General features: G+C 38.4%; 3 protein-coding genes and 1 pseudogene across 3 annotated transcripts; 2 read left to right on the top strand and 2 right to left on the bottom strand.

The window, feature by feature from the left end:
- Window positions 1-4551: 4551 nt before the first annotated feature.
- LOC118967686 (olfactory receptor 14A16-like) lies at window positions 4552-5499 on the bottom strand. Its single transcript, XM_036994739.1, has one exon. The coding sequence runs from the start codon at window positions 5497-5499 to the stop codon at window positions 4552-4554; it is 948 nt and encodes a 315-aa protein (XP_036850634.1).
- A 7500-nt stretch (window positions 5500-12999) lies between these two features.
- Window positions 13000-13982, top strand: LOC108399535 (olfactory receptor 14A16-like; annotated as a pseudogene).
- Window positions 13983-21106: 7124 nt separating this feature from the next.
- On the top strand, window positions 21107-22072 carry LOC108399534 (olfactory receptor 14A16-like). The gene has a single exon (XM_017664353.2). It carries the CDS (start codon window positions 21107-21109, stop codon window positions 22070-22072), a length of 966 nt encoding a protein of 321 aa, XP_017519842.2.
- A 17442-nt stretch (window positions 22073-39514) lies between these two features.
- On the bottom strand, window positions 39515-40456 carry LOC108399533 (olfactory receptor 14A16-like). The gene has a single exon (XM_017664352.3). The coding sequence runs from the start codon at window positions 40454-40456 to the stop codon at window positions 39515-39517; it is 942 nt and encodes a 313-aa protein (XP_017519841.3).
- Between the last annotated feature and the right edge of the window lie 31633 nt (window positions 40457-72089).

Consider the following 72089-nt stretch of genomic DNA (forward strand, 5'->3'; position numbering starts at 1 on the left):
GTCCTTCCAGAGATTGTTTTATTTCTGTATTATCCCTCCCAACTTTATCCGTTAGCTCTTGCATTTTTCTCCGTAGCTCCATCAGCATAATTATTACCTTTATTTTGAATTCTTTTTTAGGATTATTGGTTAAATCTATCTCCCAGGTTCCCTCTTAGGGAAGGATGTCTTGTTTATTGTTGTCTGTAACAAATTCTTCTGCCTTTTCATTGCAACAGAGGTAGTCTTAGGCTGTTGGTGCATGTGTCAGCTGGGAGAACAAAGTCCCTTCCTGATTGGCCCTCACCTTTCCTTCCTTTGAGAATGGTGAGCTCTTGTGGCTTGTGCTGGACAGATGCGTGTGGACGGGACCTCTGAGTCTGGTCTGCGGCTGCTGTGGGCATTGCCAGTCTAAGGCTGCTGCTCTGCTATGGTGGGGCCATGCTGGAGGGGGAATGGGCTGGAGGCTGTTTATCGCAGTGAGGTGCCTCAGAGCTCTGCTGCCGCCTGGTGGTTAGGGTGCCCGGAGTTCCCCAGGATTCCCAGCTGCTGGGTTGAGTGTGCTGGGATGCTTCCATCCAGCTGTGAGACTCCTGTCCCTTTAAGACTTTCAAAAAGCCCTTGCTTTTCTTTTGTGGGGCTGCAGGGACCCACTCGCAGGTTTTACTGTCCTGTTTCCCTAGTATCCAGCACACCATACACTGTGTGTCTCCACTCCCAGTGTGGATTACTAGGGCTGGGAGTTTAGCAGTCCTGGGCTCCCACTCCCTCCCTGCTCCAACTCTTCTCCTCCCACCAGGGAGCTGGGGTGAAAGGCACTCTTGGTTTCTGCTGGGCCGTGGTTTTTATCTTACCCCCTTTGTGAGGTGCTGGGTTCTCGCAGGTGTAGATGTAGCCTGGCTGTTGAACTGTATCTTCCAGTCTCTCTTTTAGGAATAGTTGTATTTGTTGTATTTTCAAAAATGTGTATGGTTTTGGGAATGAGATTTCCACTGACCTACTCACACCACCATCTTGGCTCCTCCTCCTCCCTGTCTAACATTTTTATAGGTCCCAAGATAGAAAGAAGGGAAACACTCATCTAAAATAAAAATCATGAAAATGTTGTCTAATATTAATGAAATGGGAACACGTGCACCAAATGAAATGAACAAATTAAAGCTCTGTGTTAACCACATACATGGTTTTCCTATGTAAAACATAGGAAATGAATAACATAGAAATGAAGTAAGCCAGATACAAAATCATACAGTAATAGCCTTCCATTTATCTAAATTTCAAAACAGGGAAAACTTATCTAATCTAAAGTCAGAAAGTACAGGTGCACACTTGATGCCAGTGTTTTTTTCATGAAGTCAAAGAATGAACTTAGCAAACTGGGTAAAATTGCAGTATTTCCAGAATCTCTTGCTTGGCTTTAGTGCATCTGTATATCAATAGGGGTTTCCAAAGGGTGGAGAGAAGTAGTCCATCTCAATATCAATAGTAATAACAAGGGAGAGTGAGGGCATATCTGGACCAGAAAGGTTAGGTGGGATCCCTCTTTACAGCCCGGATGTGAGAGACACAGTCGAGCAGAAGTGGACAGCTGCTTGTAAGCAATAAATGGGTTTCTTAAACTTTATTACTCCCTTTGACTTATTTCAGTTTCAAAGGTATTTTGCCCCAGGATTTCCCCTCCCCAGAGTTACACAGTCAATGTAGGAAAGCAAGGGAGGCTTTTATTTAAAGATTAAGTGAGAGGACAGAGTTCCCGGCTCACACCTTCAGGGAACAAGAGAGTCTGGAGTGGTGAGTTGTCTAGGAGGGGATTTATATGCAGTTGAGGATGACTGTGACATAAGGCTAGGGTGCAGACCTGCCAAATGGTCTTGAAATGTTTATCTTTGATGAGACACTAAGTCTCTTTTCCCCATATCAGTTCTTTAGGTAACAGAAGAAATGTATTGCTGTGATTCCGTCCCAGGATAGCAGCTTCTTGGGCTGGAGTGTATCAACCAAAGCAGCCTGCCCTGCCCCCAAGGTGCGCTGAAGTGTTGTCTGTTTGCTAAAGAGTATGTTATTAATGTTACTTCTTAACTTCCTGGTTTTTAACATGTAATCTTATCTTTAATATGGAATCCTTCCTGTTTTTCTATGTTGTTTATAGCTGGACTAGCTTGCCAAATCAGTTGCTCAGGTTGCAAATTACTTAATTAGCAGCATATGGGTAAAGTTAAAAAAATAAGCTAGGCCTTTTAGCAGGCTACTGTAAATCTTACAATGGCACTAACTAACTGACATAATGAAAAGCATGGACTGTGCTGAGCTGTTTTCTTATCTGCAGAATATTCAAACATTCCAGGCCATGTTACTCCTGGCTTTTTGAACTTTAACTGATTAGCTCATTAATTTTGAATCTTTTCTGGCTTTCTAGTTTTAACTAACCTCACTGAAGAATGCCTATACTCCTAGTTTCATATACTTACCCTAGAGAATTAATGTGACTCTGTCTTTGCTTAGTGTTTAACATGGGGTTTCGGTGGGGGTTCCCTTGCACACAAGTCACGTTGTTCTGACTGTGATGTTCCTGCTCTGCTTTCTTCTCCTGAGGCCCTCACCTTCCTCTGCCTAAACCCTTGGTCCCTGTCTCACCCTCACAACCACCCATTCCCTGATTCCTGAGGTCTATTCATTGTTATTTTCTATTCTGTCTCACAGTTTCTCATAATTTCACACCATGACTTAACTTATTGCATCCCTTGCTGGTACCAACCTTTGAAGAATAATGTTTCCTCTGAATAAACATACATTAGCAGAAGGAACACATATGGATAGACACAAACCAGTTGAAAAAGAGTTTTCAGAGTTGTGCTGGCAATTTCACACAAAATTGTTTTTTAATAATTACATATAAATATTTTTTAAGTTTTGCAAAACCAACAGAAGAGAATAAATCTTATGATTAGGTAGTGTGAAAATGGCACCCAATTGTGTCTTTTATTAACACACAAGATCATCCTTGTCAAGATTACATGGATTCTGTGTTAGTTACTAGCTGAGTGACAGGATATATTCTTTAGCATTATTGCATGAACTTTTAGAGTGTAGTCAGTTTCATAACATCTTTCTATATTGACAGATAGTGACTACACCAGTGGGGGTGAGGGTTTAATAATATATATAACTGTTAAATCACTATGATATATACTTGGAACTGATATAATATTGTATATCAACTATACTTCAATAAAATATTATTGGTAGTTACATTGATGTTTGTGCCCAAATACAGTAAATAACTGCAAAATATTGTGAAGCTCTCAGACTGATAAATAGGTGTGCCATCATCATCAGGATCATTGTTCCAAGACTAGGACAGAGTGGTATCATTCCATTTCCCTTTAACAAAAAGAGGGACAGGAAAAACACACTTTGGGAATAAAGAATGATAAGTGACTGAGGAAATAAGTAGTCAATGATAGAGAAATTACACCATAATCATGTGGAATCTGGAAGCATATTTTTTTCTTAAAAGCGGTGGAAATATAAGAGGAATTGAAACATACAGATGATAGAAAAATTTGAGACTATAATGATAGCATGAAAGAAGAATGAAGGGACAGATGAAAGAATAAAAACAAACATATTTAAAAAGTAAATTGCTTTCCAGGCAAATTTATTGATATTCAGAAGCCAACTAGAAGTAAATTTACATTTACAAGATATAAAGTTAATATTAATTAACTAAATTTAAACTTATAAATAATTAAGTTTCAAAATAAACAAAAATACTAAAATTTAGAAAACTTTTAAAGCACGTCAATTTACTGGTGTATTAATTTAAATTTATACATAATTTTATGTGAAACAAATTTACAAAGCAAAGTGTGGGAAAGAGTAAATGATGACTTCTCTTAATTATTCTTTCCATGTTTATGTAAGGATAACATATTCCTTATTCTCATCTTTGTCCTGGAAAATGACACCTGTCCCATTGCCAAACTAATCCCACTACTCTTAAATGACAGTATGTGATACCCAATGACATCTGCCTTTAATATAATGTGCTCCTAATTTATCTTAAAGAGTGCTAAGATTGTTGTATTTCCCAATTATGTCAAATACTGGAGGAGTAATCATTTAATTAATCAGTTCAACTGAGCTCATAAAAAAGCCTTGCCAATACAAACAAATGAAAAGAAACAATAAATTTGGAATTACTCGTGTGTATTAGTAATTACAAAACTAAGAAAGTAAAATGATGACTAGGAATTTTAACAAAATATTTAAAATTTGAAACATAAAATTGTCCCAACTGAAAATGAGACCAGTGATAGTTTAAGATGTATTAGAAATAAAATACAATACTACTCTGGACCAGGGGCCAACTGATGTGAACATAATGTGCACTGAATAGGAAATTGCTAAGACACTCCACTGCCATGGAAAGCCATGGGATCATATATGTGTAGCATTATATGTAGGACAACCAATGATGTAAGAGATACCTAATAATGTTAAAAGAACTTGCATGAATCAAATAATCTGATACATATTAGCAGGTAGGAGATTCATGGATATTTTAGATATTCATAATTTTGGTGTCATTTTTTCACCCAAAATTTTGCTAAGGGCCACCTTCATGTCCTTGTTTCTGAAACTATAAATGACAGGATTCAGGCTGGGAGGTAACAGAGAGTATAATACAGACAAAAAGAGGTTCAGTGATGTTGAGGCTTTTGAGGTTGAACCTAAATATGCAATAAATCCAGAAGAGAGGAACAAGGTCACCACAGTGAGATGGGGCATGCAGGTGGAGAAGGTTTTAAACCTGCCTTGTGCAGAAGGAATCCTAAGGACAGTGGAGAAAATATAAACATAGGAGACAACCATCAAAATGAAACACACAAAAGCAAAACAACAACTAAAAATAATGAACACATGTTCCAGAATTTGCTCTCCAGAGCAAGAAAGTGCAAGCAGTGAGGGAACATCACAGAAGAACTGGTGCACAATGTTAGGCCCACAGAAGCGGACAGAGAAGGTTCCTGCGGCGTGAAGGGATCCGTAGCTACACCCACTGACCCAGGACGCCGTCACCATCCGCACACAGGCATCTCTGCTCATGATGGCCTCGTAGTGCAGAGGGCGGCAGATGGCAGCATGGCGATCATAGGACATCACCAGGAGGAGGGCAAACTCCGTGCCAGCAAAACACATAACGAGGAAAACCTGTGCAGCACATCCCATGAAGGAGATGGAGTGGCTGCCGGCCAGAGAGTTCAGGAGGGATTTGGGCACAGTGACAGACATATAGCAGATGTCAATCAAGGACAGATTCTTCAGGAAGAAGTACATGGGGGATCGGAGACGCTGGTCCATGGTGGTGAGGGTGAAAATGAGGAGGTTCCCCATCAGGGCTGCCAGGTAAATGAGGAAGAAGAGTGCGGCACACAGGCTCTGGAGCCCCTGGGCATCAGGGAATCCCACGAGTAAGAATTCTGTTACGTTGTTCCTGGTGCCCGATATCTCAGCCATGATGATTCTTATCTACAAAGAAAGAAGTCTGATAAAAAGTCCATTTGGATATTGTCATATTCCTCTTTCCTTAACCCTTAACAATCTTGATTAAGTTCAAGGAGTAGATCATCAGAATAAAACCACAGAAATACATCACATAGCCTCCCCCATTAAGATATTTACAGAGAGGCAAATGAAATATGATTTATGTTGAGGGCCAACTTGAAGATGCATAAAGTGCAGCCAAATGGCTCCTGCTGGCTCTTCCAGAACAGGAAGGTTTATCAACTCTTTTGCTTTAGGGGTCTAACAGGTACATAGACTTCAGGAAAAATCTGCCTGGTCTGCAGTAAATAAATTTCACAGATGCAGCTGAAAATGGCAACAAAAAATTACATGCTGACTGCTTCTGGAGATTATTGATAAATTACTTGCTCTTGCTTTGTTTTTAGATTTCACATATAAGTGAAATCACATAGTATTTGTCTTTCTCCCCTGGCTTATTTCACTTAGCCTAATACCATCTAAGTACAACCATGCTGTTGCAAATTTTAAAACTTCTACTTTTTTAAGGCTGAAGTAACAGACAATTAATAAAATAAAAAGTTATTACAGTTTTAAGTGTGTCAAAGGAGATTAAAGATGATACAGAACAGGCAGAAGCAGAACAGAGGAGAAGCAAGACATTGCAATGCTGAATCTTTTAATTGATGTTTGACATACTGCTTATAAAAACAACAGTAGACTCATAGACACTGAGAAGTGACTGGTGGTTACTTTACGGAGGAGTTAGGATGGGTGGGTGAAATAGGAGAAGGAGATAAAGAGCAACACAATCTCAATCATAATATACATTAATCACAGGGATGAAAATACAGCACAGAAAATGTAGTCAGTAGTTCTGTTACGTCTTTCTATGTTAACAGATGGTAACTACATTAGCTGGACTGAAGATTTAATAATGTATATAACTGTTGAATCACTATCTGCATACTAGAAACAAATATAATATCATATATCAACTATACATAAATAAAAAATACACATATAAATAGTCCATGTCTTCCCAGCGTGACTATCCATGGTAGAGCAATTCCTTGTGTGAAACTCTTCTGAATTCATATTAAATACTACCACAAAAGTGATCTTGCCTCAGTAATAAAATTAGCTACCCACTAATTACATAATAATGAATCCAGGCTATTTCCTCATTGTGTGTGTATATACATATATCTGTATGTTTAAAATATAAATATATACAAAATGTTATAAATAAATATATATACAATGTAAATATATATATGTATGTAATATATATATATATATAATTTTTGTTCCCCTGACTCTAGTTTTCATTTAACAAAACATGATTCCTCTGGGTACACAGTGGCATCTAGAATCAGCAGAACATTCTCTGATACTCTTGTTTGAAACAGAATAGATGCGAAATATTCTCACCAATAACTACGGGAGACACAGATGACAAATTCAAAATTCCTTCTTCCTGATGACAGCAGACGAGGACTGCTTGAGTAAATCTATCCCTCAGCATCATCTGAACTTTTTCCTTCCTATTCGTTGAGTGTGGCAATTAAGTATAAACTGAGAAGATCCCGGTGGATGCCCTGATATGGGGCCCATTTTTAGGTTCCATCCCTCAATTCTGAGTTCTCATAAGAGTGAAAGCAAAGGACTGACTTCATTATCTTTTTTGAAAGCCAGTTTCATTCAAGAATAGCTGCTTTTTCCAAGACCAAGGTGCTTAATTATCTCCACAATTCCTGTGTGATTGCTGAGTTCTATGCTTTCCATTCAGCCACTTGCATTGGTTCAAAGTTAACTTTTGATTTCAAATGAGGTCACGGTTATATAATTGGGGTGGGAATTAACTAGAAGAAATGGTCAAGAGAGAAAACGTTCCCTCAGGGATCAGAGAACAACCTTACATCCCCAGCCTTAGGACCACTCAGAAAGGTAACTTCTTGTCCTAGCACTTTTCTGTCATGAGCCTAACACAGCACCGCCCTGACTACTTCCACGTGGCACCTTTCTGTTCACTGATGTGTTAAAGCATCAAGGTTTCAGTGGAAAATACATTTGAACTGAAAATTAAACTCAGGAGCACATCTTAAGTCAAGAATACTGTTTTATTTTCCTTTCCTTCTATTTTCTTTTGTATTTTAACACTATCATATGTTATGTGTATAAAATATCAAGCAATATAAAAAAACTGTAAATTAAAATGAAACTGGGCTCATCACACGTCCCCCCAGAGAGCGTGTAGGCACAGGTGAGCCAGGAACTCCTCTAACACACAGCCTGGGAATCTGCACACGTGTGAAAGTGCATCCCCTGACACTCACCATGCATGATCCACAGGCTAACTTTTTACATACAAATATATTTCATTTGATTTCCTTTTTATCTAACAGCATATTTTTAAGTGTTATGGATATTCAATATTTTGTTTTGAAGTCCATCTCCACCAGCATGTGACATTAAGGTCAGCATAATTTTACAAGCTTCGTCTCCCCAAGTGTGCACAGATGCTTAAGAAAGTCTCTTGAAATATTACTGTATCAAGTGTAAGAAAATTTAAATTTTCATTGATTCTTCAAAGGTGCTTCCAAAAATGTTTGCAGGTGTGTATTATTACCACATGCCGAAGGGCTTTTCCTTAACCTGTGGATCTGTTGTGCGTAACATTTTAATCATCATTTTCAATTTGTTAAAATACACCTAAGAAAATTTTCCATTTTTAAATTATGTAGCTAAGTGCCATTAATTTACATTGTTGGGCAACTGAAACTACCACCCACCTCTGAAGCTATTTTATCTTCCTCAATTGAATCTGAATACATGTTTAAAAAAAAAACATATATTTATGCCTATATACCCAGCATCGGACACCTACCATTATGCTTTCTCTATGAATTTGAATACTGTTGGTACCTCCTGTAAGTGGATCATACATTACATTCCTGTCATCAATAGCTTGTTTCTCTTATCATAAAGTCTCCAATTTCCTCCATATTGGAGAATGCATCAAGATCCCTTTCCTTTTTGATTCTTAATAATATCTGATATTTATATACTATAATTATTATTCATTCATAAATTGACAGACATTTGAGTAGATCCACCTTTTGGTTATTGTGAATAATGCTGATATTAGCATCGGAGTACAAAAAAATGTCTATTCATATTCCTTTTTCCAATATTTCTGGGCATACAGCCACAAGTGGAATTCACTGCCTCATGCGATGACTCAGTATTCCCTTCCCTGAGTGACTGAATGTCGTGTTCCTCGGGGTCCGCACGGCCACACCCGCAGCCCCCAGAGCCTGCGCGGAGGACACAGCGCCCCGCAGCCAGGCACCACTGGCTTCCTGCCTCCCTGCCTCCCGCCATCCTTCCTTGCCTGCCTTGCTCCTTCCTTGCTTCCCCTCCTCCCCGTTACCTCCTCTTTCCCCGCACGCCTCCCCTTCCTTCCCCCGCTCTAACCCCCTGAGGGCGGATCTCCCCAGGCTCCACATGGCCCCTCCCCGCCGACCATCTGTCCTGTCCGCACAGGCCGCCAGGATGCTTTCTCTGGGGAAATTTCTATTCAATCTCGTGGCCATTTCTTAATCAAGCTGTTTTTTACTGTTGTTTTCATTGATGTTTGTTTTTCAGTTGTAAATGTATTTTATGTGTTCTGAATATCAATTCTTATCAGAAATAAAGACTTAAATATTTTCTCCTTTTCCATGGGTTACCTTTTCACTTTGTTGATAGCATCTTCCAGTGTACACATATTTTAATTTTGGTAAAATAAGATTTGTCTGATTTTTTTCTTGTTGCCTGTTATTTTGGTTTTATAACCAAAAAATTATTGCCAAATCCATTGACACAGAGCTATACCCTATGTTTTCCTCTAAGATATTTATAGACTTAGGTAGAATATTTAGGTCTTTCTTTGATCCATTTTACTTGATTGTGTATCAACTGCGCTTGAATAAAAAAATAAGTTAAGGCATTGAGAGTGTAGGAATCACTTCAGCCTCTCCCTTTCCCGGTGAGGGGCTTCTGGCCATCAGTAGCTTCACCATTATTCCAGGGGTTTGTCCTCCCAAGAGTGGAATACTTCAATGCTTCTGCTTTACAGGCTGTTATTTAAAAACGTGTCCAGTGACAAAAATTCAGGCCTTGGAAAACTCAGTAGAAGGAAGTTTTAAGAAGAGAAGCAAAATACGGGAGTGAACGGCATTAAGGCACTAAGTTTTCCAAATGTTCTGGATTTCTCCAGTATTTATATCAACAGTGCATCAGATGAAGCGACCAGATGTGCATTTATGAAAAGGTTAGGAAAAATTTACTTTCCTCTGAGGGATTTTTTATGCTGAAAAAAGTTATTTTCATTTTATCTGGGCAGCAGCATGCAGTGGAGGAGGAAGACGTGCAAGTTAAGGCAGCAAGGCTCTCAATGTGCCTCTGTCCTCTGTGTAGAGCTGCCTGCTGGCCACTTCCGGGTCCTGTCCTCAGTCCTCCGGTGTTTGGCGGCCTGCGGAGGACATTCATGCAACTGAAATAAGACCTCAGACTCAGAAATTTAGGAGGAAAGGTCATGTTCCTTATTTAGAATCTCGATGAGGAAGAAAAGTGGGCTGTATCCATCAGGAATAAGCTCAAGCCTATCACACCTGAACTATTTTGCCATTAATTTTTAGATATTGCTATTATGCACAGCCACTGTAATTATTTCAATTATTTCTTTAAATGTTTCCTGATAACATGCTTGGGTGTGCTTTTTGGCAAATATGTCATATATAAAGAATGGACACTTCATCTCCTCTTTTCCAATTTAATTACCTTTAATCTCCTTTCCCTGCAAATTTCACTCATTTTAACCTCCAGTATCATGTAAAATCCTGAGAGCTAGGATAGTGCTCAACTTTGTGTGTCTTTAATTTTAATGGAAAACTAACTATCCAACAATTCCTTATTTTGCTGCTTACATGAATCACAGATCAAATTAAATCATAAAAGTTTCAGGTACATAAATATTTGTAACATTGTAAATATAGTAATGTACATGGACATGTTTATGTATTTAACAATAGATGATATGAGTGTATTAATTATAATATGAGCATAGATCATGAATATAGTACATATATGATATGTATAATATTTTTCAGTAAGAGACTATCAAAGAGTAGAATAAACACATAAATGAAACATGTATTTATGTTATAATTGCACTTAGACAAAAATGCTGTACTATATCTTATACTCAGGGTACATAATATAAAATAAAAATAGAATTTCATTTCATTTCTAGTCTGGAACTTCAGAAATACTAAAAGAATTTTAACATTCTCTACAATTGGATACATGTGTTAAGTGAAATCCCTTGTCATGTATAGGAGTTGGCATTTAAAAAACATTTCTGGAAGTGATTTGGTGGCATATATGAAAAATTGAAATAGGCATATACTTGATATGTCCATTATACTTTAAGGATCATGTATACTTGTGCACAGAGAAATCATTTAAATGATGTTACATGTGTTAGTGAAGACAGTCTTGAAAACAATACATTGGACATCCATAATATTTAATAATACCATTCAGATTAATAAGAGGAATTCATATGAAAGTTTGTGTGTAGAAAAAAATGAATCTCTGGACCAAGTACAGTGAATGTCAGAAGATGAATTTTTATAAATATGTGTGTGGGGTCACAGAATGTATGTCAGAAGAAACCCTCCCTATAGTACCCGCCATGGTCCTTGGGAGGCCATATGGGGGTGAGTCAAGTTTTAATCTCATTTAGATTTTTTACATTGTTTGACATCTTGTGTGGATAATATCTACTTACATACTATTGTAAAAGTATAAAAAATAGCAGAACTAAAGGAGTATAAAAAACAGTATTCATGGCTTAATTTGTTTCTCTGAATTTAATTCTCAAAACATGAATTCAAATGTATTTTCCACTGAAATCTTGATATTATATCACATCAAAGAATAGAAAGGCACAATCTGAAAGTATTCAGAGTTTCAGTGAGATTCTCATGACAGAAAAGCACTGGGGACAGCAAATCACCCTTCTCAGTGGTCCTAGGTCCATGGGCTCGCAGTTGCCCTGTGGTCCCTCAGAAACATTCTGTCTCTTGGCCATTTTATCCAGTTAATTCCCACCCCAATTATATAACCATGACCTCAGGTGAAAGCAAAAGATTATTAACCTTGAACCAGTGCCTGGGACTGAAAGTAAAGCTTGCAACTCAGAATTCATATGGGATCTGTGCAGGTAATTAAGCACCTTTGGTCACAGATCAAGCAGATGTTCTTGAATAAAAGTGTCTTTTGATGGCAGATGCCAAAAGCCATCCTTTGCCTACACATTTTAGGAACACATGGAAGATGGAACAGAAAAATATGCCCCATCCCCAGGTGGTTCTTTGGTATGCATTCTACTCACTTCACATCTGATTTCCCAGTCCAGGTAATGGGAAGAAGAATATTAATTCTTGTTTTTTTTTAGGGATACATTTACCCAAGTGCTTCTCTTCCGTTGTCCTTGAGAGGAAGTTTCAGTGTCATCATCCCCATCCATGGAAGAAACTTGTATTAATTGTTGAGAGAATTGTCCGACCCATTTGTTTCAAGGACCAGGATGATTAGAGGATGTTCTGATCTTACTAGAAGTGTTTGCACACCCAAAATGTACCACACACGTTTGTTTAAATGAGAGTTAGTGTCAGTGAGAGTCTCTTTCTATAGCCACGAATGGGGTTTCCATCATGGGGGCAGTTGGTAGAGACGGAGAATGTGGGCCACCGTACCAGGAATAGATGTCTGGTCAGTAGGTCAGGAAGTGACAGGCTTGGTGTCCTATGCTTCTGTTATGAAGATTTCCATCTAACATTGACTATAAATGTTAATATATCACAGTGTGATACTAATGCATGCTTCTGCCATATTCTGCCTCAGATCCACTCAGTGTCATCTTTTATATCATTGCTTATACTTACCCATTATTACTTCATTTTGTACCATTTTATTAGTTTAGTTTGGTCTTACTCAAGATGTAGAGAAGCTTTTGTCAAATGACTTCTTCAGATTATCAGGACGAAAGAGATGAAAGAGAAATGTTTCTCCATTTTTAGCTGCACCTGTGAAGTCTGTTAGTTGACTCAGAGATGTGTCCCAGATGTTCTAAACTTGTCTGCTTGATCCATATGACATGAAAGATAATAAAACTCCTATGCTCTGTGGAATGAAAATACAGCATTTAATTTCAGTTTCTGACTTTGCTAAACTCTCCTTAATGTCAGTCATATTTCCAACTGTTCTCTCTGTTAATATTATAACAAGGAAATCCGTATGGTACTTTACCAGGGTTTCTCTGATAAGGTATATACTCTGGAGGATCAAGTTATGTTGACTTGGGTACATAAATGTGTATATTACCATATTTGAATGGATTAATTACCAATGTTACCTTTACTTTCACAGATAAGTATCAGCATGGCTGAGACATTGGGCACCAGGAACAACGTAACAGAATTCTTGCTCGCGGGATTCCCTGATGCCCAGGGGCTCCAGAGCCTGTGTGCCGCACTCTTCTTCCTCATTTACCTGGCAGCCCTGACGGGGAACCTCCTCATTATCACCCTCACCACCATGGACCAGCGTCTCCGATCCCCCGTGTACATCTTCCTGAAGAATCTGTCCTTGATGGACATCTGCTGTCTGTCACTGTGCCCAAATCCCTCCTGAACTCTCTGGCCAGCTGCCACTCTATCTCCTTCATGGGATGTGCTGCACAGGTTTTCCTTGTTATGTTTTTGCTGGCACGGAGTCTGCCCTCATCCTGGTGGTGTCCTCTAACCACCTTGCTGCCATCTGCTGCCCTCTGCACTACGAGGCTGTCATGAGCAGAGGCGTCTGTGTGCAGATGGTGACAGCATTCTGGGTCAGTGGGGTGGCTACGGATTCCTTCACGCCGCAAGAACCTTCTCTGTCCGCTTCTGTGGGCCTAACATTGTGCACCAGTTCCTCAGTGATGTTCCCTCACTGCTCACACTTGCCTGTTCTGGAGAGACTCTGGAACATGCATTTATTAGCTTAATTTTTGTCTTTTCAAATTTTCTTTTCATGATTGCCCCTTATGTTCACATTTTCTCAGCTGTCTTGAGGATTCCATCTGCAAAATGCAGGTTCTAAACTTTCTCTACCTGCACAACCCACCTCATTGTGGTGACCTTCTTCCTTTTCCTGGTATTGTCGCTTATTTAGGTACCGACTATAAATCTGCATCATCACAGACTCTCTTTAGGTCTGTATTATACTCAGTGTTACCTCCTAACCTGATTCCTCTCATCTGTAGTCTCAGGAATAAGGATATGAAGGTCGCCCTAGGAAAAATTCTGGGGGTAAAATGTTGCCTAAAACAAATACACCCTACAGTTCCTATAATACATGACACACAGACTAAATCAAACAAGTAGAATAATTTCTTGGGAGTTAGATCTATTAACATTATTAGACTCTCCACTTCTCCTGTCAAGGTCCACCAGATTATATGACCAGTAATCCAATTCATATCCAGTGATTTCTATATTTTTATCGTGAAGTTGAGATCAGTGTTGGAAACACACAATGTATTCAATGTATTCCAGCATTAATTTCATATCAAAATGCTTAGGTTATTCTGAAGGTTTCAGTTCTTTTATCAATATCATCCCACACTATTCTTTACATGATCATATATTATTTCTCCAAAATTCACACAATGTATTCCATTTCCTAGTACTGTATTTTACTACTTTACTATAAAATTAAGAGTAAAGGAGTCTTTCTCTTGTTCTCCTGCTTTGACTCCTTTATAATTTTAGAATAAAATAATTTTATCTGCTTAGGCTCCTGTTCTAAGAAGATGCATTAAAATAGAAAAACTGTTAAGTAGTTGTAATCAATAGTCAGTCATAAATAAGAATGTTATGGACAGTGGAAAGGAATGCTATACCTCTCACCACACATCACTGGTTAAAATGGAATTTTAGCCAAAAGAAGTTAATGTGTGCCACATATAAAAAATTTTTAATCTTAATAAAATTTTTATTTTTATTTTATCATCTCCCTTCTATCTATTCTCTTGCATAGTTTTTTATTCTTCACTTATAATTTACTTGCTTGGATACCTTTACATATTGGTATTTTCTTCCCTTGCCTCTCCTTCCATTTTTATCTCACTTTCTCACTTAATTGTCTTTATACATCTCATCCTTGCCCTCCACTATCACAATCTCTTTCTTTCAATTTTTAAGCCTTTTCTTCCAACCACTTATACTTTAGAATGAGCTAAACTTTACCATGTGTGCCTCAGCCAACTGAACTGAGATTACAAACGGCCTGCATTCCCTCCTGAAGACCACCCACACAGCCCGGCCTCCATCCTCTGCTATACAATCCTGCAAATTCCTCTTTATTGGGTATGTCACATGCTGTCTATTTTAACAAATGAAGTATATTGATAAGAATTTTTCTGTAAAACAATCTTAGGCATTTTTAAATAAAACAGAAGGCATTCAATGTTCATATTGAATAACATAAATATTATTTCTTTAATACTGTTAAAACATTCTTGAAAAACAGACTGTACCTTTTTCAAGGATAAGAGTATTATCATTTCTTTCTATTTTATACCACTGTTGTCCAATAGGAACAGAATGCAAAACACATTGATAATTTTTAATTTTCATCCAGTTTCTTAAGAAATGCAAAGAAAATCAGGGAAACTTAGTTATCTTAATTTATTTATATAAAAATGTAAAAAAATTTCTTTCAGTATATAATCCACACTAAATTTTATATGAAATATTTTATATTTATCATAGTAAACCTTTTAAGTTCAGTATACACTTCACATTTATAACACATGTGAATTTGGACCAATTATATTCCAAGGGCTCAGTGACTTCAACAACGTCCTATACCCTAGATTAAGTCTGAGCTGGAATTCACTGAATATTTGTTTTGTTGTACTGTATTTGATTATATAGAACTATTTTTAATTACTTTAATAGTATGTTACCTATAATTATATATAAGTAAGCTTGATGTGTACATGTGTAACTGCTTAACCATGTTAAAAAAAAACAAAAAATTGAGTTAGAATAACCACCTAAACTAAAAGACTTTTCCTGGTTTTAGTAATTTTTTTTGGTGTATCACTGGATGTGTATAGATTTTTTTTCACAAAATTACCCTAAATTTAAGGGCGTTTGGAACAGATAGATGTTACATCATGCTTTACAAGATGGTGTTGCACCAGGAATCTATCCCGTAAGTGGCTGCCTTCATGTGCAATAGTCCTGTCAAAAAATATCAGTTACACAGATCATAAAGCTCTGCTCAAAACTAACAATAAAAAGCTTGGTTTAAAATGATCAAATGTGTGAGTGTATGTATTTTTGTGTGTACATGTATTCTCCCATAAAATTAGGTTTTCCTAGGAAAATAAACTGAAAAGTTATGTATTTATATATAATGTCTATAAAATATTTTAAATTCCTTAATGTGAAATATTGAAAGTTCCATATTTTACGATTAACTATTGAACTCTCACTCACCTACCCCTCTTTAGATTTCACGTTCATTCTTCTCCTTATTTCAGACTTCTATCACATAATTTTGTTAGCTCAGGAAAATATAAGACATGCAGTGAGATACTGGGTTGAATCAATCAGAATATGTGTGACTTACTTTCCTGCCGCCTCCAAGTGAGGATGAGACCCGCGCGTGGGCTCCGCAGAGCGGGGAGGGGCAGGTCTGTGCTGTGCTCGTCGGGGAAGCGGTCAGGCAGCCTGGGCAGGAGCAGAGGGCAGAGAGCGCCCTCCGGCCCCAGTAAGCCCTGAAGGCCCTGAGACTCGGGTTCCATGGGAATGTGCCGAGACAGTGGACACACCCGCCCAGGGTGGCCAGGAACCGCCTAAGGGACACCGGCGAGCGCTTGGGAGATGAGAGGAAAAGGTACTCCGTTTCTACAGGAAAACCGGTGTTCCTTCCTCCGGCAGTTTTCCCATGACCTCTTGTCCATTAGGCCTACTTCTAGACGAACGTGGGAATTTTGCCTTTGAAATACCATGTCCCGTAACTGTTTTACAAAAACTTGCCTCACTTACGTCTTACATTGCACGTTGTGTATCATTCTCTCACCTTTTTCCTAGATGACCAGTTCACTCTTCATCATCCATTAGCTGCATGTTTAATATCTGTGACTATAGAATTTTTTTACCGAACTCCATTTAATACAATTTTGAATGCCTACGTTCATACAGATGTTCTGCTTAAAGTCCAGCTCCTCTTCCTCATATGTCTTCTGTCACCCACACAGCATGCAGACCTGCCTGGATGCCGTCCGGAGCCCGGGCCACTGGGTGTGACAGTGAGGACCTGACGTGTGTACTCAGGCACTGTGTGTGTGGGTGGGTGTGGATGCTGATTAATTCGATAGATGCCCCCAAATTATCACAACCATTGAAAAATTACCTGATAAATTAGGTTAAAAGTACAGTGAGAGTCCTCATTTTATAATATAGAATAACATTTAAGGGAAAAGTAACACTGAAGACAGATTATAATTTTCACATATGAATAGTAAACATATTTATTTAAAACTGAAACAAAATGGTAGAAAAGTGACTTACCAGGAAAATATTTGAAATGTAGACTGATATTAGCACAATTGATATGTATGCAGGAGCCCATCATATAATGCATGTAATTCATTGTCAATTGTAGCCCAGGGGACATGTTTGCAGGCAGTGGAATTAGAAACATGGTCAGAGAAATTGTACAGCAAAGGTCTTGGGGTTTTAGGGCATTATAAATAAAATTCATTTCACTTGTTTACAAAACAAATGTAGAAATCACCTCAGAAATCAAATCCATGGAGAGCAACTGGCACTATAATTACAGACAAAATAATATGGTGCTGTCATGGGATCATTTGGTCATCACTTTCTCTGAACTAACCCACATATTATTATAAATGTTGGGAAACAAACATTGAGGTTGTGTTTGTGTCTAGAAAGCAGAATAACAGACCTAAGATTGGTGTAAAGAGAAGAAATGGAATAACCCCCCCCATACTGTTTGCACATGTCTGTGGTCCAATCTCAGGGACCTCTGGACAGGCTTGCCACAGGGGCTCTGTATCCAGTCCCTTATATAGTCCAGTCTCTCCATCCAGGGGTCAGAGATATGAGGGTACAGTCCACATGTGGTTCAGATGTTCACTGGCATGCTTTTTAGGGTGAGGTCTGTTCACAGAGGCAGTTGGCATGAAAGCAGTCAAGCCTGACATAAGTAAGAGGTATAAGGCATGGTGACATTCCAAAGATTAGTATGAAGATTGCATTCCTTCCTCTTGTAAGAGAAGGCATAGGATTAACCAGGTCTTGCCTGACCTCCCCCTAACCAACTAGCATTCCACAGTTACCTTCCCATGGACTTCAGGAATCATGGTACCTGGCACACAACCATAGCTGTCCATCCCCTGAAAAGAACCAACCTTCTTTATACTCACTATCTTGCTATCACATTCATGAAGTCAATATCCATTATTGCCATTTTTATTCTGGGTATCTTTCTGAGACAACTGGTTAAACAGTAGCAGCTGAAAAATTGGATATATTGTCAGTTAGATTGGTCTCAAGATTTTAGTGCACCGAAAGTGGAATATTCATTCAGTATTGTATTAAATCCTTAATACTGCCCAGCCTCATTGTACAGAAGACCTATTCTGATTATCTGCAATGAAATTACATGCCTTAAAAAAACATAATTGAACTCAGGAGAGTTACAATAATACAGCCCCATTATAAATTTCTGAGGTAGGATATAATACACAAACATAAACTACCCTTTTGCTGAAAGTCAAAAGAAGTCACTGAACTTGTTTTCCAAGTAGGTGTCAATTAGAGGTTCTCCACATGTGTTAGAAGTCAGCGGGTCTCCTTAACAACCTCTCTCTGACCCTGTTTTCTATCAAATCGCACCTATTCTTACAGGGATTCCCAAATTATTTTACTTCATATATTCCATTAGCTACTAAAATATACAGTCATATTAGGTAGAAAGATAGACATGAGCAGCTAGGGACAGGGAAGAAAAGCTGCAAGGAAAATACGCCCAGGCAGGGGGTCCCACGTGAAAGCAGAGGCTTTGCGGGGAGAGAACTTGACTGTTGGGAGGAGGCCAAACCAGTCCCACCCAGGTCACAACGCAGGCGCAATTGAATAAAACAGAGATGCCCAAACCACACCTCCTAATAATCTCATTAAAATAAAATTGCAGTGTCTGCGCCCCCTTTGGGCTTTTCTGTGTGCATTTTGGGAAAAAACATGTGCACTTAAAGGAATAGCTATATAATTAGAACTGTCAATCAAATGACCTCACCCTGTCAATCAAAAGCTCCTCCCAGCTAAGACCTGATAAAGAGACCATCCTCTAAAAGTTTGGGGTCTTGTCTGCTTTGACTTAGGCCCACTCCCATCTTGGAGTGTATTCAAATAAAAACTTTAGTCTGCTTGGATTTTGTGTCTCTGCCTTTCGATTATTGGTTTTGGCAGAACAAGAACCCAGGGGAGCAAACTCAGCCCGTGACTGTCATACAAACTGTGGCAGCCCTGACCACTACATACGATGTATATAACACCAGGTGTAACTACGGGAAAAGAATATGTATGTGCTTTGAATGTTAAAGTAGTAAATGATAGTGAAAATATTAACAGAAAGTGAAAGAAGAAAATCTAGATTTCAGCCTCGTTAGGATAGTGTTTCTAGATTTCATGGTCTTTGAACAAAACTTAATTAAAAGAATTTATTCATCAAAAAATCAATTCTGATAAATGTTTTTCATGTCTATGCAAAAGTAACAAGCTCTCCATTATACCCTCATCATCTATATATGACTCATGACTTAATCCTCCTTGTCCCTTGTCTAGGAGATCTAAAAGGAAAACTTAATTTTCAAGACCTAAATTCAAATGTTATATTTTCCACTAAAATCTTGATATCTTAATGCATCAGTGAATAGAAAGTATTCAGAGTTGTGAGACGCTCATGACAGAAAAGTGGCAGGGGCAAGAAATTACCCCTCTGAGTAGTCCTAGGTCTTGGGGGTTGAGGGTGCCATCTGGTCCCTCAGGGAACATTCTCTCTCAAGCATTTATTCTAGTTAATCCCCACCCCAATTATATAACTGTGACCTCACCTGGATGCAAAGGATCATAAACATTGAGCCAACTCAGGGGGCAGAACAGGAGCTTACAACTGAGCAACCACAAAGGAATTGTAGAGATAATTAAACCCCTTGGTCATGGACAAAACAGCTATTCTTAAATGAAAGTACTTCTGAGAGAAGATAGACTGTTCTTGGATTTCACACTTAAAAGAACTCAGACTTGAGGGATGGTACAGAAAAATGCGCCCTGTTCCAAGGTAATTACTGGGATTTTCACAGTCCATACTTAATTGCCATATTTAACAAATCAGAAAAAAACACATAATTTTGAGTGGTGAATTGACGCAAGTGCCTTTCTTCTGCGGTGTTTGGGAAGAAGGAATTCTGCAGCTGTCTTATCCACCACCTGCAGAAACTGGTGAGGACATTTGCCACCCATTTTGTTTCAAGAACCAAGAGGAAGAGAGGATGCTCTGTTGATCCTAGTTACCTCTGCATACTCAGCACACTGAGGTTTTGTTTAAATGAAAGTTAGATTCATGGAGAAAAATATGTATTTACAATACAGTTTATATTCATACTTTGAGATATATATATATATACACACATATGTATATGAAATACACACATATACATATGTGCATGTGTGTGTGTAAAATGAGAGAAGAGACTTGTTTCCTTATTGATTAATGAAAGACTAATTTTATGGCCATATTCAAGAACACTTTTGTGGTGGTATTTAGTGCAGATGGAGTTGAGAAAGTATCACAGCAACAGTTACTCTACCATGAATTATTGGGACAGGACAATGTGGACATTATGTATTTTTATCATTAATATGTCTATTTAATATCAAGGAGATTTGACATCCCAGTGCTGCCTTCTGCCTGCTCTGTACCATCTTTAATCTCATGTGACAAACATAAGCATCTTTTATATTTTTATTTACTGTCAAGACCAAGAGCAGTGTTTGGCCAATGATCTCTGGAAGCTGTCAGCAGTACTTTTTGTTATTTTCAGCTGCACATGTGACACCTGGTAACCACATACCAGAATGGTTTGTTCCAGAGGCTCTTGGGACTCCTGTGTGCTAAACCCCTGGGTGAGAAAAATGATAAACTTTCTTCCTGTTCTGGAATAGCCAGCAGGAGGCATTTGACTGCACTTTCTGCATCTTCTATTTTTCCCTTAACAACAAGCATATTTCACTGGCCTCTCTGTAAACATCATAATCAGGGGAAGCTATGCGATATGTTTCTGTGGTTGTATTCTGATGATGAACCTCTTGATCAGAATTAGACATGTTCAGGATTAAGGAAAGATGATGGCAATACCTAAATGAACTTATCAGTGTTGCTTTTCATTCTACAGGTAAGAGTCAGCATGGCTGAGACATCGGGCACCAGGAACAACGTAACAGAATTCTTGCTCGCAGGATTCCCTGATGCCCAGGGGCTCCAGAGCCTGTGTGCCGCACTCTTCTTCCTCGTTTACCTGGCAGCCCTGATGGGGAACCTCCTCATTATCACCCTCACCACCATGGACCAGCGTCTCCGATCCCCCATGTACTTCTTCCTGAAGAATCTGTCCTTGATTGACATCTGCTATCTGTCTGTCACTGTGCCCAAATCCCTCCTGAACTCTCTGGCTGGCAGCCACTCCATCTCCTTCATGGGATGTGCCGCACAGGTTTTTCTCGTTATGTGTTTTGCTGGCACAGAGTTTGCCCTCCTCCTGGTGATGTCCTATGATCGCCATGCTGCCATCTGCCGCCCTCTGCACTACGAGACCATCATGAGCAGAGACGCCTGTGTGCGGATGGTGACGGCGTCCTGGGTCAGTGGGTGCGGCTACGGATCCCTTCACGCCGCAGGAACCTTCTCTGTCCACTTCTGTGGGCCTAACATTGTGCACCAGTTCTTCTGTGATGTTCCCTCACTGCTTGTGCTTGCTTGTTTTGGAGAGAATGCCCTAGAATATGCAATTATAATTGGTAGCTGTGGTTTTGGTGTCATATGTTTTATTTCAATGATTGTGTCTTATGCTCACATTTTTTCTACTGTTTTAAGAATCCCATCTGCAAAGGGCAGAGTGAAAGCTTTTTCAACGTGCTTGCCCCACCTCATTGTGGTGACATTGTTCCTCTTTTCTGGGATTATTACATATTTAGCTAAGAACTTTAAATCTTCATCTTCCCTTAAAGTGATGGTATCTATGCTTTACACCGTGTTCCCCCCGACCATGAATCCTGTCATCTATAGCCTGAGAAACCAGCACATGCAGATGGCATTGGCCAGCATGACAGCTAGAAAACTGTCCAGAATATATTGTTTTGATTTATATATGTGAAATTACATTGAAATGGGTGATTTTTTGATAATTATTTCAAAAGAGGTACCTCTCTCCCCCTCTTTCTGTTCTATACAATTCAGTCATGTTTTGCCTTACAGAGTACTAGCTCAACATTTTACTATTTCCTTGTGTGTTGAAATTTTCAGTTAAGTGGTTTTCCTTCCAGTTTTGATTTCAGATCACAATATTCTACTACGGCGAAAATTCTGAATGGTTTATATTCACTACATCAGTGTTTACAAATGCACCATGGTCTCAAATTCTCAAGGCAGTCACACAAAATAGCACATTTTGCAATTATTACAAGATGTATGCTTTGTTTTTAAAGCATCTGTAGCTAAAATGAGGTTGCATAAATCTCATAACTTGACTTTAGGAAGTGTTTGGTCTTGCTAATTAAATACTTACTGGTGGGGTTTAGAGTCGAGTCTTCAAGGTCAGGATGCTGTGGTCACTGGTCATTTGGAATTAGGAATATCTAGTGATGAGGATGACAGCATTCCTGTGAAAGTCTTAGTTCAGAGCAGAATCTAAGTGGAATGCTTTTTTTTACCAATGAACTCAAAATCACATAATACTGAAATGATGCTAAACATGTCTCTTAAATTTATTTTTACTTTTGTCCTTTCCTCCTTCAATCCTTGTTTGTTTCCTTTCATTGATTGTCTTCCTTTTACTTTGTATTTTTCTTAATTTCTATTTTTGTCCTGCTTTTGTCTTTTCTTCCTCACTAGCAGAATTAATTCATTTGTTTTCTTGTATCCATTCACCTATAACTTCCTCCAAGGCTAATTTGACATTCTCTCTCTTCCCACTCAAATTACCCCACTACCTACTTAAGAAACACATTACTTCTACCTTTTTGTGATAAAATTGGTGTAGAAATGAGCACTGCTGAGTCTGTGGGTACACGTGTGCCCAGGCAGTCTGAACTTGCTCCTGTGGGTGGAATTGGCTTTAACCTATTGTTACTCACATACTACAAGGCCTTCTCTTATTTTTATTTTTATTTTTCTGTCCTCATCTAGTCATTTCAATGTGCTAAACTACAAAAGCATTTTATTTCTAAGAATTTTTAAAGCAGACTAAGCAAAAACACTGAATTTTCATACTTTGTATATAATTGACACTTTTGATCATTACTTCTTTATTTATAATAATTTAATTTACAAATTTAGATTCCTCTGGTCTTAATTTTAAATAATTTCTGCTTTATGATCAGTTTACCCTTCTAGTTGTTCTGGATGTTATTTGTTGTGATTTTAGACTTATTTGCTCTCTCTCAACCACATGAAATAGTAAAATAATAGCTTTCTCTCTCTTTTCAAAACTTGTCTAGGAAATGATCACTTATGACAAATTACAGAGCTACCAACCTGGGTTACTCCCCTTTCAACTATATAGGCCCCAGATATTTTTTGAGAGTGTGATTGTATTTCTTGCAGTCCCGGTGATAGTTGCTCTTAGAGATGTGCAATGACACCACTGCGGCTGTGCTTTGCATTCCCCTGGTGATTACTGGTGCTGAGCACTTTTTCATCTACCTGTTGGACATTTGTTCATCTGCTTTTAGACAATATATATTCAATTCCACTGTCCATTTTTTTAATTGGATGGATTTTGTTATTGAGTTGGAGTTGTATTTACATATTTACATATGTAATTATATGTAATTGCTTATTTACATATTTTTGCATTTACCTCCTTATCAGATATTTGATATGCAAATATTATCTCCCATTTGTAGGTTGACCTTTAATTTTGTTGATTACTTTTTTTAAATAATTTTCTTTGAGTTTCATGCAGCTCAAATATCAAATTCAAAAAAAATTATTGCCTGGACTAATGTCAAGGAGTTTGCTCCCTGTTTTCTTCTAGACTTTTATACTTAGGTCTTATGAGTAAGTGTTTAGTCAATTTCAAGATAATATTTGTGTACATTGTAAGATAAAGATCCTGATACGTTCTCTGATGTAGTTATTCAATTTTTCCAAAACTATTTATGAACAAGAATATTCTTTCCCTATTTTATATTCTTGTCTTTTACTCAAATTAATTTCCCATATAAGTGTGGGTATATTTCTGGGCTATGTGTTTGTTCCATTGAGTTACATTTCCATTTTTATGCCAATTCCATACTGTTTTAATGAATATAGTTTGTGTATAGTTTGATACCAGAAAGCATGATTCCTCCTTTTTTATTCTTCTCAAGATTTCCTAATGTTATAAATAGTAAAATGGGTCAATAAATGGATAGTAAACATAAATGGATTGAAAAAGAAAAAAAGAAAGTGCCTAACTTTACAAAAGATGTGTTTATTGAAAGCAAAACAAAAAATAAGCCACAGCCTTTTAAGAAGTGACTAAATTTATTAAACTAGCTGTATTAAACAGTGATATCAAATTTCTGTGTATAAAACCTTTGGGATGCTTGGCCACAGACTAAATTACATGCCACCTATAAGGTGCAAATCCCATTTTATTCTCTCCCTACATCTTGGATAAACAATAATTAGCTTTTCCCTTAAATTCCTGAGTATATTAGTAGGATGCTGAGCATCCAGGAACTGAGAACAGCAATCAGACAAGAAGGAGGCTCTAGGACATGGTCAGGGGACCCACATGGTGAGACCCTTTTTGTCTTTATTTTTCCTCCTTTTGATATCCTTTCATCTTTTGTACAGATAATTTATAAAAAAAAATATTTTTCAGCTTAAAACAGTCCTAAGAGAAAATTTTGAAAATCACACATTTGAGGACATGGCATGGGACCTCTTCATCTGACCCACTGAAGAAGCAGCAATTACTATAAAAACAATGATTGTTGGAATACAAAGTGCACTAATGTAATTCACTTTCATATTTTGCATCTATACTTAAAACTAACCTTTATTTATTCCCCTAAGCCTTCAGATTCTCCCCTGTAGATGATTTCATATAATTTTATCTGTAAAGCAAAATCTATTCCCGAAGGTACTAAGAAGCCACATCATATAAAATATATCCAGAGTTAAGTGTACATCACTCATTTCAGGAGTCAAAACTGCCTTGGCAGGAAGGAACCAGGTTATGGAAATGGCTCTTCAATTATCCATTCCACAACATTTGGCTAAATGGATGAAGGTCAAATGGAGTTACTTTCTCTCTTCAGGCAATCCTTGAATATGAGGTTCCAAGGAGTAGAGGATTTATTTGAAATTTAAATATAAATGAATAAGTGCTGAAATGTAAATGTGTATATATTTATTTATATAAGTATATACATACAGATATAAATATATACATATATATGTAATATATATAACTAAAAACAAAATTTTGTTTTCACTGACAGCAACATTGCTTTTCACATAAGATATTCATTACATCATGTAGAAAGAATCAGAAATTTGTTTCTTTACCTAAATAACAATTTATTGATCGAAACTGTCTGAAGTTACTGTAAGACAAATTCCAATAAATTTCAACTAAAATAAGCAGCGAAGAGATGCAACAAAGGGCCAGGCAGTTTATTTGAACACAGTCCCCAGGTGATGTTCCTCGGTCTGAACACAGGCCGGGGAAGTCACACCCAGAAGGTCAGGCAACAAGTTTTTAAAGAAGGCAGGGGGAGGGAGAGCAAACGTGTACAGCGGCGTGAGGATTGGCTCACCTAGGGTATGTGGGGGTCTCTCATTGGCCTTTAGCCAGGTACTGGAAAGTTACCACTAATCTTTCAGCTTGGGGGAAGGGCTCTAGTTGGGAGGGTTATCTGATCAGGCTCTGGAATGTTGTCAGACCGGAACCTGTTGGTCTCTTCGCCTCATGAGACCTGAGCTTGTCTATCAGGCTCACCCATTCCCCTTGTGCCTCCATCCTTACAGTTACTATTTTGGAATTCTGGAATTCATTTGAATGTTTGCAGCTACATTCAGAAATCTTAACTGTTAAAATGTAGTTGATAATAGGTTGATTGCAGACTCCACAATGTTAGTGACTACACATCCCCCATCATTCAGTGCCATGTCACACTGAACATTGTAAACAGCTCCTACATTTTTGCATTAGCAGACTGGATCAAGAATGGGCAACAAGAGTCTTGTTTTCTAAATATCATATTTATATATTCTGATCACATATTGCTGTGTGCAAAGAAAGGATCTGGTAACCACTGTCAACATCCATGGATGTCAGCTCTTGGTTTAAGGAAGCCACAACTGTTTTGATTTATTTTGTTATTAGTATTCATTATGCATAAATACAAACATGTTATGGGTGAATTTAAGAAGCTACTGCATATAACCAGGGATAGAAGTCACCCCCAAAAGAGCTGAGAAGGACACAAGTTTTACCTTATGATGTTCCCTTCTGTTTAGAGATTGTCAACAGAAATCTATGTGAATGGGGAAAATCTGACTTCCAGAATTATCAAATTGTAAGATTCAATTGCCCAGATTTCAAAAATAAAATCACCCCAAAACTCAGGTTGAATATAATCACAAAATACCCCAAATAAAGTAGACAAGAGAAAGAGAAACAAAGTTATAGGCATCACACTTTCTGATTTCAAACTATATTACAAAGCTATAGTAATTAAAGCAACTTAAATTGTTATAGCATTATGATGTTAAACATTATTTCCACCGTTAGAGAAACCAAAAAAAAAAAAAATAGAATATATACAAGTAAAGTGAACAGGTAGTTAAGATTTTCTTTTTACTACAAGAAAATCAACTAAGCACAAAAGAAGGCAGTAATGGAGGCATTTAGAAGCAAAATAACAAAAGGCATATAGGAAGTAAATAGGAAAATGGTAGATGTAAATTCTTCATCAGTCAATATTTAAAGATTAAGAGCATACAATGAAAGAATTTTTTTAAAAAACAAAAAAAACTTGATGATGTTCTCAGGACACTCACATTATATCCAAAGACACAAGTAGTTTGAAAGCAAAAGAATGTAAAAGGATATGCATAAAAGTAGTAATAAAATCATATTAGTTTGATGATACTTTATCAGGTAAAATGACTGTAGATCCATTAAGTTTAGAACAACAAAAAAGATATTTTACCTTAATTTAATTTTCAGATCAGTGAGAAAGTGAATAATTATAAATATTTTGTATCAAATTATCAAAAAACAAATTCTCAAAATATAAGAAGCAAAAATTATATAAGAGAATTTAAGGTTCTACAATAATATAATATTGATATAGCACTTTCAAAATTGGATAAATCAACCAAAGAAAGAGGGATAAGAAAATAAAGCATGGAAAACACAATAAATGAACTAGAATTACCACAAATAAGCACAATTCTACACTCAATAAAAACAAATATTCTTTTAAAGTACACATGAAAAATTTTCCATGATAGATGCATAGTAGTATATAAAGCAAGTCATGAAAAAATTTTAAATGCTAGATATCACAGGAAGTATGATTTGTGATCAAAAAAGGGTGAAGATAGAAATTAATAAAAGAAGGAAAATTGGAATAATCAGAAATATATGTGAATTGACACTCAATGAATGGGTCAAAAAAGAAATACTGCTACATTTTTATAATTCAAGTTGCTATTTGTGTTTCCATGATTACTAATGATGTTGAACATTATTTTTGAGAGGATGGAAGGGAAGAAATTTAGCAGAATGTATTCATCTCACCAAATGATTGGGTCATATTTCAATCTAATCATGCCCAGATCATCCTCAGAATATCACTCAAAATATGAGATATTATTTTTTCAAGCTTCAACTGATGTGGAAAATACAGCAACATTTCTTAGAAATAGAGAATGTATCATTTAGCCATTTCATAAATGATACAATTAAGCTCTTGAAAAACACAAATGTGAACTCAATAGGTCTACTTATTTATCAATTTTTTTCAATAGATATATTGGAAATTTTATGGAAAATGAAAAATTAGGAAGTAAAAAAATATATTCCTCTTCTATATTTTTATTGTAAGAATATAGTCTATAATACTAACATAGAAAATATGTGTTAATGTTTATGTTATCAGTAAGGCTTCCAGGCAACAGTGCATATTACAATTAAGTTATGTCAATAAAATTTATATGCTTAATTTTACCTGTGTGGGGGTGTGGCTTTCCTAACCCCTGTGTTTTTCAAGTGTCAAATGGACAACTGTGCTTTATTTCAACAAAGTAATTCTTCCCTCTAGCATTGATGTTTTGCTTCATAATCAGTATGCAACCAGTTGATATTATGAACAATATAGGCTCCACCTTTCTTAAAACTTAATGTGGCAAGAGCCCAGCGCTTGGTGAAAGGGGTAAGATACAAGCCCTGGCCCGGCGGGACCTGAGCACACCTCCCCCCAGCTCCCGGCGGGAGGGAGAGGGAGCCCAGGACTGCTAAACACCCAGCCCCAGCTACCCGCACCAGAGCACAGACACAGTGCATATGTGGAGGGCTGGAAACTAGGGAAACAGGGCAACGAGACCTCTGAGAGGGTTCCAAAGCTGACGCCCCTGTGACAAAGAAAAGCAGGTGCTTTTTGAAAGTCATAAAGGGACAGGGACATAACAGCTGGACGGAAACAACAAAGGTCACAGTCCAGTGGCTGGAAATTACAGGGAAAACTGGGCACACTAACCCCATGGAGGTAAACAGCTAAACAAACCCCCCTCCCCGTCCATTACCCCTCTGGGCTCTGTGAAAGCAGAGAAGCAGCCTAAGGCAGGCCCCGCCCACTCAGAAAGGGAGTTTTCTCCATATCGGCCAGGCAAGACACAAAGACCCAGTCTACACGCAATTACCCAACACAAGCCACTAGGGGTCAAAGTTGTCCCAGTAAAGAAAGGCCAGTAGCAAGTGAAAAGTTTGGACCTACCAGCTGACAGTCAATAGCACCTGTCAACATGAAAAGGCAAAAAAATATGATCCAGACAAGACTAACCAAGACAGCTTCAGCATCTGCTACATCTTCCCCTGAGAAAGAACCTGGGGAGATAGATTTAGCCAGTCTTCCTGAAAAAGAATTCAAAACAAAAGTCATAACCATGCTGATGGACTTGCAGAGAAATATGTAAGAACTATGGAGGGAGAATAAAGAAATAAAACAAGCTCTGGAAGGACTTCAAAACAGAATGGACGAGATGCAAGAGACCATTAATGGACTAGAAAACAGAGAACAGGAACACAGAGAAGCTGATGCAGAGAGAGATAAAAGGATCTCCAGGAATGAAAGAATTTTAAGAAAACTGAGTGACCAATCAAAAAGGAACAATATCCGCATTATAGGGGTACCAGAAGAAGAACAGAGAGAAAAAGAGATAGAAAGTGTCTTTGAAGAAATAATTGCTGAAAACTTCCCCAAACTAGGGGAGGAAATGGCCTCTCAGACCACAGAGGTACACAGAACTCCCATGACAAGGGATCCAAGGAGGGCAACAACAAGACACATAATAATTAAAATGGCAAAGATCAAACACAAGGACAAAGTATTAAAGGCAGCCAGAGAGAAAAAAAAGGTCACCTACAAAGGAAAACCCATCAGGCTAACATCAGACTTCTCAACAGAAACCCTACAGACCAGAAGAGAATGCCATGATATACTTAATGCAAGGAAACAGAAGTGCCTCGAACCAAGCTTACTGTATCCAGCATGATTATCATTTAAATATGAAGGAGGGATTAAACAATTCCCAGACAAGCAAAAGTTGAGGGAATTTGCCTTCCACAAACCGCCTCTACAGGGCATCTTACAGGGAGTGCTCTAGATGGGAGCATTCCTAAAAAGAGCACAGAACAAAGCACCCAACATATGAAGAATGGAGGAGGAGGAATTAGAAGGGAGAGACATGAAGAATCACCAGACTGTGTTTATAATAGCTCCATAAGCGAGTTGTTATACAGTAAGATTGTAAAGAATCTAACCTTGAACCTTTGGTAACCACAAACTTAAAGCCTGCAATGGCAATAAGTACATACCTTTCAATAATCACCCTAAATGTAAATGGCCTGAATGCACCAATCAAAAGATGCAGAGTAATATAATGGATAAAAAAGCAAGATCCATCCATATGCTACTTACAAGAGACTCACCTCAAACCTAAAGACATGCACAGACTTAAAGTCAAGGGATGTAAAAAGATACTTCATGCAAACAACAGAGAGAAGAAAGCAGGTGTTGCAATTCTGGTATCAGACAGAACAGACTTCAAAATAAAGAAAGTAACAAAAGACAAAGAAGGACATTACATAATGATAAAGGGCTCAGTCCAACAAGAGGATATAACCACTATAAATATATATGTACCCAATACAGGAGCACCAACATACCTGAAACAAATACTAACAGAACTAAAGGAGGAAATAGAATGCAATGCATTCATTCTAGGAGACTTCAACACACCACTCACTCCAAAGGGCACATTCACCACACAGAAAATAAGTAAGGACATAGAGGCACTGAACAACACACTAGGACAGATGGACCTAATAGACATCTACAGAACTCTACATCCAAAAGCAACAGAATACACATTCTTCTCAAGTCCACATGGAAAATTCTCCAGAATAGACCACACACTAGGCCACAAAAAGAGCCTCAGTAAATTCCAAAAGATTGAAATCCTACCAACCAACTTTTCAGACAACAAAGGTATAAAACTAGAAATAAACTGAACAAAGAAAAAAAAAGGCTAACAAACACATGGAGGCTTAACTACATGCTCCTAAATAATCAATGGATCAATGACCAAATTAAAATGGATATCCAGAAATATATGGAAACAAATGACAACAACAACAACAAAAAGCCCCAACTACTGTGGCATACAGCAAAAGCAGTCTTAAGAGGAAAGTATATAGCAATCCAGGCATATTTAAAGAAGGAAGAACAATCCCAAATGAATGGTCTTATGTCACAATTATCGAAATTAGAAAAAGAACAAATGAGGCCTAAGGTCAGCAGAAGGAGGGACATAATAAAGATCAGAGAAGAAATAAATAAAATTGAGAAGAATAAAACAATACCAAAAATCAACGAAACCAAGAGCTGGTTCTTTGTGAAAATAAACAAAATAGATAATACTCTAGCCAGACTTATTAAGAGGAAAAGAGAGTCAACACAAATCAACAGTATCAGAAACAAGAAAGGAAAAGTCATGACGGACCCCACAGAAATACAAAGAATTCTTAGTGAGTACTATGAAAACCTATATCCTAACAAGCTTGGAAACCTAGGAGAAATGGACAACTTCCTAGAAAAATACAACCTTCCAAGACTGACCCAGAAAGAAACAGAAAATCTAAACAGACCAATTATTACCAGCAATGAAATTGAAGCGGTAATCAAAATACTACCAAAGAACAAACCCCCCGGGCCAGATGGATTCACCTCAGAATTTTATCAGACATACAGGGAAGACATAATACCCATTCTCCTTAAAGTTTTCCAAAAAATAGAAGAGGAGGGGATACTCCCAAACTCATTCTATGAGGCTAACATCACCCTAATACCAAGACCAGGCAAAAGACCCCACCAAAAAAGAAAACTACAGACCAATATCCCTGATTTACTTAGATGCAAAAATACTCAAAAAAATATTAGCAAACTGAATTCAAAAATACATCAAAAGGATTGTACACCATGATCAAGTGGGATTCATCCCAGGGATGCAAGGATGGTACAACATTCAAAAGTCCATCAACATCATCCACCACATCAACAAAAAGATAGACAAAAACCACATGATCATCTCCATAGATGCTGAAAAAGCATTTGACAAACTTCAACATACATTCATGATAAAAACTCTCAGCAAAATGAGAATAGAGGGCAAGTACCTCAACATAATAAAGGCCATATATCATAAAACCACAGGCAACATTATACTGAATGGCGAGAAGCTGAAAGCTTTTCCTCTGAGATCGGGAACTAGGCAGGGATGCTCACTCTCACCACTGTTATTTAACATAGTACTGGAGGTCCTAGCCATGGCAATTAGACAAAACAAAGAAATACAGGAATCCAGATTGGTAAAGAAAAACTTAAACTGTCACTATTTTCAGATGACATGATACTATACATAAAAAACCCTGGAGACTCCTCCCCAAAACTACTAGAACTGATATCAGAATACAGCAAAGTTGCAGGATACAAAATCAACACACAGAAGTCTGTGGCTTTCCTATACACTAACAATGAGCCAACAGAAAGAGAAATCAGGAAAACAACTCCATTCACAATTGCATCAAAAAAATAAAATACCTATGAATAAACCTAATCAAAGAAGTAAAAGACTTATACTCTGAAAACTACAAGTCACTCTTAAGAGAAATTAAAGGGGACACTAACAGATGGAAACTCACCCCATGCTCGTGGCTAGGAAGAATTAATATAGTCAAAATGGCCATCTTGCCCAAAGCAATATACAGATTTGATGCAATCCCTATGAAACTACCAGCAACATTCTTCAATGAACTGGAACAAATAATTAAAAAATTCATACGGAAATACCAAAGTCCCCGTATAGCCAAAGCAATACTGAGAAAGAAAAATAAAGTTTGGGGGATCTCACTCCCCAACTTCAAGCTCTACTATAAAGCCATAGTAATCAAGACAATTTGGTACTGGCACAAGAACAGAGCCACAGACCAATGGAACAGACTAGAGAATCCAGACATTAACCCAGACATATATGGTCAATTAATATTTGATAAAGGAGCCATGGACATACAATGGTGAAATGACAGTCTCTTCAACAGATGGTGCTGGCAAAACTAGACAGCTACATGTAGGAGAATGGAACTGGCCCATTGCCTAACCCCATATACAAAAGTAAACTCAAAATAGATCAAAGATCTGAATGTAAGTCATGAAACCATTAAACTCTTGGAAAAAAAACATAGGCAAAACCTCTTAGACATAAACATGAGTGACCTCTTCTTGAACATATCTCCCCGCGCAAGGAAAACAACAGCAAAAATGAACAAGTGGGACTATATTAAGCTGAAAAGTTTCTGTACAGCAAAAGACACCATCAATAGAACAAAAAGGAACCCTACTGTATGGGAGAATATATTTGAAAATGACAGATCCGATAAAGGCTTGATGTCCAGAATATATGAAGAGCTCACACGCCTCAACAAACAAAAAACAAATAACCCAATTAAAAAATGGGTAGAGGAACCGAACAGACAGTTCTCCAAGAAAGAAATACAGATGGCCAACAGGCACATGAAAAGATGCTCCACTCGCTAATTATCAGAGAAATGCAAATTAAAACTACAATGAGGTATCACCTCACACCAGTAAGGATGGCTGCCATCCAAAAGACAAACAACAACAAATGTTGGCGAGGCTGTGGAGAAAGGGGAACCCTCCTATGCTGCTGGTGGGAATGTAAATTAGTTCAACCATTGTGGAAAGCAGTATGGAGGTACATCAGAATGCTCAAAACAGATTTACCATTTGACCCAGGAATTCCACTCCTAGGAATTTACCCTAAGAATGCAGTAATCAAGTTTGAGAAAGACAGATGCACCCCTATGTTTATCGCTGCACTATTTGCAATAGCTAAGAATTGGAAGCAACCTAAATGTCCATGGATAGATGAATGGATAACGAAGATGTGGTACATATACACAATGTAATACTACTCAGCCATAAGAAAAGGGCAAATCCTACCATTTGCAGCAACATGGATGGAGCTGGAGGGTGTTATACTCCATGAAATAAGCCAAGCAGAGAAAGAGAAATACCAAATGATTTCACTCATCTGTGGAGTATAAGAACACAGGAAAAACTGAAGGAACAAAACAGCAGCAGAATCACCGAACTCAAGAATGGACTAACAGGTACCAAAGGGAAAGGGACTGGGGAGGATGGGTGGGTAGGGAAGGACAAGAGGGGGGAACAAGAAGGGGAGGCGTTAAGATTAGCATGCATGGGGGGTGGGAGAAAGAGGAGGGCTGTACATCACAGAGAAGACAAGTAGTGACTCTACAACATTTTGCTAGGCTGATGAAAAGTGACTGTAAAGGGGTTTATAGGGGGGATCTGGTATAGGGGAGAGCCTAGTAAACATAATATTCATCATGTAAATGTAGATTAATGATAACAAAAAAAAAAAAAGCAGTTCCTGTGTGGTGACCTCCAATGAGTTCTACAGTTCTACACAATGGTATAAAGGGCATATAAAAGGGTAGGCAAAGATTTGTTTGTGCTTATACAGAGGATCAAAGCCTAATTTGGCTACCCCGAAAATAAACTAAGATACGATATGAAAAAGAACTTCCAACATCAGCACTCTATTGAAGACTCATGCCAGAAGATTATCATGAAAAAATCCCAAAAAAGATCCACGTGCTGCTACAGGTGTAGATGCACTCATCCCAGCGGTTCCTGGACTTTCCATGGGAATGAAGAAGTAGATATTTAAGCTGGCCTGTGCATACAGTAAAGCAACAAATTTGACTGGATCTACACTGTTGGAACTCAACCAAGAATTAGAAGTACAAATTGTAGTGCTCCAAAATCTGACAACTACAGACTATCTACTGTTAAAAGAACATATGGGATGTGAACAGTCCCCAGGAATGGGTTGTTTTAAATTGTCTGATTTCTCTCAGACTGTTCAAGTTCAGTTCGACAATATACACCATATCATAGATAAGTTTTCACAAATGCCGAAGGTGTCTAACTGGTTTTCTTGGTTTCACTGGAGATGGCTGGTAATTATAGGTATTCTTTGGTTATGTAACTGTATTTCTATTAAGTTAATGTGTGTGTGCAATTTAATTAGTAGTTTAAAACCCATACATGTTGAAGTTACTCTACAAGAAGATATGTCAAAGAAATAATCAATCTTCCCATGTTTTCTTCCGCCTGCAACTTCTACAGCTTTTCTTCTTTCTTCCTAATTACAACCCCTAAATAGAATTCGTTCCTCATATTGAATTTACCGTGTATCACAATTCTTCCAAGTGGTAAAGATACCTCAAGACAAATGCTGGGCATAGAAGCCACAGGGCATAAATATGCAAAGAAGTAAAAAACTAACCCTTTCAAACAATATGGCTTCTCTCTCACTTACCAACTCTATATTTCCCTGTTTGGCCCCTGAAGATGACTGGTTAGCCAGAGACGGGTAAGATTCCTCAAGGGAGGAACAACCTAAGACAGGCACAGTCGCAGGGGGTCCATCAGGTGAAAAATTGGGGATCAACAGAGGTGAGGCTTAGAACCTCCCCCCCTCCCCCCCCCGTTCTGAGAGGAATCTGCTGCATCCGTGGATGTCTTATTGCCCTTGTCTAGCTTGGATTAACACATAGTCTATAGGCACACACCTGATCACCTACATTTGCTCTCTTACAACACTAAACTATGTTTTCTACCTTTATGTTGCATCTACCTACCACTTCAGCATTTTATTACAAATAATAATAATAAAGAGAGAAATGTGGTATCCACATATAAATCAAGTATAAAAATCAAACGAATATTCGTTTTGGAACTGACTGTTTATAGTTCATAATGCATGATCAAAACCGAAAGTTTCTGTGATGACTGCCCTTGTACTATTCACCATGTAACTTATTCACTATGTAAGAATTTGTTCTCCATGTAAGAACTTGTTTGTTATACTTCACAAGATTGGAGACTGACGAAAATTAGGCCTGGGGTGGATTAATGATTATACATTGAACATTGAATCCCCTATACAGAATTTTATTGTTGTGAACAACCATTTGATCAATAAATACGAGAGATACCCTCACACACACACAAAAAAGTGCACACTTCCAATTGTATAATAAATAAGTAACCGGGATGTAATGTATAGCATAAGGAATATAGTAAAAATATTGTAATAACTTGGTATGTTGATAGCTGGTACCTAGAATTATCATGTATATAAATGTTGAATCACTGTGTTGTACACCTGAAACTAATGTAATACTGTGTGTCAACTACCCTTCAATAAAAAATAATTATCTAGAAAAAAAAATAAACTTAATGTGAAGCAGTATTACTTGCTATAGTTCTTCCAAAATAAAAAGTTTACGAATGTTACTGGGTATAACTACAGGGTGAAAATATGTTCTCAGCTCAGGGCCAAGTACCTTCAGTGAAAGGGAGACATAAAATGGGAGAAATCTGTTTATTGTTCACAAGCTGCTGTCCACTTCTGCTCACCAGTGTCTCTCATGATCAGGCTGCAAAAAGGGGCCCCTCCCAACCTCTCCGGTGGTCCAGATATGCCCTCCCTCCCCGCTGTTGTCACTTTTGACATGGAGATGGACTACTCTCCACCTCTTGGAAACACCAGTACATATGGAGATGCACTGAGGCCAGGCAAGTGATTGTACAAATATTGCAATTTTACCCACACTGGGTAGTAGAATAGCTCTTACCTGGATTAGTTTGTGCAGAAGGTTGAACATACATATCCCAAAATGATTTCAATCTGTCAAATATTTGAAAATTTTCAGGTTCTCTAACTATGGAAAAATACAAATTAAAACATCATTAAGCATTTTTTAGCTATCAAATAACTACAGATTCTTATAATGGTCTCCATGAATCTGTGGAAGAAAGTTTCTCTTTCCACAGCTGAAGTGTTACAAAAGTTTTATGTATGTTACAGGACATCTATTTGCACTAGGCATTAAGAACTTCAGACTCTTTATATGCACTGAAATAGAGATTTTAACTGAAATCTAATATCTCTAAGTTAATTAGAATATAGGTTTTTATTTGAGGAATTTAATATTTAAATATTTCTGTGTACTTAAACTGTAACAATTAGTTGGCAAAATGGAGACCTACCTATAAAATTATTGTGTTGACAGAATAATATTCTATAGAAACAAAATTGTATTTTCTAAGAATTTTTACTGACTTACTGCCTTAGTTTTTCTTTCCCAAATTAAAGGCTATGAAAGCCTTTCACAATTAGTGTAACTGGGGAACTTATTCTTGAGAACATAATTAGCCCCTGAAGTGAATGAAACAATATAGAAAGGATCCTATAGGATTTAAGATCAATCCAAGTGTTTGGTATTGATTTAGTTACTGCTGTGGGAAACTGGCACTCAGTGCCACTTCAGATCATTTCAGGATCAGGGTGAGAGATAAGCCTCAGATGTGTATGTTGAAAAAACAAGTATAGATTTCTAGCTGCTCTTAATTCCCATTGGTTTCCCAGAGGTAAAGCTATCTGATCCCAGACTGGTATGAACCACTCCATGAACAAAGCCCTTGATGTTATGTCCCAGAAACCCTAGAACAGAAAACAAGTGCTATAGTATGTAGCCAAGGGGAGCTATCAAGTTCCAACTGTGCTCAGTGGCAACAGCCAGCAAGAAAAAATGAACAGTGAAGATGAGTATGTGCAGGAAAAATATTCCCACACAGTTTTGTGTCTGGTGCTTCTTGGCTGACTCCTGACCACATAAAATGTACTCTCTTTTGGCGCATACCTCGATGAATAGTAACACAGGCATTTAATGAGGTGTAATAACCACTATTGCAATGAGGACTTAGGACAGTACCATCACCGTGAGCGTTCCCTCATGTCGCCCTTCTGTAGTCAAATGTTCCCTCAAATATATCCTTTGTAATCCACCATTCTGCACTCCATCCCTATATTTTCCATTTATGTGTATAAGTGGAATCAAATCACATAATGTGTATGTTTTTAGACTGGTTCTTTCACTCATAATAATGCCTTTGAGGTTTACCCAAGTTAGTAAGTACATATATGTAGCTCTTTCTTGTTATTACTGAGAAGTATTTCAGTTTATGAATGAACAACTTTTGTATCCATTAGCAATTGAAAGAAAATAATATTTTATGCATCAAATTCATAAATGATAACAATAGATATTTATTACAGTGTTTAGATAATTATAGTTTTATGACTATACACAAATATTAAAAGTTAACCAGCAATAATCAGCAGTAGAGAACCAATCTGATGATTGATGTGTCAGAATATCCAGTTATATTTTTATTAAATACAGGATATCATCCCAAGTTAAGATTATATGGTTATAGTATAGATTAGTTGCTGTTTGATTTAGCATATATCCAGTAGCAATTAAATACTCATTTTTCACATAAAATAAACTATTAGTAGAACTTCAAAGGTTTTGTACAGAAGTAGTGGGTAAATTTATGTGAATAACTTAGGAAAAAAGTCAGTCATGCCATCAACATCATTATCAATATCACCATCACCATTATCACCAAAAATAACAAAATTATTATCATCAAGATTACGATTCCAATACATCAACAAACTGTTGTAATTCTACTCACAATTTTACCAGGAGGGAAAGGGATAGGCACTTGGGAGGTAGAGAATGTTGAGTGGACAGAGAGATTTGCCATATATAATAGAGAAATATGCCATAATTGGTATGGAACCTTAAAAACATACCATTTTCAGAAAAAAAAAGGCATATAAAGGAAATGAGGAGAGAAAGAGCATGGAGCAATTAGAAAATTGGGAAAAGTCGGAAAGAAGAATGAAGGGAAGGCAATGGAATAAAAACCAACATAAGAAAAAAGAAATGAATTTCCATGCAAATGTATGGCATTCAAAAATAAGCTAGAAGTGAATTTATATTTAGCAGTAAATTTATTTTAAATTAAACTTAAACAAAAGAAATTAAATTTAGAAATAAATGTAAAGGAACATATTTTAAAAGAAAATTAAAGTACATTTATTGTATTGATAAATATATTTAAATGTAGACATTAACAAATGAAAATTTAGAAATATAAACTGTGGGGTAGAAAAGTGAAACCTCTAAAATGTATGTCCCTGAACATAGAAGGAAAACATAATCTCCTTCCTCACTTTGGTCTCCTCTTTCTCAATGAGAACTGGCATATCTGAACACTCATATGACTACTCTTAATAATATCATGATGGGATTCTGTTGAAACTTGTTACCTATATACTATACTCTTAAATTCTCTTGCCATTAGTATAGTATTCACAAGTCTACATTTGAGGAATCATTTAATTGATCATTTAATCTCTGAATTCATAAAAAATACTTGCCAATCAAACAAAGTAAAAATAGTACATTTGAAATTACACAATTTAATTAGAACTATTTTAAGAGTAAACTGGAAAGAATCATGACAAGGAATTATAATTCAATATGTTTGAAATTAAAATCATCTAAAGAAGGAATGAAGTTGGTGTAGATGACGATGGATATGAAATTTAAAAATTCATTATTCTGTACTTAAGTACTGTTGATGTGACAATGAGTTAAACATTTCCAGGCTGACAATCGCCAGGGTACTCCTCTGAGATTCAGATCCATGAGCACAGAATGTGGCATCATGTGTAGCAATAAAAATGACCTAGTAGGTGTGCAGCAATTTTTAGAAAGATTTACATGAATCAAATATCTATATAATTTATGTGGTAATATATTCATTGATATTTCAGATAGTTACATTTACGGGGTCTGTTTTCCAGCAAGAAATTTGCTAAGGGCCACCTTCATGTCTCTGTTTCTCAGGCTGTAAATGAGAGGATTTAGGCTGGGAGTTAAAAGAGAGTATAATATGGACATAAAGAGGTTCAATGATGATGGGGATTTTGAAGCTGAACCTAAATATGCAATAAATCCAGAGGATAGAAACAAGGTCACCACAGTGAGATGGGGAACGCAGGTAGAGAAACACTTGAACCTGCCTTGCCCAGAAGGAATTCTTAGGATGGTGGAGAAAATGTAAACATAGGAAACAACCATTAAAATGAAACATACAAAAGCAAAACAGCAACCAACAATAATAAACACATATTCTAGAATTTGATCACCAGAACAAGCAATTTGGAGCAGTGAGGGAACATCACAGAAGAACTGATGAACTGTGTTGGACCCACAGAAGCGGACAGAGAAGGTTCCTGCGACGTGAAGGGATCCGTAGATGCTCCCACTGACCCATGATGCCATCACCATCTGAACACAGGCGCCTCTACTCATGACAGCCTCATAGTGCAGAGGGCGGCAGATGGCAGCATAGCGGTCATAGGACATCACCAAGAGGAGGGCAAACTCCGTGCCAGCAAAACAAATTAGGAGGAAAACCTGTGCGGCACATCCCATGAAGGAAATGGAGTGGCTGCTGGTCAGAGAGTTTATGATGGATTTTGGGATAGTGACAGAAATAAAGCAGATGTCAATCAAAGACAAATTCTTCAGGAAGAAGTACATGGGGGATTGGAGATGCTGGTCAATGGTGGTGAGGGTGATGATGAGGAGGTTCCCCATCACGGCTGCCACATAAATGAGGAAGGAGAGTGTGGCACACAGTCTTGGTAGCACCTTGTTTTCAGAGAATTGCATAAGCAAGAATTCTGTTATGACAGTCACATTGGTTAATTCCTCAGGCATGATGATTGTCTGCGCAAAGAGAAGAAAAAGTATCGTATTTCATATACTTGTATCCTCAGTATGTCTTTCTCAGTTGTTCAATTATTTATTGATTTTATTCTTTTTCAGGGGTATTTTCATGCTCATTATTTTAGTTGCAAATAAATAGCACCTCACATTCAATAATTTCTTCAATTCATGTAAATACTTAGATTAAGAAAGTTATTAAAGGAAAACTAGAATTACTTACAAAATGGTAGCCTGGAATTGATCCATAAATATAAGAAGATTACTTCACCTTTCCATAAATGAGGGTTTTATTTGACTTTGGTGGAAGAGGTAAAACAGTATAATTTTCAATAGAAAAGAGCAGTTTGATTGTTGTAACTCATACTAGTAAGTATGCTTTCATTCTGTATGGACTATTTATTTGATTTTTTTATATGCTTGGAGAAGCAATATAAAGAACTCCCAATATCATTTTTTTTTTAGTTTTCTCTACCTTAATTCAGAATAGGTAAGTGAAAGAGAGGAAAGACAGGCAGAGCTAAAGATTTTCTTTGCCATGTTTGCCTGAGACAATGACAGAGGCTGGGGCAATAATGCATATCATCCACATGGTGAAGATCACAAAGGTATCTAGTTATTCAGTCTACATCAGCTGTCTTTGAAAAACTAACAGAAACCTAGAAGTATCCACACATTCTAATTTTTCCATGTCAACTTTTCAGGAACAAATTGTTTTTAAAATATTTTCCTTCAATAAGGATACATGCCTGGCATCCAATCTAATTAAGTTAAAACATAAAGCTGTCAGTCTCTGAAAAGAAAGTGGATGGATTTATATAGGTTTTGGGGAAATCCACTTACCTATTAGAAATCCACTTCCCCTAATGCCAGCGGTCCATTCTTTAAACACTATGAAACTGAAGCCAAGAAATAGGTTTATAGAGGACACTTTCTCACATAGGAAAAATTCCTGGATGAGTTGAATCTTTTGTCTAAAAGGACATTTCTCCTTAAATATCTTGTTGCTCTAAGTGCCAGTGCATTTACTCACAGGGACTCTTTTCTCCACTGACAAACCCAGGTTCAAGGGATATTTATATTGATCTTACAATATTGTGAGTGATTACAGGTGACTAATTAGAATGAAATCTAATTAAGCAAAATATCCATGTTCTTCCAATTCCTTCTACTGTTAAACACTAAGGGCTGGAAATACAAAGATTTAAGTCCCACTTTGGATAACTTTTATGCCCAAGGGGGAGTCTGCTTGAAAGAATTACCTTATTAATGAAAAAAAGATTACCTTAAAACACTGCAGTGAACTTTACATTGTGAAGTAACAGAATGATGTGAATTCATGAACTTATACCTGGACAAATGTAATTGGCTATGTCAGTTTCTTTTACTACCTATTTTGATGTTATTTAATATTTATCATAAGCATAGTATAATTTCTTACACCATATAAAACATGCAAAATATGACAAGATGGAGAAGCTGAAATATCATTTCTCACTTTTAAAATTTATATCTCAGGCAGAAACTGAAAAGTATTACTGTATTGACTTTTGAATTTTCCTGTTACTCTGTGATGTATAAATGCAACAACGTATGTAAATATAAATGAGATTTTGCTATAGTTTTTTCTACTGATTAGTTTTTTAATAGATTTTCCAGGAACATATAATAATACTACATTTAAAAAAATCTTTGCATATCCAGTTTAATTTCAATAATGCAGGGTTAAGGGTGTTGACTCCATGTCAGGTCAAAGATCCACATGCAACTTTTGACTCAACCAAAACCAACTAGCAATAGTCCAATGTTGGCCAGAAATGTTAATGGTAATATAAACAGTCATTAGCATATTCATGTGTTACATGTATCATATATTGTCTTATGGAAAAGTCAGCTAGAAAAAAATAAAATGATTTTCAATTTGTGACAAATGTCCAAAAAATTTCCAATGTGCCTATTGAAAAAAATCTATATACAATTGGGACTGCAAAGTTCAAGCTCATGTTGTTCAAGACTAAACTGCATTTCTGAATACGGACATGAAAATATTAAAACTTCTCATGTTTTTAAAATGTGATTAAATTGTAGGAGACTTGGTGAGAAGATGTCAGAGTAGGATGGCAAGGCAAAAACCTACAATCATGTACACACCAAGGAAGCAACCACAGCAAAGACGAAATCCTGAAAATGACCTGAAATTGCAGAACAGGCCATCCACACCTGGTGTGGAAGAGAAGACCACACTGAGAAGGGTAAAGTGGCAGAGCCATGCTCAACTGGGACTCAATCTTTCCTCCAGACTGGCTCACAGGAGAGAAGGAGAGGAAGGGAGTGGGAATCCTGCACACCTGACCCTGGAGATCTCCACTGGGAATATGAGTCTACATAGCTTTGGGCTCTGGTGATTAATGGGGGTGGACACCAGGGAGAGTTGGAGCCTCTGGAAGGGTGAGACTCCTGCTGCTGCTTGTGGAGGGCAGATGACCTGCTCCATGGGTGCTGCTGAGACCCAACACAGAGGTGGCTGTTCAAAAGATTTACCAGCATCAGGAAGTATGTCGAAGGGGTGGGGTTGGAGGGAGCTGGCTCTGGAGGAGAAAGTGCAGGTGAATGATCCTCCCCCAGCATTTCCTCAGTCTACATGGTTGGAATCTTACAGGAGCCAGCTCTTCATGCTCCAGCTTCCTCCTTGGCAGCTCAGCCCTGTGATGGTGTTTCTTAGTGTACCTGCCCTGTCTGGCCTGCTTAAGCAGCAGTGGGCCCCCACTGCTCACTGGCAGGCAGAGGATGGCCCTACCCACAATGAGTCCAGGCAAAAATAACTCATGTCAAATAAAAGGCACACAGAGGTGAGCCACTGCCAGCAGACAGGCAGAAAACCAGGCCCTGCTATCAGACTACCAATAGTGCCTAGCTAGATCTCTACTGTAAAAGAGGTCCAACTGGAAAACAATAAAATTACAATAATTACATACCTGTCAATAATCACCTTAAATGTAAATGGAATGAATGTACCAATCATAAGACATAGAGAGGCAGAATGGATAAAGAAACAGAAACCATCTATATGCTGCCTAGATGAGAAAAATTTCAGACCCAAACACATATGCAGACTAAAAGTGAAGAGATGGAAAAAAGAGATATAATGCAAATAATAGGGAGAAAAAATCAGGAGGAGCAGTACTTATATCAGACAGAATTGATTCAAAACAAAGAAAGTACCAAGAGACAAAGTAGGACATTACATAATGATACAGGTGTCAGTCCAGTAAGAGGATATAACAATTTTAAATCTCTATGCATGCAATATAGGAGAATCTAATTTATGAAAAAATATTAACAGACCCAAGGAGAGAAATAGAAAGCAATACAATCATACTATGTGACTTGTATCACCCCACATACATCAATAGATTATCCAGACAGATAGTAAGGATGGAAACAGAGGTACTGAATGACACATTAGACCAGGTGGACTTGACACACAGAGCACTCCATCCCAAAGGAGCAGGATACACATTTTCCCAAAGTCTACATGGAACATTCTCAAGAATAGATCACATACTAGGACACAAAAAGAGACTGAATATAATTCAAAAAGACTTAAATTGCAGCAAGCATCTTTTCAGATCACAGTGGTATGAAACTAGAAATAAATTACAAGAAAGCAAAAAGAAACTGAAACACATGGAGGCTGAATGACATGCTTCTAAATAATGAGTGGGTCAATGAATAAATCAAAAAGGAAATCATACAATACATGGAGACAAAGGAAAACAAAAACAGCAGAGTTGAAAATATGTGGGATACTGCAAAATGGGTTCTAAGAGGGGAATACCTAGCAATGCAGGCCCACCCCAAGAAACAAGAACAATCCCAAATAAATGGTCTAAACTCACAACTTGAGAGACTCGCTGCGAGAGAGGAACGAGGAACACGGGCTTCTCAGGCCCAGTGCCCCAACGCACGCGGAGGGCCTTGCCGTGGGGTCTTTGATGCAGTCTGTAGGACCCATGCGCTTTGATGCGCTCCATTCAGAGCCCTGTTTGCTGGTTTTCAGCCACTCCTCACCCTCTACTCATGCAGCTCAGAACTCATTGCTCTCGATGGGTGATAGATACGGGCGTTTGGGGCAGAGTCCTGCACAGCTGTGGAGGGCAGGCACCCACACACATACCCTCACTTTTCTCCGAGTGAGAAACCACAGGCCCCGACGGATTCTGCTGACTGAGCTGAACTGCCTTTAGGGAGGTCTGATACAGTCAAGGTCAAACTGTTCCTGTCCAGTACATCTAATTTGGATTTTTAAAAAATTTTGCTCCAGCTGTGTGCTCTGTCTTCTTTGCTGATTGCCTAGGTGTTCGTAGTCTCTTTTACACGTAAATGTCTTACTAAATCAGTGTTCTTCAGGGGCTACGAGCTCTGCTCTAGGGTCTAGAGCCAATTCAGGGTCCACAGTGGCAAATGAAGCCTGTGTGCCTATTACGTGACACGTGGGTGAGCAGACCCCTCTGGCTCCCCTGACACCTGGTGACGGAACGAGAGCTGACCGTGGCCGCTGACGAGGCTCCAGGCGCTGAGGTGCCTCTGGGCCTGCAGCCGGGAGCCCTGTCCGCCAGGCAGCGGAGTGGGGGTGGGCGCGTCTCCTCAGAACAGGTCTCCGCACTCTTGGACTGCGTCGGAACTCAGCACCTCCTGCCGGGATCTGACAGGTCCCACAGGGTGCTTTAGTCTGTAAGTGGGTGTCAAATTGCTGTTGTTAAAAGGAAATAAAAGTGAGAGACATCTTTGGCCATCTTGCTGATGTCACTGTGTAATATTTATAATTTAATAATCACAAAAATATGGGGAAATTGCCACATATTCAACCAAAACCTACACATACAGAAGAGAAATAGTTACTGCAATTCAACTATGATTTCTATGAAACTGTATATATTTCATCTATATAGAAATAGAAAAATTTGCAAACAAAACAAAATAAAAATTTATCCTAGATAAAGATAACTTCCCAAATGGGAAAATGATTTTTGGTAAACATAATTTTATAGCTTATGATTAATTATAAGATTGGTATTTTTACATGAAATAATTGCTATGGATGCCATAGATTCACGGTAGGTTTAATTCTTAAGTACCCATGTAGAAATTAAAGTCCCTAAAATCCAAAATAACAAATGAAGGAAACCTGTGTCACTGGGTCACCAGATGCAGGCAAATATTAGCAAAAGTGACAATGTGGGCAACTTGATCAGCTGGTAGTTATCTACCCTAATAGAGCTCTAAAAATCCGTTGTCGTAGACATAGCTTATGTATCACTTAATTGTTACGTGAGTATATGTTATATAAAATCACTTTTTATTACTTATCAATGTCATATGTAAGTAGTTGAAATGCAGACCTACTTAGGAGGGAGTAAGTTAAGTCATGCAACCTCCATTTTCCTTTATTTTTCATAACAAGTCCAGAAAACTAAGCATTATGGAAAGAAGTAAAATGAGGGTGGAGATTGGGATGAATTTCTCTGAGAACATAAGGTTCAAAGCAATCGCAATTACAAACCCATTCTAAAATGTAATGGAGAAGGTTCATAGCACGCAACAGCAAATTAATTTTAACTATGACCTGGAGTTCCTTAGAAAAAGGGCACATAAGTAGTATGGAAAACTTAGAATCTTTTTTGATATCCAATTTTGCCAGAAATTCAGAGATAAGGGCTGTTTTTTTACCCTGATAGGTTGTCAGAAAGAAAATTATCAGGTTGGCTTTATTAAATCTTTGGTCAATAAATGATCGGTGGACACTGATCCTCCTAAGTCTTTTAACTGAATAACACAGGATATGAAAACTTAGACACACAGCTTGATAGTCAATCTGCTGAAAATGCAAACCACTGAAAACCAAAATGTCCTAACATTACCTAGTCTCACATGTATATATTGGAGGAGTAGTGGGGGGGGGGGTGGAAAGGAGTTAGATTAACCTGATTATACTGTCTCAGAACTTAAAGGGCACTTCCATGCTGAAGGAAGCCGCCCCTCATTTCCCTCAGATGACCCTACTGGGATTCTCTCCCTTGCGTGGGGGAGCTGATCACCCTCACACCCACGCCTGCCTCTTCTCATTGCTTCCAAATCCACTATTAGAGAAAAGCTCATTTTGTCCATATAAAGTTAAACCCAGGAAAATAAATTCACCCATAATAATTATGTATGTTTGCTATTTATATCAACCTATAACAGGAATATACAAGTCCTACCCTGGCTTTACAGAAAATTAAATTTTGATTCAGGTGAATGCACTGATACATGAGATGCACTTAGTAATGATTCTGAACTCTCTACGCTGGTGTGAATAGTGGCCTGTGAGTCCAATAGTTCACTCAGTGACATACTGTAATCAGCACTCAATGGAGGCCACAGTCGATGGATACTAAATATCTAAAATTTCTACTGTGCGAATCATACCTTCTTATTTTCTGTACTTGTAGTGCTTTGACACGTACGGTTTTGCTGGCTTTGGGGATGTGCCCTTCTCACCTCACCTATGCAAATTTACCAGCCCACATTGCCCGTCCACCACCACCTTCCGTGCCCCTGCCTGGCTGTCACACTCAGGGTCACTATCTCCCTGACCTGATTACCCCAAAGCCAGGTTCCAGATAAACAGAGAAACTGCTCTGGCCCAGAGCGCAGTGAAATCGTCCAAACCAGCCGGCGCTGAGCCTGCTGGGCCTGCCTCGCCCATGCCTCGCGGAGACGCCGCAGAGGAGCTCCTGCCCACGTTTTCATCTGGCTCCCTCTCCCTCCCAAAGGTCCCCCACCTGGCTTCCTCGAGAACTATGAAAAGTAAACTACCTGGCAGTTGTTTCCTGATCTATTGGCCTTGACATACTTGAATAACAAAACCTATGTTTCAAAACCATTATAAATGGAGGAATTAAAAGACACAGAACATAGGAAAACTGAACTCACATACACAGAACATCAACTCCCTCGTCCATCCTTTCTCCAGGATGGTCCCTCCTGCTAGGCACCAGCTACCTACCGGGGAGTGTGAGCTCTCATGCTGGTGCACCGGGGTGTTGCTGGGGGGCAGAAATCCTGTTGATACCGGGGTTCTTGTTCACGAAGCCGAAGAATGAGCTTCACAAACACTCAAGGTAGGAGAGCAAGGCACAGGCTTTTGTTTAGAGATAAAGTGAAAGGACAGAGCTCCTGGCTCACGCCAGGAGGGGACAAGAGAATCCGTGGTGGTGCGTTGTCTAGGCGGTTTACAGGCAGTTGAGAAAGCAAGGTGGATTCACCTGATGGTCTCTAAGTGTTTATTTTTAAAGAGACACTAAGTTTCTTATCAGTTTTCCAGACTATTTTATGGAGTTAACATAAGAAATTTACTGTTTTGATCCTTTCTCAGAATAGCAGTTTCTTGGTCTGGGAGCACATCAAAGTTGCTTGTTTTGCTTTCAAGGTGAGCTCAGTTACTGACTTGATTAGGGCTGGAGGAGGAAAAGCAGCATCTGGGTAAAGTTAAAGATAAACCTGGCCTTTTAGTGGCTAAAGTAAATTTCACAATAGCCTCATTTAATTGACACAAACAAGACATGGGCTATGCTGAGGTATTTTCTTATCTGGGGGATGTTCAAACATTCCCACCCAGGTTATTCCTGGCTTTTTAGTTTTAACTAATCTTTACTGAAGAATGCTTATATTCCTAGTTTGATATTTCACTTTAGAGAATTAATGTGACTCTGTCTTTGTTTAACTGTTTAATATGGAGTTTTGGTAGGGGTCTTTTTACAGAGGCCCTCATGCTACTCTGACTATACCCATGGTCTCTGTTGCACCGTGTCCCCGGGTTCACAGCCACAGAGAACGCTGACAGCTCTGGAAGAGAACCTTCGTTGATGTCCGTTTTTCCCTGTTCTACTTAGGGCTGAAATGTTTTGACAACCTATTAAGCTTCCACTTGGGGGAGTGTTGTGTATTTTCCTCGGTCCTTGTCCCCGCCGTGACAAAGAATTGAAGGGCAGAGACACAGAAGTAAAGCGGGGTAAAAGTTTTATTTAAAGTAACTTAAAGAGAAGTGCAGCAGGCACCCCCAGCAAGGAGAGGCGCCCTTAAAGGTTTGGAGGAAGTTTAAGATTGAAAGGTTATGAACTTAGAAAGTGCGGGCACCTCCAAGAGAGGAGCGCTGAAAGGTTGGGGGTTCCCCCATTTAAGGATCTTCAGGAATGTGACTAAGGGCTGGGGGTGCAGACCTGTTAGGTGGTTGTCAGTCCAGGGAAAGGAAATCCCAGGGCAAAATACCTCTAAAAACCAAAATCTGTCAAAGGGAGAAATAAAGTTTAAAACCCATTTATTTCTCACAAACTGCAGTCCCAGTCCGGCTTTCTTCTCTGCTTTAGCAGCAACCACACCAACGTTCCCCCCTCACCTCTCAGGTACAGATAAGCCCTCTGTTGCCCAGGTATCACCCATAGATATGGAGATGACCTTCACCCCTGAGGAAAGATGCAAATGCACTAAAGCCATACTTCTTTCCATCTCTGAATGCCTATTGATATGCAGATATCCAAAACAAGGCAAGATAGTCTGGAAATGTTACAATTTTACCCACAGTGGTCCTTGAATACTTAGAATTAACTAACACAAGGAAGTTCCTGCTCTAATTTTTCCCTGGGATCCCAGCAGTCTTGGTCTGGGAGCAGATCAAACAGGCTGCCTGCCCAGCCCCCAGGTGGGCTGAGCTCTTGTCTGTTTGCTAAAAAGTGAGTTAAGAATCTTATATTTTTAACTTCTTGGGTATTTAAAATATAATCTTTAAGATGGAATCCTTCCTGCCTTTCACTATGTTGTTTATGGCTGGGCCTGCAATGCTAATTTAGTTGCCTAGGTTACAAACTACTTAATTAGGGCCAGAAGGAGAAAAAAAGCAGCATATCCGTAAAGGTAAAGAAAGTAAGCTGGGCCTGCATGATTGACACAATAAAGACATGGGCTGTGCTGAGGTACTTTCCTTCATCTGTGGAATATTCAAACATTCCAGGCCAAGATGCTCTTGGCTTTTTGAGCTTTGATTGATTCATTTTGGGTATTTTTAGTGGACTTTCTGGCCTTCTTTTTCCACCCAGCTTGTATCTATTTTCCTGCCTAACACGCTTGACTGTGTATTTGACAACAAGAAAATAAAAATCTGTACTGGAAAGCTGAGCCCCTCACCTGATTAACAGCCCAGAAACAGTACCTTATCACAGGCAGTGATAAAAGAAGGGTGGATAGACATTGTTCTGAAAAACTGTCAATACAGGAGTGCCCCAAGTCCCTTGTAACTTGCCTGGAGACATATAAGACTGAATTGTGGAGTGCAGGAACCACAGCTTTTCTGAAGCCAAACCAGTGAGACAGTGACCGTAAATGTGGTCAGAGTAGGGTAAGGGCCTCTGGAGGGGGTAGGGCGGGATATTTGCAGTCAGAGCAATGTAACTACATGCAAGGAAACCCCCCTTATAAAACTCTTATGTTAAATATTAAGCTCATTCTTCAGTGAGTCACTTAAAGTTCCCCAGATAAAGAAGAGTAGCACGTTTTATTATGCTAATCATTTGTAACCATGTGTAAGATTCACTTTAGATACTAAAAGGCCCAGGCTTATGTGCTATCTTTCCTCCTTCAGATCTGAGGAGGTGATTTCAAACTGAGCGACTAACTTAGCATGCAGACTCAGCTGTAGACAGCATGGTAAAAGGCAGGATTTCTATGCCCAAAGTCACGAATCCCAGAAGACCACCAAGGAGCCAACACTGATACAAAAGCAAAGAGCCTTTATTCTAGCTAGCTCGAGCTCAATCTCTCATTTACACCAACGCAGTGGCAAGATGCCAGAGAAAGAGAGCAAGTTTCAATACCACAAAGGTTTTATGGGGTCCTAGGGCAGTTGGTGGGGTGATGGTCATGGCTCTGGTCAATTGACAGGGTCTAAGGGTGGTGGGTGAGCCCCTTGCTGACTGGAGAGGAGGGAGACCGAGCTCCAATTGGGTGAAATAGGATCCGGGTCCTGATTGGCTGAAATAGGATCCAGGTCCCGATTGGCTGAGGTAGGATCTGGATCCCAGTTGGCTGAAATAGAATCTGGGAGCTTGCCCTTTCATTCCCCACTTTCTCTGGATCCTAAGGGACCCAATAATGGGTCTAATAAGGTTTTGCAGTTGTAAGGAGATAAAGGCTGATACTGTTGTCTTAGCACCATTAGCTGGACCATATCAATTCTATCTTTAATTAAAGTTATCAGGTAAGCAGGAGTAACAAGATTACTAGGGGCTTGTATTGAGCACAGAAGACTATCAGTTGGATGGCCCCCACGTGGCCTCTGACAATCTGGAACAGCCTGTTGATGATACCAGGCCCAAGGGTTAGTAAAAGGAGTAGGATGGCAAGGGGTCCTACAATATTAAAGATAATTTTCTGCCTTGATTTCTCTCTGGGGCACTGGCACCTTGTTTCGGGCACACATCAAAAGACTGAGTGCTCAGCCTCTAAAGTGGGCTGAGATATTGTCTATTTGCTAAAGAATCCTGCCTTTCACTATGCATCTATAGCTGGGTCTGCATGCTAAGTCAGTTGCTCAGCTTGCAAAATTACCTAGTCATATCTGAAGGAGGAAAGACAGCACATAGGCCTGGGCCTTTTAGTATGCTAAAGTGAATCTTGTGCATGATTACAAATGATTAGCATAATAAAACATGTGCTACTCTTCTTTATCTGGGGAACATTAACTGATCTCACTGAAGAATGATTCTAGAGCTTAATGTTCAACATAGTTTTAGTAGGGGTGGGCGGTTTCCAGCATGTAGCTACTTTGCTCTGATTGCAAATATCCTGCCTTGCTTTCTCCAGAGGCTCTCACCTTATTTTGTCTAAGCCTATGGTCCCTGTCTCATTCTCCCCTTTACTGATAGAGACTCTAGCTGCTGCTAGGGAAAAGGGCAATGACCACCCTGGCTGCTTCGTGCTGAGAAGGGGGCACAGTAAAGGGTGCAAATAAGTCTCCATCACTGGTCAGTTGAGAGGGCCTTGGAAGGTTGGTGCTTCTATTCTGGGTTTCATTTCTATTACTATTTGCAGTTTGTGGCTTCTAGGCAAGATAAAACAAATTGTGTTATTAGGTTAAGTAGCAACATCTGGAGTTGGATTTTCTATTCTGGAAGGACAAACTTGATGAGGTTAAGAATGCAAGGCTGAATATTAGAACTAGAAGTATGAAGACTCTAATTGAGAATCATACTCAGGTATTATGAGGAAAGTAGAATTCTGGATATTAGGATTTAGTATAGATAAGACAGCATTATTGAAACAACACTTTTCTCTAAAATCACCCTTATTTTTATTAGAATTAGCCAGATTAAGAAAATAATTAACAGTTGGCTTGATTATTTGCATAAGTGCAATAAGAAGGGCAATTGATTACATAGGCTCTTTTAAATGTGCTTTGCTGGAACTTCTTGTAAGGAATTTCAGATGAAACTTTTTAAGGCCTCTTGAGGCCAGACAGCCAAGCCAGACTTGCCATCAGATTTTGCCTGTAGTACCTGTATATTTGGGTGAATTCCTCTCTTTTTGAGGTCCCCGAGACATCTTGAGGTTCCTGAACCTGACAGGAAGTGACCTTCCTTACTCACCTGGTAAGGCTGCTAGGAACCCTGTAAGCAAGGTACCAGGCCAGTTCTTCCAAGGGGCTTTGTTGGCTTTATAAAGTCAATCTTAGTTCCTTAAAGCTGTCCATTATCTGAGTTTATGCACGTGTCTCTCAGTTATGACATTCCAGTCAAAGCCTTGGTAGTATAACCTGTGGTTTTAATTGTTCTCCTTACAAGGAATGCAGGTTCTTATTGAACTTATGCAAATAAACATACTGCCATGAAACATAAAAATAGTCACTGAGAGTTTTTAAATTCTGGAGGGATTAGGTAGAGAGAAAGATAAAGTTTCAATTCTGCTTATAAAGACAGTCATTTACTAAACTTTTGTCAGCTTAAGAGAAAAAGCTTGAAACACTTTATCAACAACATTTGAAACAAAAAGCCACAAAACCATCTGCCTTAGTTTACTTAATCCTATGTAACTAATACCTGTTCTGCTGAAATCTATTTCTTTACTAGTGTAGGAGTAATGAAACAGTGACTATAAATGGCAAAAGACTTACAAATGACAATGGTTAAAGATCTGATGAGAGCTTACTGCAAGACAGTTGACATAAGGGAATTCGGATATTTCTGTAACAAAAAAAAACAATCAGTAAGAAAGTTTAGCATCATTCCCTTCACAGTGCTTTCCAAGTAATTAAGCAGGTAAGTATATATCAGATAAATAAGCCAAATTAGTCAAATACTTTCTCCAATGAGAAAAAAATTCCTCTGACATTTTCCAGGGGCCCTCTGGAAAATATCAGAGTTAACTAGAGGTAAAAGTACTGAAAGGGCAAGATCCCAGATTCTATTTCAGCCAATTGGGACCCAGATCCTATTTCACCCAATTGGAGCTTGGTCTCCCTTCTCTCCAGTAAGCAAGGAGCTCAACCACCACCCTTAGACCCTGCAAATTGACCAGAGTCATGACCTATCACCCCACCAACTACCCCTAGATCCAGCCAATCAGCCAGAGCCATGCCCATCATCCCACCAACTGCCCAAGAACCCCATAAAACCTTTATGGTATTGAAACTTGCTCTCTTTCTCTGACATCTTGCCACTGCATTGGTGTATATGAGAGATTGAGCTTGAGCTAGGTTGAATAAAGGCTTTTTGCTTTGCATCGGTGTTGGCTCCTTGGTGGTCTTCTGGGATTTGTGACATTGGGCACAACATTTGGGGGCTCGTTTCGGGATCCCAGAGACCACCAGGACTCCAAACCCAGAGGGCCCTGTGCTGGCTGGTGAGTGCACTCAGTTATCTGTCTGTTCTTGTATACCTGTGTCTCATTCTGTCTTTATCTGTGTCTCACAGTTTTTGTTCACAAACAAGCCTGTACAAGCCTGTAGGAGCTCCAATCTGTATCTGACTTAGGGGGATGCACTGGTGGGTGGCCAACTGGGGGTTTGTGGAGACGTCCCTTGCCCCCATCTGGAGGATGAGGTCCTCATCTGTGAGGAAAGTCAGCTGCTGCTGCAATCTGACAGGCCCTCAACTTACTTTCAGTTTTGCCTCCGCGGCCACAGCAGATTCTTCTCTGTAGGCGCCTGTTTATTGTTTGTCGTGTTTGTCTTAGTCTTGTTGTTGACAGAAGAAATGGGACAGATGCAGATGACCCGCTTGTCTCTCATGACAGACCATTTTTCTCAGACGTTACAGAGAGAGAGCTCACAATTTGAGAATGGATATCAGGAAGGGAAAATTTCGTGTTTTCTGCACCTCTGAGTGGCCATCCTTTAACGTTGGCTGACTGTCAGAGGGAACATTTAATCCAACCACTCTTTTACAGGTTAAAGATATCAGGGGAAGAGCTAACAACCTCAGTGCTAAAGCCCAGAAGGGTCGGTGGCAGACTTTTTGTTCTAGTGAGCAGCCAGTTTTCAATGTTGAATGGCTGCCAGAGGGAACCTAATCATTATGTCTCAGTCTGTATGTTTGTGTGTCTAAGTGTGTAAATGAAAATATCTTTCTACCTCCAGATGGTATTAATGAAATTGATTTAAAGAGAAGAGCTTGTGAAAATTTGGCATTCTAAAACTTCCAGAAAATCTGATAAAAATGTTAAGCATTAATGCTAATTGGGTTTTGGATGAGGCACATGTCCTTGTAGTTATCAGTTGCCTAAGTTTACCTAAAGCCATTTAAGTCGATGTTATCTGCTAAATCTTTTAAGAATAAAATGCTTAAAGGCTTGGCTTTGTCCAATATTCAGTAAAGGTCTTGTAAGTAATCTAGCATAGTTGTTACAAATGAGTGAACTAAATGAGTGTGGTAAGTTAACAAGTTCTTCCTCTAAATAAACAGCTGTACTTTAGAACAAAGTTACTTTCTATTATCAAAAGATACATTCTTTAGCATGCAGAAATGTTTTCTTTATTACTTTAAGTAGTTTTAATTAGAACTTAAAACCATTAGGTACCTTAATTCTAGTGAACACTGAGAAGCAGGCTATTGTAAACTGTTACACTAGCATTCTTTAGATTGACAAATTTATGAACGTTTTATAATTTCTGTAACTATGAGCTTTACAGCATAATCTCTCACTAAACATAAAGTATATCAACTTAGCAAAACTTTAAGATTTTAGGTTACTACAAAGATTCTCAGGCTACAGGTAGGTATACACACTGTTACACACAATTAAAAAGGTGTTGACTTGCCACACTCATTTAGTCACTCATTCGTAACAACTATGCTAGATTACTTACAAGTCCTTTATTGAATATTAGACAAAGCCAAGTCTTTAAGCATTTTATTCTTAAAAGATTTAGCTGAAAACATCAACTTAAATGACTTTAGGTAAACTTAGGAAGCTTATAACTACAAGGACATGTGTGCGTCAGCCAAATGCAAATTAGCATTAATGCTTAACATTTTTATCAGATCTTCTGGAAGTTTTAGAATGCCTAATTTTCACAAGTGCCTGTCTTTAAATCAATTTCATTAATACCTTCTGAAGGTAGAGAAATCTTTCATCTACACACTTAGACACAAACATACAGACTGACACATAATGATAAGGTTCCCTCTGGCTGCCATCCGACATTGAAAACTGGCTACTCACTAGAACAAAAAGTCTGCCACCGACCCTTCTTTACTACCACACTGAGGTTGTTAGCTCTTCCCCTGATATCTTTAACTTGTAAAAGAGTGGTTGGATTAAATGTTCCCTCCATCAGCCAGCCAACGTTAAAGGACGGCCACTCAGAGGTGCAGAAAACACAAAATTTTCCCTTCCTGACGTCCATGCTCAAATTGTGAGCTCTCTCTGTAACATCTGAGGAAAATGGTCTGTCATGAGAAACAAGGGGGTCATCTGAGTCTGTCCCATTTCTTCTGTCAACAGCAAGACTAAGACAAACATGACAAACGACAAACAAGTGCCTACAGAGAAGAATCTGCCGTGGCCGTGGAGGCAAAACTGAAAGTAAGTTGAGGGCCTGTTGGACTGCAGCAGCAGCTGACTTTCCTCACAGGTGAGGACCTCATCCTCCAGACGTGGGCAAGGGATGTCTCCCAAGACCCCCAGTCGGCCACCCACCAGCGCATCTGCCTAAGTCAATGCGGACCCAGATACAGATTGGAGCTCCTACAGGCTTATACAGGCTTGTTTGTGAACAAAAACAGTGAGACACAGATAAATACAGAGTGAGACACAGGTATACAAGGACAGACAGATAACTGAGTGCACTCACCAGCCAGCACATGGCCCTCTGGGTTGGAATTCCTGGGGGTCTCTGGGATACTGGATGAGCCCCCAAATGCTGTGCCGAAAGTCACGAATCCCAGAAGACCACCAAGGAGCCAACACTGATGCAAAAGCAAAGAGCCTTTATTCTAGCTAGCTCGAGCTCAATCTCTCATCTACACCAACGCAGTGGCAAGATGCCAGAGAAAGAGAGCAAGTTTCAATACCACAAAGGTTTTATGGGGTTCTAGGGCAGTTGGTGGGGTGATTGTCATGGCTCTGGCTGATTGACTGGATCTAGGGGTAGTTGGTGGGGTGATAGGTCATGGCTCTGGTCAATTGGCAGGGTCTAAGGGTAGTGGGTGAGCTCCTTGCTGACTGGAGAGGAGGGAGACTGAGCTCCAATTGGATGAAATAGGATCCAAGTCCCAATTGGCTGAAATAGGATCCAGGTCCCAATTGGCTGAAATAGAATCTGGGAGCTTGCCCTTTCAGGAAGAATTCCATCTTAAAGATAAGATTGCATTTTAACACCCAGGAAGTTCAAGAGGCAGGATTCTTTAGCGAATAGACAATACCTCAGCCCACCTTGAGGACTGGGCAGGCAGCCTTTTGATGTGCTCCCAGATCAAGATGCCAGAATCCCAGAGAGAAATCAAGGCAGGAAATTCCTTATGTTAATTTTTATATTCAAGGACCACTTAACAAGTCCCCACTCCTAAGTTTTTTCATGTTCTCAAAAAATCCTCAACTGCCTATAAACCCCTAGATAACACACCAGTATAGACTCTCTTGTCCCCTCCTGGCATGAGCCAGAAGCTCTGTCCTTTCACTGTATCTCTAAATAAAAGCCTGCACCTTGCTCTCCTTCATTGAGTGTTTGTGAAGCTCATTCTTTGGCATCGTGAACAAGAACCCCGGCATCATATTCTCATACTTTCTTCGGGATCTGATGTTTCCCATACACGTTGTTTCCATATGTTGAGCTCTTAATAACAGAAAGGAAAAGGAAGGCAGGCAGGACCGAAGCAGATGCACAGAAACAGGCATGTTGATGCCCTCTGAGAGAAATAACAGCATTTAAAGATGAAAAATTGAAATGTTATTTTCATAACAGTGTTGCTATTTTTCTGTTCTTGGACAGGTGATTTGTGGCTGCAAATTATTTCCTCATCAAAAAATGTATTCTCTCAAACTTATATTATGTAATAATTTGTTTTTCCTCACAGAAAAGCACTTCAATCTTTTGGATCTTAACTTCTTTCAGCAAGGAAATTTTCAAAAAAACGTAAAGAATCAACTGTTCACTGCTACATTAATTCAATAGTTTTATATTTCTGCCATTCTAAGATTCCTGCTTTAGCCTTACGGGTGGGTATTGTGCATGTGCATAAGCACACCTTGTGTCATTTTGTGTAAAATTGAGACAGGGACCATGGATGTAGTCAGAGTAGGATGAGGGCCTCTGGAGGGGGCAGCGTGGGATATTTGCAGTCACAGCAATGTAACTATATGCAAGGAAACCCCCCTGCTAAAACTCTATGTTAAAAATTGAGTTCTAGAATCATTCTTCAGTGAAATCAGTTAATGTTCCCCAGATAAAGAAGACTAGCACATGTTTTATTATGCTAATCATTTGTAACCATGTGTAAGATTCACTTTAGCATGCTAAAACGCCCAGGCCTATGTGCTGTCTTTCCTCCTTCAGATCTGACAAGGCGATTTTTCAAACTGAGCAACTAACTTAGCATGCAGACCCAGCTGTAGACAGCATAATAAAAGGCAGGAAGAATTCCATCTTAAAGATAAGATTGCATTTTAACACCCAGGAAGTTCAAGAGGCAGGATTCTTTAGCAAGTAGACAATACCTCAGCCCACCTTGGGGGCTTGGCAGGCAGCCTTTTGATGTGCTCCCAGACCAAGGCACCAGTGTCCCAGACAGAAATCAAGGCAGGAAATTCCTTACAGTTAAGTTAATTTTTAATATTCAAAGACCACTTAACAAGTCCCCACCCCTAAGTTTTTTCATGTTCTCGAAAATTCCTCAACTGCTTATAAAACCCCCTAGACAACTCACCACTACAGAATGTCTTGTCCCTTCCTGGCATGAGCTTGGAGCTCTATCCTTTCACTGTACCTCTAAATAAAAGCCTGTACCTTGCTCTCCTACCTTGACTGTTTGTGAAGCTCATTCTTTGGCTCCGCAAACAAGAACCCCGGTGTCAAAATGACCAAGAGGATGCATAGAAAATCAACCTGAAGAGAGGCATTAAGGGATAATTGAGTCCACGAATTACCTGTCATGACCACAGGCCTTATGAGCAAAATTACAAAGGAGAAGCAGTTTAGAGAACTATTTCAAGTGAATTATTTAAAATATCAACGTTTTGGATAGCATTGAAAAAATGTTAATGAAAAAGTTGATAGAATCATTGTTAGAAACACTATTTATAAAGCCACATTTAAGTAACAATGGTTGCCATAGAACTTAAATATTATAAAGTCAAAGTACTTTGTGTATTAAAATTGAATTAAATGATCATAAGATATTTTTTCTTTTGCCCTACATAAAATCAAGTATATCAAGAGTCTAGGTATGGCTATAAAACTGTACATTTTTAATGAGGATATAAAGTATACAGATTTCCAGTGTATCACTGCTAGTCCTAAATTTATAACAATAGGAATTTCAGTCACAGTCTAGAAGGAAAGCTATATGATACATGAATGAGAGGCCATTAAGAACATTTTTAAGGTATTTATAAATCAAATATCATGTGAACATGCGAGGCAAAGATTTAGAGAGAGATACATAGAATTAACCAAGCCATTAAAAGTCTATCACTCCAAACTAGGCAAATTATTAATTCAGCTAGAATACACCTAGATGGTGATTCAGATAAAATTCCAAATATTTAGTGATAGTGTTGAGGAATAAATAATCTTACTGTTAGGATGGAGGAAGGAAAAACAAGGACTTGCAAACAGAACAGAGAGATACTATAAAAGGAGAACAAACCAGACCCCAAGGTCTGTGCCTTATATGGAAAGGTGATAGCTCTTCCTGAATTCCATCCTTCTGATGTGCAAACTAAGACCCAGATGTCAGCCTCGTCCCTCTTGGAAGGAAAAAAGTTTCTAGTTGTCTATTATATCACCTTTAGCCAATCATACCTCTACACACCCCCTAGGATAGCTGCCCACTCCTCCCCCTCCTAACCCCTTATACGCCCCCACCTCCCTGACTGGGTGTGACTTCCCTGGCGTGTAATACCCAGACCACAGAACATCACCCAGGAGTTGCACTCAAATAAACTACCTGGCCCTTTGTTGCCTCTCATCGCCTGCTTATTTCAGTTGGAATTTATTAGAACTTATCTTACATTTGGTGCTGAAACCTAGGAAGGAACATGACCGTGGGGCCCCAACCAGCCACTGGTGGCACTGCTCCCTCCTTCCCCAACCCGGGACCTCAGCCTGCTCTCTGCTGTGTGGACTATTTTCTGGTGAGTCTCTCAGTTTCCCCCGGTCTGTTTCCCTTCCTAACTCCATTTCACCTGGTCCGTTAGAAATCGTAGCTATGTCCAGGCAGGGTATCCAGCACCTGTGCATTCGGCCCACCCTCTGCAGGCATTCGGCCTGCCCCTGGCCCTGTGGTATGGGAGACATCCCTCACCCAGGCTCAGGCCGTCCCCCCTGACTTGGAGCACTTGGGATGCTGGGCGCTCCTTTCAGCGGAATTAATTGGGAAGTGGCACAGACATGGTGATCCAGCCCTGAAAAGCGGTGGCTCAGACCCCATTACTTGTCTCATTTCTAATTTGGCTACTCTATATTTGTCCCAGGATGTTTACAAATAGAAGCTAGTCTTTCTTTGCTCTGAGGCTGGTCCTCAGTATCCCTTGGACAATCAATCTTACTGGCCCCCTGAGGGAACTTTCAATTTTGGCCTCCTCACCAACTTGATTAATTTTTGCCACTGGAGCAGAGAGTAGAGTGAAATTCCATATGTGCAGGCTTTTTGGACTTTCAGACCTTTATGTTAAGCGTTCAATGACTCAGGTTCTCCTGACCTGATCTCCAGTTAAAGATTGTCAGCCTCTTACTCTGCCCAGTCCTTCTTCCTTTACAGATCCACCAGAAGACCTCAGTAGTCCACCTCCTTCAGCTCGCGATCCCCTCCCCCTCTCTCCACCACAATCTTTAAGTCCTTTGTCTTCACACGTGTCGCCGCCATCTTAAAGTCCTACATTCTCATCCATGCTGTTGTCCTGCTCTCCTCTTCTGGTGGCTTCACCACCCCCTCCCCCTCTCTTCCCACCTTCACCGCCCTCTTCCCCCACTGGAACATGCTCCTCCCGCCCTCTGGTTCCAGAAGCCACGGACAGGAAGCTGAGGAGAGGGAAGGCAATTGGATATCAGTGACTCAAGTCTTTATATCGGTTTGTCTGTCTGTGTATATGTTTTTGTGGGGGAGGTGTTGCTGTCTGTAGTCATTGTATCTCAGTTTGTATGTTTGTGTGTCTAGGTGTATGGATAAAAAATATTTTCCTACCTCCAGATAGCATTAATAAAAATTGATTTAAAAAGAAGCACTTGTGAAAATTGGGCATTCTAAAACTTCCAGAAAATCTGATAAAAATGTTAAGCATTAATGCTAATTTGGGTTAGGCTGAGGCAGGCATGTTCTTGTAGTTATCATCTGCCTAATTTTACCTAAGGTCATTTAAGTAGATGTTATCTGCTAAATCTTTTAAGAATAAAATACTTAAAGGCTTGGCTTTGTCTAATATTCAGTAAAGGCCTTGTAAGTAATCTAGCATAGTCGTTAATAATTAGTGAACTAAATAAGTGTGGCAAGTGAACACCTTTTTAATTGTGTTACAGAGTGTATACCTATCTACCACCTAGAAATTTTTGTAGTAACCTAAAACCTTAAAGTTTTGCTAAGTTAAAAAGATATACTTTGTTCTTAGTGAGAAATAGTGTTGTAAAGCTCATGATTAACAGAAATTATAAAATGTTCATAAATTTTTCAATCCAAACAATGCTAGTGTAACAGTTTACAATAGCCTGCCTTTCAGTGTTCACTAAAAATTAAAGTACCTAATAGTTTTAAGTTCTAATTAAAACTACTTAAAGTAATAAGGAAAACATTTCTGCATACTAAAGAATGTGTCTTGATAAAAGAATGTAACTTTGTTCTAAAGTAGGCTGTTTATTTAGAAAGAGAACTCTAAATATATAAAGAAAGTTGTAGAAAGTTTGTAGAAGAATTATTATGGTCATGCTATATAAAATTAAAGCAAATGAATCTTGGTATCAAGTACACAGCAAAATTAGAATTTTGTTTTCAGTTAAAAAGACAAAGTTTTCTTAACTGTTAGTCTGTTCTTAATATTGAAAAATTGCCAAAAGTTCTCTAATTGTTTTATCAAAGCAGTTTCTCATGCTTAAAGTCTCAATGAGTTGTCAGAGTATTTAAGAAAATGAGATCTTAATATTAAAAAGACTAAAAGATAAAGTTTGCTAACAACTGTGTAAACTTCTTTATTTGCCTTTGAGGTATTTTGTTGTCATTCTGGTTAAATAGATAAGTATTGCTTCATAGCAACCTATAATCCTATTTAAGCAAGTGCCTTAAAAGTTTTAACAGCTTCCCAAAATCAAATTCAAAAAGTACTTTTACCTCTAATTAACTCTGATATTTTCAAGAGGGCCCCTGGAGCATGTCCGAAGAACTTTTTCTCATTGGAGAAAGTATTTGGCTAATTTGGCTTATTTGTCTGATATATATTTACCTAAAAAGCACTGTCAAAAAAAATGATGCTAAACTTTATGACTGAATGTTTTGTATTACATAAATATCCAAATTTCCTTATGACAACTGTCTTACAGTAAGCTATCATCAGATCTTTAACCATTGTCATTTGTAAATCTTTTGTCATCTATACTCACTGTTTATTACTCCTAAACTAGTAAGAAACTAGATTTCAGCAGAACAGGTATTAGTTACATAAGAGTAAGTAAACTAAAGAAGATGATTTTGTAATTTTTTGTTTCAAATATTGATAAAGTGTTTTAAGCTTTTTCTCTCTTAAGCTGATAACAGTTTAGTAAGTGACTGCCTTTATAAGCAGAATTGAAACTTCATCTTTCTCTCTACCTGATCCCTCCAGAATTTAAAAACTCTCAGTCACTATTTTTATATTTCATGGCAATATGTTTACTTGCACAAGTTCAATAAGAATCTGCTTTCCTTGTAAGAAGACTAATTAAAAACACAAGTTATACTACCAAAGCTTTGACTGGAATGTTATAACTGAGAGACACGTGTGTAAACTCAGAAATGAACAGACAGCTTTATGGAACTAAGATTGACTTTATAAAGCCAACAAAGCCCCTTAGAAGAACTAGTGTAGTACCTTGATTACAGGGTTCCCAGCAGCCTTACCAGGTGAATAAAGAAGGTCACTTTCTGGCAAGTGCAAGAACCTCAGGAATATCTTGGGAACTTCAAGAAGAGAGGAATTCACTCAAATGTACAGGTACTGCAGGCACAACCTGATGGCAAGTCTGGCTTGGCTTTCTGGCCTCAAGAAGCCTTTAAAAGTCCAATCTGAAATTCCTTATAAAAAGGTCCAGCAAAGCATATTTAAAAGAGCCTATGTAATCAATTGCTCTTCTTGCTGCACTTATGCAAATAATCAAGACAACTGTTAATTATTTTCTTAATCTGGTTACTTCTAATAAAAATAAGGGAGATTTTAGAGAACAATATGGTTTCAATAATGCAGTCTTATCTATACTAATTCCTAATACTTGTCATTGAGATGTAAACTCGATCCAGAATTCCAGTCCCCCATAATGGTCTGGCTAATGATCCTACTGGGCCCCTTAATAACAGTTTGTAGTTTACTCTTATCTGCCCCTTGTGTCCTCAGGTTCCTCTGACAGCGGCTAACCCAAATGACCCAGGTTGCCACCAACCAGATGTTACTTCTCCATTATGCACCTCTTCCCACTTAACCCCCTCCTTCAGCCTAATACCAGCCTCAAACCCCCATGATGCCCCTTGTTAGCCAGAAGTAGCCAGATGGAGTCATCGCCCATTATGACCAAAAGGCTGGAATGTTAGGCTGGAGGAAGGAAAAACAAGGACTTGCAAACAGAACAGAGAGATACCATAAAAGGAGAACAGACCAGACCCCAAGGTCCGTGCCTTATATGGAAAGGGGACAGCTCTTCTTGAATTCCATCCTTCTGATGTGCCAACTAAGACCTGGATGTCAGCCTCCTCCCTCTTGGAAGGTAAAAAGTTTCTAGTTGTCTCTTATGTCACCTTTAGCCAATCACACCTCTCCATGCCTCCTAGGATAGCTTGCCCACTCCTCCCCCTCCTAATCCCTTATAAGCTCCCACCTCCCTGACCAGGTGTGACTTCCCCAGCCTGTAATACCCAGACCGCGGAACATCACCCGGGAGTTGCACTCAAATAAACTACCTGGCCCTTTGTTGCCTCTCATCACCTGCTTATTTTGGTTGGAATTTATTAGAATTTATCTTACACTTACTACATAGAAACTGGAATGTATATAGATACATTTAATATATATGTTTAAACTGTTAAATAAATTAAAAAATATAAAATATGTCAAAATAAAACTTAATGCTATTAGATAAAAGTTCACAAAACTAAATGTATCATATTGGGTAGAGTTTGGTTACATCGTTATTGAAAAAAAGACATAAATGTGGTTGGAATAGCCGAAGAACACAATTTATGATGAAAAATAATCAGTCTTATTAGGCATATAAAATATAGCAGATTGCTTGGCTTGAAGCTATAGTATAGTCAGTTAAAATATTGGTGAAAAAATCAAACTGAATATAATAAAAAATTGATAGCATTTTTTCCCATCAGATACATTTGTCTATTTCTTAATGATACTTTTATCATTTCTGGACTTACTTTGCTAAGATTCTTTTCTAGCATAAATACACATTTGATCTTATCTGCGATGGTTCTTTACATCATTGGGATGATCATGTTTTACATATTTTAATATGAGGAGTTAAAACTATTTATTTTTTCTGGCCTTAGAGCATCCTTGCCATCATGTATATACAACTTGGTGTTTTTGGATTATCTTCTTGTACCTTTTATTTGTTTGTATGTATTTCATAACCGACGTGCAAACACATGCATACTCGCACCTAGAATTTTATTCTCTGTCAGACGTTAAACTGTTTGTTATATGAAATAAATGAGTCAGTCTTTACTGATGGTGAGTCACCAGAGGCCATTGTTCTAACACCTCTGAAATGCATTAAATTATAAGTATTTGGATAGTCAAATGACATACATATTTTAATACCCAAATTTTTCATTTATCATACTCTGTGGCTAATGTATGACCCAATGCATAAATCAATATTTTTGGTGAATTTGGATGATTTTTAACTACCATTTACATGGCATCCAATAGGTAAAAATTAAATTAATTAATTAATGTAATTTACAGGAAAGTATTTTATGAATTTGGATTTGCTTCATAATATTTATCAATATATAATACATATAACCAACAAATCACAAATTAGTATATATGGGATCAAGTCTCAGCTTTTAAGAAAAGCATAGTTTCAGATGTCTGGGTATCCCATTGTTTTCCAGGCTGTTCCTCTGAAATTTCTATTTATTCCTTTCTGTTTTTTATACTTTCAATAATTTATTTTTCATAAAAACATATTTCTGCATGCACATGCAGTATATGTTAGCTCAGATTGCCATAACAGAATGCCATAGGCTGAGTGACTTAAGAAACAGTTCAAACTGTTTGTTCCAACAGTTCTGGAGGCCAGGAAGCCCAGAGTCAGGTGCTTAAATAGTGAGGTCCTGGTGAGAGACTCACACTGTCTTGTAGACACCTGCCTTTTTGCTGTGCCCTAACATGGCAGAGAGTGAGAGAGAGCACCTCTTGGTGCCTCTTCCTATAAGGTTTCATCTTATGGGATCATAGATACACACTTATGACCTCATGTAACAGTAACTGCTTCTAGAAAGACCCTATATCCAAGTACACCTGCTCTAATCAGGCATTGTTTTATTCTGATACATTTTACATACTTGTTGTTTTCTCCGGGTGCTGATTACCTTTCTTTCTGCTGGGTGAATACATGCATTCCTTTTATATCTCTCATATCTCCAACCTTTTTACTTTTCATTTCCCTTGGAATGCATTTCATTCCTTCCTTGAATCTCAGCAGTTTCCTGTTCTGATATAAAGTGTTTTCTTTGTATTTAAGTAATGGCTTTCCTATATTTCCTTTCCACTGAGTTTCTAATTGCTTTTATTTTTTATTTTTTTAATTTATTTTTTATTTTGATATCAATTAATGTACAATTACATGAGCAATATTATGGTTACTAGACTCTACCCATTATCAAGTCCCCACCCCATACCCCATTACAGTCACTGTCCATCAGCATAGTAAGATGCTATAGAGTCACTGCTTATCTTCTCTGTGTTTCACAGCCCTACCCATGCACCACCCCTACATTATGTGTGCTAATCATAATACCCTTTTTTCCCCTTTATTCCTCCCTTCCCACCTATCTGCCCCAGTCCCTTTCCCTTTGGTAACTGGTAGTCCATTCTTGGGTTCTGTGAGTCTGTTGCCGTTTTGTTCCTTCTTTTTTTTTTTTTTTTTTGTTCTTATACTCCACAGATGAGTGAAATCATTTGGCACTTGTCTTTCTCTGCCTGGCTTATTTCACTGAGCATAATACCCTCTAGCTCCATCCATGTTGTTGCAAATGGTAGGACTTGTTTTCTTCTTATGGCTGAATCATATTCCATTGTATATATGTACCCCATGTTCTTTATCCATTCATCTGCTGATGGACACTTAGCTTGCTTCCATTTCTTGGCTATTGTGAATGGTGCTGGAATAAACATAGGGGTGCATATATATTTTTCAAACTGGGCTGCTGCATTCTTAGGATAAATTCCTAGGAGTGGAATTCCTGGGTCAAATTGTAATTCTATTTTGAGATTTTTGAGGAACCTCCATACTGCTTTCCACAATGGTTGAACTAATTTACATTCCCATCAGCAGTGTAAGAGGGTTCCCCTTTCTCAAAATCCTCACCAACATTTGTTGTTTGTCTTTTGGATGTTGGCCATCCTAACTGGTGGGAGGTGATATTTCATTTTGGTTTTAATTTGCATTTCTATGATTAGCGATGATGAGCATCCTTTCGTTTGCCTGTTGGCCATCTGAATTTCTTCATTGGAGAACTGTCTGTTCAGATCCTCAGCCCAATTATTAATTGGATTATTTGCTTTTCTTTGTTGAGGTGCATGAGCTCTTTATATATTTTCTATGTCAACTGTTTATCAGATATGTCACTTATGAATGAATATATTCTCCCATACTGTAGGATACCTTTTTGTTCTATTGATGCTGTCCTTTGCTGTACAGATGCTTTTCAGCTTGATATAGTCCCATTTGTTCATTTTTGCTTTTGTTTCCCTTGTCTGGGAAGATATGTTCATGAAGAAGTCGCTCATGTTTATGTCCAAGAGGTTTTTGCCTATGCTTTTTTCTAAGAATTTTATGGTTTCATGACTTATATTCAGGTTTTTTTAAAAATTTTATTTTGGTATCATCAATCTACAATTACATGAAGGACATTATGTTTACTAGGCTCCCCCCTTCACCAAGTCCCCCCCACACACCCCTTCACAGTCACTGTCCAACAACATATTAAGATGCTGTAAAATCGCTACTTCTCTTCTCTGTGTTGCACAGCCCTCCCTGTGCCCCCCCCCCACTATACATGTTAATCGTAATGCCCCCTTTCATTTTTTCTGCCCTTATCCCTCCCTTCCAACCCATCCTCCCCAGTCCCTTTCCCTTTGGTAACTGTTAGTCCATTCTTGGGTTCTCTGCTTCTGCTGCTGTTTTGTTCCTTCAGTTTTCTTTTGTTCTTATACTTCACATATGAGTGAAATCATTTGGTACTTGTCTTTCTCCACCTGGCTTATTTCACTGAGCATAATACCCTCTAGCTCCATCCATGTTGTTGTGAATGGTAGGATCTGTTTTTTTTTCTTATGGCTGAATGGTATTCCATTGTGTATATGTACCACTTCTTCTTTATCCATTCATCTACTGATGGACATTTAGGTTGCTTCCATATCTTGGCTATTGTAAATAGTGCTGCGATAAACATAGCGGTGCATCTGTCTTTATCAAACTGGAGTGCTGCATTCTTGGGGTAAATTCCTAGAAGTGGAATTCCTGGGTCAAATGGTATTTCTATTTTGAGCATTTTGAGGAACCTCCATAACGCTTTCCACAATGGTTGAACTAATTTACATTCCCACCAGCAGTGTAGGAGGGTTCCCCTTTCTCCACAACCTCACCAACATTTGTTATTGTTTGTCTTTTGGATGGTAGTCATCCTTACTGGTGTGAGATGATATCTCATTGTGGTTTTAATTTGCATTTCTCTGATGACAAGCAATGTGGAGCATCTTTTCATGTGTCTGTTGGTGATCTGAATTTCTTCTTTAGAGAATTGTCTATTCAGCTCCTCTGCCCATTTTTTAATTGGATTATTTGTTTTTTGTTTGTTGAGGTGTGTGAGCTCTTTATATATTTTGGATATCAACCTTTTATTGGATCTGTCATTTATGAATATATTCTCCCATACTGTAGGATACCTTTTTGTTCTATTGATGGTGTCCTTTGCTGAACAGAAGCTTTTCAGTTGATATACTCCCAGTTGTTCATTTTGCTTTTGTTTCCCTTGTCCGGGGAGATATATTCAAGAAGAGGTCACTCATGTTTATGTCTAAGATATTTTTGCCTATTTTTTTTCTAAGAGTTTTATGGTTTCATGACTTACATTCAAGTCTTTGGTCCATTTCAAATTTACATTTGTGTATGGGGTTAGACAGTGATCCAGTTTCATTGTCTTTCATGTAGCTGTCTAGTTTTGCCAGCACCATCTGTTGAACAGACTGCCATTTCCCCATTGCATGTCCATGGCTCCTTTATCAAATATTAGTTGACCATATATGTTTGGGTTAATGTCTGGAGTCTCTATTCTATTCCAGTGGTCTGCGGCTCTTTTCTTGTGCCAGTACCAAATTGTCTTGATTACTGTGGCTTTGTAGTAGAGCTTGAAGTTGGGGAGTGAGATTTCGTCCACTTTATTCTTCCTTCTCAGGATTGCTTTGGCTATTCAAGGTTTTTAACTGTTCCATATGAAGTTTTGAACTATTTTTTCCGTTCATTGAAGAATGCTGTTGGTATTTTTATAGGGATTGCATTTAATCTGTAGATTGCTTTAGGCAGGATGGCCATATTGACAATATTAATTCTTCCTAGCCAAGAGCATGGGATGAGTTTACATTTGTTTGTGTCTTCTTTAATTTGGCTTAAGAGAGTCTTGCAGTTTTCAGGGTATAGGTCTTTCACTTCTTTGATTAGGTTTATTCCTAGGTATTTTATTATTTTTGATGCAATGCTGAATGGAATTGTTTTCCTGACTTCTCTTTCTGCTAGTTCATCATTAGTGTATAGGAATTCAACAGATTTCTCTGTATTAATTTTGTATCTGGCAATTTTGCTGAATTCAGATATTAGTTCTACTAGTTTTAGAGTGGAGTCTTTAGGGTTTTTTATGTACAATATCATGTCATCTGCAAATAGTGACAGTTTGACTTCTTCCTTACTAATCTGGATGCCTTGTATTTCTTTGTTTTGTATGATTGCTGAAGCTAGGACCTCTAGTACTATGTTGAATAAGAGTGGGGAGAGTAGGCATCCCTCTCTTGTTCCCAATCTTAAGTGAGAAAAGTTTTCAGCTTCTCGCTGTTCAGTGTGATGTTGTCTGTTGGTCTGCCATATATGGCCTTTATTATGTTAAGGTACTTGCCCTCTATATGCATTTTGTTGAGAATTTTTATCATTAATGGGTGTTCCATTTTGTCGAATGTTTTTTCAGCATTTATGGAGATGTTCATGTGGTTTTTGTCCTTTTTGTTGATGTGGTGGATGATGTTGATCGATATTCGAATGTTGTACCATCCTTGCATCCCTGAGATGAATCCCACTTGTTCATGGTGTATGATCCTGTTGATGCATTTTTGAATTTGGTTTGCTAATATTTCATTGAGTATTTTTGCATCTATATTCATCAGGGATATTGGTCTGTAATTTTCTTTTTTTGTGGGGTCTTTGCCTGGTTTTGGTATTAGAGTGATGCTGGCTTCATAGAATGAATTTGGAAGTATTCCCTCCTCTTCTAGTTTTAGAAAACTTTAAAGAGAATGGGTATTATGTCTTCTCTATATGTCTGATAAAATTCAGTGGTGAATCTATCTGTTCTTGGGGTGTTCTTCTTGGGTAGTTTTTTGATTACCAATTCAATTTCGTTGCTGGTAATTCATCTGTTTAGACTTTCTGTTTCTTCCTTGTTCAATCTTGGAAGGTTGTATTTTTCTAGGAAGTTGTCCATTTCTTCTAGGCTTTCCAGCTTGTTAGCATATAGATTTTCATAGTATTCTCTAATAAGTCTTTGTTTTTCTGTGAAGTCCATTGTGATTTTTCTGTTCTCATTTCTGATTCTTTTTATGTGTGTAGATTCTCTTTTTCCTCTTAATAAGTCTGTCTAGGAGTTTATTTTCTCTTAATAAGTCTGTCTAGGAGTTTATTTCTCTTGTTAAGTCTATTTTGTTTATTTTCTCAAAGTACCTGCTCTTGGTTTCATTGATTTTTCCTATTGTTTTTTTCTTCTCAATTTTATTTATTTCTTCTCTGATCTTTATTACGTCCCTCCTTTTGCTGACTTTGGGCTTTATTTCAATCTTCTTTTTCTAGTTTCAATAATTGTGACTTTAGCCTATTCATTTGGGATTGTTCTTCCTTCTTTAAATAGGCCTGGATTGCTACATACTTTCCTCTTAGAACTGCCTTCACTGTGTCCTACAGAAGTTGGGGCTTTGTGCTGTTATTGTCATTTGTTTCCATATATTGCTTGATTTCTGTTTTTAGTTGATCATTGATCCATCGACTCTTTAGGAGCATGTTGTGAAGCCTCCATGTTTTTGTGAGCCATTTTGTGTTCTTTGTACAATTTATTTATAGTTTTATCCCTTTGTGGTCTGTGAAGTTGGTTGGTAGAATTTCAGTCTTTTTAAATTTACTGAGCCTCTTTTCATGGCCTAGTATGTGGTCTATTCTGGAAAATTCCATGTGTACTTGAGAAGAATGTGTATCCTGCTGCTTTTGGTGTAGAGTTCTGTAGATGTCTGTTAGGTCCATCTCTTCTAGTATGTTGTTCAGTGCCTCTGTGTCCTTACTTATTTTCTGTTTGGTTGATATGTCCTTTGGAGTGAGTGGTGTGTTGAAGTCTCCTAAAATGGATGCATTGCATTCTGTTTTTCCCTTTAATTCTGTTAGCATTTGTTTCACATATGTATGTGCTCCTGTGTTGGGCACATATATATTTATAATGGTGATATCCTCTTGTTGGATTGTCCCCTTTATCATTATGTAATGTCCTTCTTTATCTCTTGCTACTTTCTTTGTTTTGAAGTCTATTTTATCTGATACAAGTACTGCAAAACCTGCTTTTTCCTACCTATTGTTTTCATGGTATATCTTTTTCTATCCATTCACTTTTAGTCTGTGTATGTCTTTGTGTTTGAGGTGAGTCTCTTGTAAGCAGCATATATATATGTCTTCCTTTTTTATCCATTTTGTTACTCTGTGTCTTTTGATTGGTGCATTCAGGCTACTTACTTTTATGGTGATTATTGATAGATGTGTACTTATTGCCATTGCAGGCTTTGGATTCATGGTTAGCAAAGGTTCAAGGGTAGCTTCTGTACTATCTAACCATCTAACTTTAAGTCACTTATTACTTTATTATTAACACAGTCTGATGATTCTTAATTTCTATCCCTTCTTAATCTTCCTCCTCCACTGTTTATATGTTATTTGTTTATTCTGTACTCTTTTGTGTTTACTTTGACTGCTTTTGTGTATAGTTTATTTTATTTTTTGCCTTTAGTTAGCATTTGGTATGTCTGCTTTCTTTGGTGTGATTTTATTTTCTCTGGAGACATTATTTGGCCTTAGGTGTACTTCCATCTACAGAAGTCCCTTAAAATAACCTGTAGAGGTGTTTTGTGGGAGGCAAATTCCCTCAACTTTTGCTTATCTGAAAATTGTTTAATCCCTCCTTCAAATTTAAATGATAGTCTTTCTGGATATAGTATGCTTGGTTTAAGGCCCTCCTGCTTCATTGCATTAAATATATCATGTCATTCTCTTCTGGCCTGCAAGATTTCTGTTGAGAAGTCTGATGATAGCCTGATGGGTTTTCCTTTGTAGGTGATCTTTTTTCTCTCTGGTTGCCTGTAATACTGTGTACTTGTCTTTGGTCTTTGCCATTTTAATTATTATATGTATTGGTGTTGTCCTCCTTGGGTCCCTTTTGTTGGGAGATCTGTGGACTTCCATGTTCTGAGAGACTATTTCCTTCCCCAGTTTGGGGAAGTTTACAGCAATTATTTCTCCGAAGACATTTTCTATCTCTTTTTCTCTCTTCTTCTTCTTCTGGTACCCCTATAAGGCAAATATTGTTCCTTTTGGATTGGTCATACAGTTCTCTTATATTCTTTCATTCCTAGAGATCCTTTTATCTCTCTCTATGTCAGCTTCTCTGTATTCCTGTTCTCTTATTTCTATTCCTTTAACAGTCTCTTGAACCTCATCCAGTCTTCTCTTAAGTCCTTCTATTGTTTCATTTCTGTTATCACCCTTCAGACTTCATCCCTTAGCTCTTGCATATTTTTCTGCAGGTCCACCAGCATGGATATGACTTTTATTTTGTATTCTTTTTCAGGAAAATTGGTTATATCTATGTTGTCCATCCCTTTCTCTGGGGTTGTTTGAGTGATTTTTGACTGGACCAGGTTATCCTGCCTTGTCATTGTGATAGAAGTCAACACCAGTAGGTGGCACATGTGTAAGCTGGTAGAACAAAGTCCCTTCCTGCTTGCTGGCTGCCTTGCCCTTCTCACTGCCTGTGCCTGTTACCTCCCACAGGGAGCAGTCTCTGGGTAAATTCCCTGTGCTGCCATGGTGGCGCAGCCCTGGGGATAGCCTAGGGCACTGTGGAGGGTTGCAGATGCACCAGGTGTGCTCTCCTGCAAGAATGGCACC

The sequence above is a fragment of the Manis javanica genome, chromosome 14, assembly GCF_040802235.1.
Source record: "Manis javanica isolate MJ-LG chromosome 14, MJ_LKY, whole genome shotgun sequence".
In the NCBI taxonomy this organism is placed as follows: Eukaryota; Metazoa; Chordata; class Mammalia; order Pholidota; family Manidae; genus Manis; species Manis javanica.

Coding starts and splice junctions, on each gene's coding strand:
- LOC118967686 (XM_036994739.1), bottom strand. CDS start 5,499: ATGGCTGAGATATCGGGCACCAGGAACAACGTAACAGAATTCTTACTC.
- LOC108399534 (XM_017664353.2), top strand. CDS start 21,107: ATGGCTGAGACATCGGGCACCAGGAACAACGTAACAGAATTCTTGCTC.
- LOC108399533 (XM_017664352.3), bottom strand. CDS start 40,456: ATGCCTGAGGAATTAACCAATGTGACTGTCATAACAGAATTCTTGCTT.